At 35.3% G+C, this 72089-nt stretch overlaps 2 protein-coding genes across 2 annotated transcripts; both read right to left on the reverse strand.

Moving 5' to 3' along the window:
• Positions 1-16449: 16449 nt before the first annotated feature.
• On the reverse strand, positions 16450-19108 carry LOC141675283 (factor of DNA methylation 5-like). The gene is made up of 5 exons (XM_074481998.1): positions 18783-19108; positions 18031-18084; positions 17645-17815; positions 17291-17503; positions 16450-16835 (listed from the first exon to the last, which is right to left on the reverse strand). Exons 1-5 carry the CDS (start codon positions 19095-19097, stop codon positions 16599-16601), a joined length of 990 nt encoding a protein of 329 aa, XP_074338099.1. The 5' UTR covers positions 19098-19108; the 3' UTR covers positions 16450-16598.
• A 1901-nt stretch (positions 19109-21009) lies between these two features.
• Positions 21010-25112, reverse strand: LOC141673075 (factor of DNA methylation 2-like). The gene is made up of 5 exons (XM_074479810.1): positions 24824-25112; positions 23912-24132; positions 23077-23259; positions 22726-22935; positions 21010-21578 (listed from the first exon to the last, which is right to left on the reverse strand). Exons 1-5 carry the CDS (start codon positions 25095-25097, stop codon positions 21342-21344), a joined length of 1125 nt encoding a protein of 374 aa, XP_074335911.1. The 5' UTR covers positions 25098-25112; the 3' UTR covers positions 21010-21341.
• Positions 25113-72089: the final 46977 nt, after the last annotated feature.

A 72089-nucleotide genomic window follows, 5' to 3' on the forward strand; every position in this document is an offset into this window, starting at 1 on the left:
AAGAACAGGAAGACAATACTCACTCAAGAGTATGAACACTTTGACTCAAAGACTAATGAGTCATTGAATGATTTATATGATAGATTTGTCAAACTTTTGAATGATTTGTCATTGGTTGATAAAGAGTATTCTTGAAGATTCAAACCTTAAGTTCCTGTTAGCTCTTCCTGAATGCTGGGATTTGAAGGCAACGACAATAAGAGACAACTACAATCTTGATGAAACAACTCTTGACGAAATCTATGGAATGCTCAAGACTCATGAGCTGGAGATGGAACAAAGAAGCAAGAGGAAAGGAGGAAAGTCAAGGACAGTTGCTCTTAAGGCTGAAGAAGAATTCCCCAAAGCAGCTTCCTCAAAGAAAGACAAGGGTAAAGCTCTTTTCATAAAGTCTGATACTGAGTCATCAAGTTCTGAGAGTGATGATGACTCAGATTCTGAAAGCTTGCCTGAGACTGATGCTGATGAGGAGATGATGAAGCTGTGTGCTCTTATGGTGAAAGGAATCACAAAGATTGCATACAGGAAGTTCAGGAAGGGAAAGAAGTTTTCCAGGAAAGGCATAAGTTCTGATAAGAAGAATTTCAGAAGATCTGAAGGCAGAGGAGGAAAGTCTGACAGAGGAGATTACACCAATGTTAAATGCTATAACTGTGGTGAGAAAGGCCACATATCTCCTGATTGCAAGAAGGTAAAGGGTGACAAAGGCAAGGCTCTTGTCACAAAGCAGAAAAGCTGGACAGACACCTCAGACTCTGAAAGTGAGGAAAACTATGCATTGATGGCAAATGCTGATAAAGAAAGTGCTGAGAGCAGTTCTGAAGCTGCTGAAACAAAGGTACCTCAGACTACTTATGCTTTTCATACTGATGATATTAATGAGTTGAGAAGATATCTTAAAACCATGTTTGTTAGTTATAGAGATCAAACTTTAACATGTGAAAGATTAACTTCTGAAAATCTTGCATTTAAGAAAAGAAATGATTTCTTAGAAAAAGAGTTAGTCATGTTCCATCAAACTCAGAAGGATAGAGATGATGCTTTTTATGTTAGGAATGAAGTGCTAAAATAAATGAATCTCTAAAAACTGAGTTAGAAAAGGAAAGAGATTATCAGGACTTGGACTAACTCTGGCAAAACAACTCAAAATTTGCTAAGTAGTGGAAACTGGAAAGAGGGCTTAGGTTATGGAGAAGATAAGAATGATAAAGGAACTGAAGAAATTAAGTCTGTTGATAAGCAAAAGCCAAAGTTAAAACCTGTTAAGTTTGTAACTGTAAAGTCTGAAAATGAAAAATCAGAAGTTACAAAGAAATTAACTTCTGACAAACTAAAACAGGAAAAGACAGCTGAAGTGAACATAGGCTTAATGACAAAGAAGCAGCTTAAGCATAAGCTGAAAGATGTTAAGAATGCAAACAAGGTAAAATCACCTAGGAAAAATAGGAATGGAAAGGAAGGTGTGAATAAAAGCAATATTATAAACCTGTTCCTGATGCTTCTAGGAAAACATGTCATAACTGTGGAAGTTCTAACCATCTGGCTTCTTTTTGCAGGAAGAATAAGAATATTAACTCCTTACCTTCAAAGTCAGGAGTTAAGAGTCAGTCTGTTAGATACAAACCACAAAATCCTTGTTTTCATTGTGGTAGTTTATGGCATTCCATTTATACTTGTAAGGAATATCATAGTTTTGTACTATGATTATTATCAAATAAAACCTTCTTTGAAGAAAGTTTCCATTGTTCCTTCTAGTGTAAATTCTGATTCAAAGTCTGATAGTGTAAGTTCTGATAAGAAAAATGTTAACATAAACTCTGATGCTAAATCCGCTGCAAATGTTAACAAACTTAATAAGGCCAAAGGATCCAAGCAAGTCTGGGTCCTTAAAACTAATAATTAGTGGTCTTTGTGATTGCAGGGCAACAGGAAAACTATTCTAGTTCTGGACAGTGGATGTGCAGGACATATGACTGGAAATAAGGCCCACCTATCAGACTGTTGTGGAGAAAGCTGGCCAATAGTATATTCTATGGAGATGGCAACATTGGAAAAACATTGGGATATGGCAAATATCAATCTGTGGAAATGTCAGAATTAAAGCAAGTAGCTCTGGTCTCAGAACTTAAACACAACTAACTGAGTATAAGTCAAATCTGTGATAGAGGTTACATGTTGATTTCTTTGAAGAACACTGTGAAATTGTGAGTAAATCTAAAGGCAAAGTTGTTCTGAAAGGATACAGGCGTGGTACATGTATGAAGCTAAGCTTTCAACAAGTACTGATGGTTCTGCAATCTGTCTGATGAGTAGAGCATCAATTGAAGAAAGCTGGAATTGGCATAAGAAACTCTTCATTTAATTCAACAATATAAATGACCTGGTCAGAAAGATCTTTTGAGAGGATTGCCAAACACCGTATTGCTCCTGATGGTCTTTGTGATTCATGTCAGAAAGCCAAACAAAGAAAATCTTCATTCAAGAGCAAGACTGAATCATCAATTCTTGAGCCTTATCATCTACTACATGTTGATCTATTTGGTCCAGTAAATGTCATGTCTATTGCCAAAGAAGAAGTATGCGTTGGTCATAGTGGATGAGTTCACCAGATACACATGGTGTATTTCTTGCATACAAAAAGTGAAAACTGCATCAATCTGATTGATCATGTCAAACATCTGGATAAAATGGTCAAAGATTCTGTGAAAGTTTTAAGGAGTGATAATGGCACTGAGTTCAAGAATTTGATAATGGAAGAGTTCTGCAAAAGCTATGGAATAAAGCAGGAATTTTCTGCTCCTGGAACCCACAGCAATAATGGTAGGTTGTTGAAAAGGAAGAATAGAACTCTCATTGAAGCTGCACGTACAATGCTTGAAGAAGCAAAGCTTCCAACCTATTTTGGGCTGAAGCTGTGCAGACTGCTTGTTTTACTCAAAATGCAACACTCATTAACAAGCATGGAAAAACACCATATGAGATGGTGAAGAAAAGAAGCCAAATCTGAAATACCTTCATGTATTTGGATGCAAGTGGTATGTTCTCAAGACTCATACTGAACAGCTATCAAAGTTTGATCTAAAAGCTGATGAAGGAATCTTTGTTGGATAATCCACTTTCCACAAAAGCCTTCAGAGTCTATAATTGAGAACAAAAGTAGTCCATGGAATCTATCAATGTCTCTTTCAATGACAAGAAGATTACTGGTCTTGAAGATTTCATTGACCATGATCAGCTGAGATTTGAAAATGAAGACTCAAATTCTGATACTGAAAATCCTGAAAGTCTAAGCCATGATACTGTAAACTCTGATGGAAATAAACTCTGATGTATTGAAACTGTGATGGCTACGCCAAGGGAAGATGCACCGATGCAGGGGGAGCATACTCAAGATCCTACCACAGCTCAAGAAACATCAGAACATACATCTGGCTCTTCAAAGTCTGATTCGTCAAGTTCTGATAAGCCAAGTTCTGATAGTGCTGAAAATTTAAATACTGAAGACTCCAACTCAGAGAGCATAGTTTCAGGGGGAGCATCAGAAAATGAAAATGAAGATAGCATGGATCATGGGGGAGCATCCAGTTCTAGAGAAAACCTTCCATCTGCAAGGAAGTGGACAAAATCACATACACCTGATTTGATAATGGAAATCCTGATACAGGTGTAAGAACTAGAACAGGTACTTCAAATGAATGTCTTTATAATTCTTTTCTCTCTCAGACTGAGCCAAAGAAAGTGGAAGAAGCTCTTCAAGATGCTGATTGGGTGCAAGCAATGCAGGAAGGTAGTTGAATGAATTTGAAAGAAACAAAGTCTTGACCCTAGTGCCAAGACCAAAGAATAGATTTGTTGTTGGTACAAAGTAGGTATTCAAAACAAAACTGACAGTGATGGCATAATTACAAGGAATAAGGCAAGGCTGGTTGCAAAAGGATATTCTCAACAGGAGGGAATTGATTATGATGAAACATTTGCACCAGTTGCTAGGTTAGAATCCATAGGGATATTCTTGGCTTATGCTGATCACAAAAAGTTTACTGTCTTTCAAATGGATGTGAAAAGTGCTTTTCTCAATGGAGAATTGGAGGAGGAGGTATATGTTGAACAACCTCCGGTTTTGTAGATACCAAACATCCAGATTATGTTTACAGGCTTGATAAAGGACTTTATGGACTTAAGCAAGCTCCTAGAGCATGGTATGAGACTTTAGCTCAGTTTCTTCTGGAAAGTGGATTCAACAGAGGGACAATAGACAAAACACTGTTCTACCTCAACCATGGAAAGGACTTACTTCTGGTCCAGATTTATGTTGATGATATCATTTTTGGATCTACAAATGACAAACTTTGCAAGAAGTTTGCCAAACTAATGCAGTCAAGATATCAGATGAGTATGATGGGGGAATTTAGCTATTTCTGGGCCTTCAAGTCAAGCAGAATGAGGAAGGCACTTTTTATTGTCAAACAAGTACACCAGAAACTTGCTGAAGAAATTTGGAATGCAAGATTGTTCAAGTGCATCCACTCCAATGGCCACTGCAACAAAACTGGATAAGGATGCCGGTAATCAGTAGATATTACTGACTACAGAGGTATGATTGGCTTTCTACTCTACTCTAACTGCTAGTAGACCTGATATCCATGTATGCTACCTGTCTTTGTGCAAGATTTCAAGCAGATCCAAGAGAACCTCACTTAACAGCTGTAAAAAGAATCTTTAAAGGTAGCTTAAAGGAACAGCTACTCTGGGATTATGGTATCCTAGAGAATTAGATTTTAAACTAATAGGTACTCAGATGCAGATTTTGCAGGTTGCAAAATTGACAGGAAAAGCACAGTGGAAGCTGTCAATTTCTTGGAGGCAAGATTGGTTTCTTGGTACAACAAGAAACAAAAGTCAATTTCCACATCAACTGCAGAAGCAGAGTATATTGCTGCAGGAAGCTGTTGTGCACAGATTCTTTGGATGAAGAATCAGTTACTGGATTATGGGTTAACATATTTCAAAATCCCTATTTACTGTGATAATCAAAGTGCTATTTCTATGACAGGTAATCCAGTTCAACACTCTATGACAAAGCACATCAGCATCAGGTACCACTTCATCAGGGAATATGTGGATGAAGGTACAGTGGAATTGCATTTTTGTTCCCACAGATCAACAACTAGCAGATATCTTCACAAAACCACTGTGTGAAGCTACTTTTACAAGATTGGTAAATGAACTTGGAATGGTTTCAGGTTCTTTCTCTAAATCTGCTTAGTCTTGTTCTGTGTTATCATACTTTATGCTCAGTATTTACAGAATTAATCTCATTATGTATTCTGTGCTTAATTGATAAATGTCTTTAAGTACTGACTGATTGTCTGATATATGTTTCTAAACTCTGATAAGTGATATGTCTGTTTAAGTACCTATTCAATCCTATGAGGATAACTGTGCTAGATACTGACCTAGTAGTCTTCAATAAACAAATGATTCCATGTAAGAAGTAATTATTTCAGTGGAAATCTTATGACACTAGCAAATTCTGATAATTGAGCTTAGTTAAGTTTACTTTGTATATCTTATTACTAAGTCACAAATTAGAATAATGCTACTCATCTGTTAAGTTCTGATACTAGTAAAACTGCTGAATGTACTAAGTGCTGATAAACCTCACTTATCAAAAGAAAAAGCAAAAAGATCAAAGAATAAAATCAGGTACTCCTTTGAGATCTAGAGTAAAAATGTGGAAGGGACGACCCAAGTGCATTGCTGGTATTAAGTAAATATGCATTAGAAAAGCAAAATATTTTCTTGGTGACTTTTCACACTCTATGATTACTAGAGAAATACTCTGATAATAGCATAATTCTGATAAACAGTCGTGACTCACTTACACTGAGAAGCCACTGTAAAATAGAATTTCAAAAGATGCATAAAATTAGCACAAAACAGTTGAGGTGAACTCAAGCATGAACTCATTCATCAGTAGGTTTCAGGACAATGACAGCTCTTTAGCAAAATTTTAGTTATGCCTTATTTCTAAGATGTACTGAAGTGACTCAGACTTTACTCTTTGTCTATTATTTAGCTTAATACACACACTAATCACTCCATATGAATGATAAAAATTACTGTGGTGGTCTATGTTATTTAGATAAACAGTCACTGTGTCACTTTGCACAAATTCTGAGGACAAGTTCTAGTTACACGTTCTAATGATTAAGTTCTGAAGTCTATAACTCAGAACTTGTATGAGGATTTACTAAGATGGGCAGTTCCTTTTTCGAGTTAAGAAATTATGTTCTGATGACTGTTAAGTTCTGATATAAGTCTAAGTTCTGATATTACAGTCTAATATTTACTTGACTTATCTGTGAGTAAAATTTGATAACAGTCTCAGTTAATAATTGAATATGTTGAAGTGGAAGATTAATAGTCACTATGGTTAGGGTTAATGGTATTTGTACCTGAACAGTCCAATGTTACTTGTTTCTTGTGCGCTTTAAACCATGTTTTCCTCTTTCCAATGAATGTTATTCTTTTTCAAAGTCTAGGGAGACGAGGTAGAATTAATTCTACCTGTCAGCATTCAATTTCTTTGCATGTCTTTCCATCAAATTCTTCTCACACACTATCTTCATACTTCTTCTTTCAAAAATACAATGGTCAGATACAACATGTTTTTGAACTACCAAAACTTCAATATGGAGCTAAGCTGTGCCGATTGGCAGCAGGAATGGCATGTCACAACCATTCCTGAGGAGATATGGGACTCTGTCCCACAGGAGGTACTGACACACCTCCTGTTCTTCTATATGGACTACCATCGCCATCTGGAGCGATTGGAGGAGGAAAGGCTGGAAGCTCTCCGCCAGCAAGAGCGAATCATCAGACTCGCCATTCTGTTTTTCGAGAGTAGGAAGAAGAAGAAATGATTTAATCTTGTCTTCTTCCTGTTTTTCTTCATCATCAGCTTTGTCAGGCTTCTTAGCTAGGACTAAAGCTGTTGATGTTCGGTTTAGAAGCTTAGGGAAAATCTTGTATAAGTATTGATGTAATTTCCATTTCATAAATGTATTGTCTTGATATATTAATGAAAGTTGTTTTTACTTCAAGATTTTGTCTCTGAGTTATTTTATCTTGTGTTGATAAATCCTGATTGATATTCTGATGACCATATAAATTTTGTTTTATATTAAGTTCTGATTCGTTTTCAGCACTTACTTATCTAATTTATCTTGGTCATTTTCATGTGATGTATTTTCAGAATATTAATGACGCAGTGAAAAATAATTCAATCAGTAATAACGGTTTAAATTTGAATTAAAACTGTTTCTCTTGATAAATGGAACAGTTTTTTCCTTGAAACTAGGCAAATGGGTAAGTAATGATTCCTGTTTCTCGAGCCCAGTAACTGTCCGTTATTACTGCATGTCTGACAGGTGTCCAACGGTAACATTTTTTGTTCAGAGTATAAGTACAACAGAGAGAAGATTTCTTTAATCTTTTATTTCTTCATATTTTATCTCTCTCCTTACTTTTACTCTCTTTCTCTTTATTTCTCACGTTGGTTTTTCATATAGAGATTATATCAAACACCTAACAGGCATACTTGAATCTCAATTTTTTTTCACATGGCACCAAAGGATTTAATCATTGATGGAGCTAAGTTTGTCCCCAACAACTATGCTGCAGTTCTTGATCACACTGAAGCTCCATCTGAATTGCACTTTGTGCAAGATCTTCTTGCACATAGTGAGGTTGGGTATGCATTAACACAGCCTGAATTCTTTTCAAGCCAACAAGTTCTGAGGTTTTGGAGGACTGGACTTTTTGATGATGGTGGTCAACGTGGAACTCCCAGTATTATCTTCCAAGTGGGTGATTCATCCTTTGTAGTCACTCCTGGTACAGTACGCAGGGCTTTACATCTTCCAGAAGATTGTACTTTCTCAATTCCAGAGGACTCAGCCCTTCGGGAGTTAATGGCTGAATTGGGATATGAAAAGAGTCTGACGAAACTTGGACAGTTGAAACGGGCTAATATCAGAAGAGAATGGAGTTTCTTCTTTGATTGCATCACCAAAGCTTTTGGGAACAAATGTTCGAATTTTGATGCTATTCCAATTATGAGTCAGCACATCGGGTATGCAATTATCAATCAAACTCATTTTGATTTTGCAACTGCTTTAATTGGTTTTATTGGGGATAGGATGACAGAGGATCGAGATGTTGTTTATTTTGCTAGATTCTGTCAACTTATTTACACTTATTGTACTGATGAACCTCATTTAGTCAGCACCCAAACCCCACCTTTTAAGGTTGCAAAACGATACTTTAATGACCTGGTAAATGCTGATACTAAGAAAAAAGTGGTTAGACCATTACAGATCCCTCAGTCTGTAAAACAGATCCTAGTAAATGCTGATCCTGATACTTAAAGATCTTTTTACTCTGATGTCCAACCAACTCCAAACACCCAAAATCCATCAACCTCAGTACCTACCTCTCATTCTACTCAACCTACACTCAGAACATATCTCAAATCCTATCTCTCCACTTCACAGACTGCTCAACCTTCATCTTCAGCACCTACTATGAAATCTTCATCTTCCAAGCCAAAGAGGACAAAGAATGTTCCTCAAACACCTCAAAAGAGAAGGAGGATTGCATTGAGAGATGAATCTGATTCTGAGGAACCGGTTCCTGCTAGAGAACCTGTTGTAACTGAAGCTGAGAAAGAGATTTCTCAGAAGGATTCTGAAATTGGGGGTTCTAGGCTTCTCAAGAGGCTTAGACGAATGACAGTTCCTGAAACTCCCAAGGAATCCAAATCAACAAGGAAGTACAAGAAAGAGAGGGCACAAAGGCCAGTTTCAGATGATGAAGAGGAAGCAGCTAAGGAAGGGGATCAGGAATCTCTGATCTCACAAGACAAGGAATTTGCTCCAGTCACTTCTTCTCCATCAACTCCATCTCAGGAAGCTGTATCTGACAAGGCTAACTCACCATCTGTGTCTCTTGTTGATCCAGGTACAAGTGCTGATATTGATGTTCAACACTTGGTTGTGTCTGAAGTATTTCTCTTAGAAGCTCCAACAGCAAATAATCCTTCCACAACACCTGTTACTGATGCTGTTCAAACTCCAGAGTTATCAACAACACCTTCTCTGCATCAAGATGCTGATGATCAGACTTTAGGTGAGCATCAGGATATGGCTGTTGATCAGAACTTAGTACCAGATCAGCAATTAGAGGATGCTGAAGCCTCCATTGCTACTCACACTATTGTCTTATCAGAAGATACCGATTCTTTAAGTTCTGATGCTGCAAATGCTGGAGATACTGGTGATGCTGCTCCAACTGTAGATGATGATGAAGCAGGTCCTTCAGGACATACTCCTCAACAGACTTTTCCTAAGTCTGAACTGGTAAAGAAGTTTGTTACCGGGGAAGCACCAGTACCTTGGAGTGAAACTCCTGCAGGTCAGGAGTGGACTAATGAATGAAACTCAGTTTCATGTGTTCCAACTGAAAAACATCTTGCTGAGCACTTGACTAAAGCTGATGAAATGTTAAATTCTGATGATTTTAAAACCTAGCTTAGAGTCACTGCAGTTAGTACTAAACATCTACAAGGTCTTCATTCAACTACTCATGCAGAGCTACACAAGATTCAGGAGAACTTTATCAAACAGGAACAAGTTTGGAAAATTGATAAGAAAAAGTTCTTTCAACCTACCATTGACAGGATTGCTTATATTGAGAAAACTCAAGAGAAACAACAAGCTCAGATTGATGAAATTCTGACAAATGAAGCTTCTCAGCAATCGCAACTTACTGAAATCCAATCCTTAGTGGAATTACTTATCTCTCTTTTACTACCTGCTGATGCCAAAAAGGGGGAGAAGGTAATTAAGTCCAAATGCAAAACTAACAAGACACTGCAAGGAAAGGATGATGGAAATGATGATCAAGGATACTCTGGAATGGGTAGCGGTCATAGTCAAGGTAGAAGGTTTACATCAAGACAAGCTAGTCACAGGACAAGTTCTGATACTGGGAAAAGAATAAGTTCTACTGCTGGTAAAAGGATAAGTTCTGATGAACTTTTAGATCTTGATGAGGAAATGTTAAGACAGTTATTTCTTCAAGAAAATCCAGGAATGGACTTGGAAAGTTTAAAGGAAGAAGAAGCCAGACTTAAATCAGAGAAAGTCACATCTAAATCTGAAGCTTCTGGTAAAAAATCACTTCCAAAACTCAAAGGCATTGTGATCAAAGAAAGGACACATACTGAAGCAACATTGGCTAGATCACAATCACAGATAGATCCAAGATCCAAGGGTAAAGAAAAGGTTGGTGAACCTATCAAGGTTTATGTACCTCCTGAGGAAGAAGAAATTACTGATGAAAAGGATGATCTTGCTCTGACTTCAAGAAAAGTTCTTAAAATAACCTCTGACATGGCCCAAGTTGTTCAGAGTCAAGAAATTGTAAGTTCTGATATTCAGAAGAAGCAAGTAACCTCTGACATAGCTCAAGTTAACTTGATATCAGAAAATAGATCAAAGATACTCCTACCAGGATTCACTAAAGCAAAACAGACTCAATCTTTGAAGACTACTGCAAGTGGTTTTGAAGCAAGAGTAGTTACTGGAAAGGAAGCTAGAGATAAAACTGGATTGGGAAGTGCTGATGAAAGAAGAGTACACAACACTACCAATGATCCAACTTCCTTGAGTGAACCAGGTATTGGAGCAACTCCTGAGAGATTGAATCAACTGGAATCTGTACAGATGGTTTACCATACCTACTTGAAAGAATACATCATGTTGTATTTCATGACAGATGGTAAGGTTTATCATATAAGACAAAATGACATTCCATTGAAGTATTTTGAAGAATTGGAGCATGTACTTTTCTTACTTCAAGTGGATGACAGAATAACAGGGACTGCTGCAAACTACTTAAAAGAACAGATTCAGAGACCGAAAAGGCTTTATTCTGTTAAGTCTGACAGCATATATGTTCCAAAGTACAGAGATCACAATGGTGATATTGTTGATATGAAGCCTAATACTGCACAGATCAGAACATATCTTGGTATTAAGGGACTTGAATTCAATCTAGAGTCTGACAAAGCTTATGTCATAAGACTAGATCAGAAGTTGAGAAAAGCAAATATCAATGATCTCAGAGCTGCAATCTTTCAAACTGGTGAAGATACTGCAGAGCTTAAAGATGTCAAAAGGAGAATGATTGATGAACTCAGATATGATGAGAAATGTTTGTTGAAGAACTATCTCAGAACAAATCCTGACATCAGAGAGATCAGAAAATGATGAAACCAAGTCGAAAATCTACAACTGCTTAAATTCTGATATTTATACAGACTGAAGTTGTTATCAGAAGTTGAAATTGGTAAAAGCTTTAAGGACTGTAAGTTGTAGTTATCTAGTCTAATTCTCATGCATTTGTACTTAATATTTTTGACATCATCAAATATCTGTTAAACTTGTATATTATGTTAATTTACAAGTTGGGGGAGATTGTTAGATATATTTGATAATGTCATGGCTAATATGTTTTATGTTTAGCTTTCAGATCTTACTTGAACAGGATAAATCAGTACTTAACTGTTGATCAGTACTTATACTGGAAGTCAGGACTTAAGGATATCAGTACTTATGTTATCAGGAGATAATCATCAGAAGATAGATATCAGAACTTAAGTGCTGAAGGACGATCAGATAAGGACAGTAGCTGATTAAAGGAAAGAAGATCAAGATAAACATAAGAAGAGATATGCATGAAGAAGGAATTCTGTAAAGAATGGAATACTTGGAAGAAAAGATATTTGATTGATATATTTTAGGAAGCAGAATTATATTCCATATCAATTAGCGATTATCTTGTAATTGTGTAGTATATAAACACAAACATAGGGTTTACACTATAAGTGTTATCATTATTAGAGAAGATTATTCATTGTAACCCTCGCAGCTCTCGTGATATTTGTTCATCACTGAGAGGTAACAGTTCCATACTGTAACAGAGTTTATTGTTTCAATAAAGTTTGTTTTCTGTTACTTAAGTTCTTAAAGTTCGATTTGAGTGTACTATACACTGTATTCACCCCCTCTACAGTGTGTGTGTGACCTAACAAATAGAGTGTGCAAGTTAAATAAGTCTATGTATGGCTTACGCCAGACCCTCGTAATTGGTTTGAAAAAACTGTCAACAACTCTCAAGGAGCTGCACTTTGTCCAATCTCTCTCATATTACAACTTATTTAATCTCATAAAGTCTTTTTCTATCACTCCTGTGTTGGTATATGTTGATGACATGATGCTGGTAATACTCTCACATATATCAATCATTTGAAGCAAATGTTGTCTACCACGTTCAAGATGAAAGACTCCGGGGGATGTGAGCTATTTTCTAGACCTTGAAATTAGTCGATTCTCGGCTAGGATTTTGTGTCACAGAATAAGTATACTTTGGATTTACTTGATGAATTTGGGGTTGCTGTTATGACATGGTTGAAACTTCCTATGAATATATACCTTCGCCTCGATGTTGATACTGGCATCTTCCTCAACGACCCACATCCTTATCAATCTCTAATGGCAATGATAGTCCATATTGGTTTAGGCCCAGGAAAAGGCCCAATATGAGCCCATGTCCTAAATATTAATAGAGATAGGGCACTCAGACACGTAGCAGCATCCCCACCATCCAAGTTTCCCGGATCTAGAAACTTCCAACGATCCGAATCCAGAGAAACTTCGACCCGTCACAAACGTCCACGCGTTCCTCAATCTAGCACACGCCAACGGTCCAGATCTAAGGTACAAACCCCCAAACCCTAATGGGAAGCCTATAAAAGGCTGACCAACAGGTATTTTGGGGTTACTAATTTTATATACACCCACATACCTATACACACCACCTTTACCTGTATAATTTCTATTTTACCCTTCTTCTCCAAAACCCTATCTCATTCTTGCATCATTCTAACATCAAAGATGTCACGAGAACACCACCCCATCCGGTTCTATTTTGCAGGAGCTTGCTTACCTACGGTTTAACCACTTGTACCCTCTTTCCTACCCAAAATGGAGTTTGAATCCGGATAGAAAAAGAGAAGAGCCCCGTGTGGAGATCAGAGTTATCAGGCAAACTCATATATCTCATCGTAATTCATCGTAACATCTGTTTTTCAGTACATATCCTCTCTCAATTTGGGTTAAATATCAAAGTGGTCAATTAACTCAAGGGCATATATATCAAAAAATTCATTCTTCCTACGAGAGACTAATTTGCACCACTATAGTTGATAATAATGATAGCCTCGTTAATTAGTCTTGTTGACCTGACGGAAAGGTAATTGACTTTAACGGAAATAATAGTTGGAGAGGTATACTACACGTGGAAGGGTCAGTATTTTCAAACTTCTAGAATCAATCAAGTTTATTTTTTTAAAATCTAAGTTCTTATATTTTAATTTTGTGAAAAATAATATTATATGTTAATTTATAAATTTCACATGTTTGCTTTTTCATTTTATAACAAAATTGCATTTCGACGTGAAAGCTTTTAAATTTGTAATTTTATTTATGGACATGTGACATTCTAAAATTCAAAATAAAAAGTAAATAAATTAAAATTTAAAAATCAAATTTCTGTCGGAGGCATTATTCTTTTAAAATTGAAAATTTGACTTTTTTATTATTAACAAAATATGTTTTTATATGTACAAAATAATTGAAATTTATTTATAAATGAACATTTATTTTTATTTTTTTATTTTTAAATCTCAATTATTTCATTTTAATATTTAAAAAATCAAAAAATATTTGTTTTTTTAAAAATAATTGTTTGACAATTTTTAAGACACTAATATCAAATTTTTTAGATTTTGTAATCAGGAAATCAATGATTTTTTAAAAAAAAATAGACTACATATTGAGATCATAAAATGAAAAATAAAAGGAACATGAAATAAAATACAAATTTCAAAAAAGGAAGAACACAAATCCCATAAATACCATACCCACGTATGTAACATCAGGAAAGCATAAATTTTATATGTACAGAGAACCCGACAAATCATCTTTATATTTTAATCAACTACAGAAAATTCCAACCTTCATTTCATCAAAAACCCATTTCCCAAACTTTTATCAGCTTTGAGTATTCAAAACTTAATCTTGTGTTTGTGTAGTTGTTAAATAAGTAAAAGACTTTTTAGTTTGAATTCAAGTTTTTATTTTTCATTTTAGGGTTTATACTATTAGAAAATTGGGAGAGTTTCTAATATATAAGTATGTATGTCAGAATATGTATATATATGTATTTGTATATTGTATTAGTTTAATTGTTAATATTTCTAAGTGGGTTTGGACTTTATTAGTTGGATTTCCGTCTTACTAACGACACTGTCATTACATGCTTGTATAATGATGCAAATAAGCCCCGCAAGAAGAATGAATTTTTTAATATATGACCTAAGTGATTACATTCAGATTTAACCCCTCTCAATTTAGGCAACGCCCAACTTCACATGGACGCTTCTGTTAAGTTTCTTTGATATATAAAGTCTAATCCTGGACATGGCGTTGTACTTGCCTGCTCCTCTGTTGCCACTCTCAGGGCGTACTGTGATAGACTGATAGTGACTGAGAGACATGCCCGTTCTCACGAAGATCTACAACAGGATACTATGTTCAACTATGATCCTCTCCAATTTCATGAAAGACAAAGAAATAAACAGTAGTCGCTCGGTCCATAGCTGAGGCTGAGTACCTTTCCATGGCTATTAATTCTTGTGAGATAACTTGGCTTGCTGCCTTGCTCAAGCATGTTATGGGCCTTCACAACCTCCCTCCTGCTATACTTCACTGCGACAATCAAGTTGCGCTTGCAATGGCTGCTGAGCCGGTGTTGTGCGAACGCACCAAACATGTGGAAGAAATGTAGATGATATAAACACTGCTGTCTTAGAAGAAATGTACCCTCTCCATATTGCACTTTTCACACCTTCCACTTACCTAGTTAGTGATCTCATCAAACACTATTGAGCTAACCCTAATGTCAAATGCTGTGATGCTAACTCACCCTTTAATGGCATGACTCCACTTGATTTGGCTCTTCATTTAATGCCCACGCTTATTACCTGGAATCCTCAACTATCACTTTACGACATGATTTCCAAGTTTCATGACAAGAAGGTGGAAATACTCTTCCAGCACCTTCGTATCCTCATGTTGAAATCTGTTGGCGTTCGTGATTTATTTTTCAAATTTTCACAGGATGTCAAATCGATTGAGCTCACTACTTTGTTGATGGCGGCTTCTTACATTGATTCTAATCACTTGGCTACAATATATTTGTCAACCACCACTCCACCAGTATGTCTCCTGAGCACCATTTTGGACTTCCCTTGATGTTAAGCCAGCTTGTGGCTTGTATAATCTCGTTGCTCATTAAAGAGGAGATTCACTTTAAGTTGTCTGCTGCTCACCATTCATATGAAACAAAAAGAAGATAATGGATTTGACTACTGTAATGAAATTACTCGAGTCAGCTGATAGGGGTGATCTTCTTCAAGCCTTTCACTGGGTATGCCCCTGCTATACATTTCTTTGATCAGATAATTGCTATTAAGTTGAAGGTTTTCTTAAAAATGAAAGAGGCGCGGGAGAGTATTGCCTTGCTTGCTGGCTTTAAGACAACAACTAACATTCTGAAGGATGCAATCTTTAATGCTGTTAAGAGGGGACAAGTTGTTCCGGTGGCTGCTCTGCTGTGAGTAGCTCGAGAGAGAGTTTTGGCGGACTAATGTTTGATAAAAAGTAATGTCTCTAGCGGCCCATTGACATTTCCTAGAGCTATCATCAATGAGCTGGCAGCACTAATTAATCAGGAGTACGCTTTAATGGGAAGAGAAGAGCACACGGAGATTTTGCAGCCGTGTTTGGAACAGAAGGAATTGATGATATATTTTCTACAAATGATAGAAATTTTTGATAAAGCTGGACCTGATTTGGACTCTTATGATAAAGAGGTTTCTTGTGAAGCCGCAAAGTTGCTTGAAAATGCCGGCTTCACCTTGAGTGCCAAAGATATTAATATAACTGATATAATAAGTTGTGACAGTTCACTTACGCCTGAGCCAGTGCTGTCAGACATTGAAGTGGAGGAACAAGGATATGAAGATGATTCCGATGATATTTGGTTCAGGCCAGTTCGTATGCAACTGTGCCGATGTGATGTGAAAAATGCTTCATGTACCACGAGAAAGTTATTTCATGGGCTTTTTCGGCAAATACTTCATACCTAGTCACATCCTCGGGCTCAAATCCATTCAATTAGCACAATCGTATCACGTATGATTTGAGAATAAAATAGCTGAATTCTTCTTGATTAAAATAGCTATAATTCAACGTCTGCTTAGTCAAGTTTAATATAATTAGCATACACTCTTGTCACATGGATTCATTCAAATTATGAGCTATCAAGATTTCTAGATATGACAGATGCATTATATAGCAGCCCGATGCTTCCTTCAATCTCAGAGAGAGCATGAATTACTCTTCAAGCTAGCGTACTGTCTTTTTGCGCTTGTGGGTCCTCCACTGCTTGATTATATATCCCACCAACTCTTTTAAACTAGCTCTTCTCCCCTTCTTTGAGTTCCAGAGCTCAGGAACTGGATACCTCCCACTCGGATTGTACTCATTTAGTTCCAACAATGCATCAGCTACAGCCTTGTATGCCTTCTCGCCCCATTCGGTCTTCAAACCTTTCAGCTTTATATCCTCTTCGTCTATTACTTCCTGCGGATCCAAGAGATTATTATCCGATAAAAAACATAAATAAGACAACTAGGTAGGTTACTGGCATTTAAACAGAGTAACTTTGAACATGTTTAAGTTTCCAATTTCTAATATTTGAGAGACAGAAAGACTGACTATGATAGAAACTTGACAGTAACAAATGACCAACACCATCCTACTCTGGAAGCTAAAGTCTAACAGGACTGTTATGCAACAATTCATAACGTTAAATTTTTTCCTTCCCAGATAAGTTCCATACTGTGAATTCTATATGTTTAAGTAAAGATAAATTATTTCACACAGATTTAGTTAAAGTAAACATTCTTTCTGTTATTAGACATCTCAACTATAAGATGCTAACAAGAAAAATGCAAAAACTTAAACCTGGAATAAGTCATAATGACAAAGGATGACACAAACAATATAATGATACTCTTTTTTACATAGAAATGTACCTGGAGTTTCCCATCAATGGATATTCTTTTGAAAGGATGCCATCGTGCATTCCGAACACGACGTTCCCAAAGTGAACATAGTGTTGCAGACTGCACTTCCCAATCTTCAGTCGTGCACTTCTGCTGGCATATATCTTGGAAAACTTTTCGATTAACCTCCCCCATTCTTTTGATATAAAATATGGAACGCGGATTCAGCATACCTTCCAAACCCTTGTAAAGATAACAAGAATATCATTAGGAAGAACATGGTATCAGTGACATGTTAAAAGATGGAACTTAGCTAAATAATATTGTAACTTGAAAGTATAAATACGAACCACGACAATTAAGTAAGAAGACAAGTAAAGATACCTCTATCACTTCCTTGCGAGCATCTTGCAGCTCACGGTTACTCATGGACTCCTTGATCATTAAAGTTTTACTAAGGTTTTCAAAGTGTTCCACTTCTTTTTTTAATTTCTCCTCTGCATCTTTATTAGTTACATCGTTATCATCACTTCCGTCACAGCAAGGATCTTCCACCTGCAGTTCAGTCATATAATTTGACTTACCTTGATTTGAAAAAGTTTTGCAATAGCACGACGAGTTCTGTTCTAAAAAATTTATCGGCAAGAAACTTACAGTTAATATTGTATGTAAGGAAACCGCTACCTTGTAGAAGTTCCCAGTTCCCACTTTTTAAATAATTAATAGAAGTCCAACAGTTAATATAGTTAAGGATTACATATTGTGAATACCTTTATCATCTGCAAAGGCTGTGGGACTATGGTATTATGAGCAACCATCGGGGCCTGCACCAATCGAAACATCTAGTCATGCTTATCATCTCCAACTATATTGGTTCACCAAATTACAACCTCCGGAAACCACTAAAACAGATGAATATTCGCAAAATTGCAGTTGATACAGTCATGTAATGACATTATAGCAGTATGCAACTTGATGCTAATGTAATGACCGCTTGAGTTCAGATAGACGTAGTAACCAATAAATCAATAATGGTGGAGTAATTTTTATTAAGAATTAAACACAGAATGTGCCATCCAACTCGCCATTCTACTTTTAGTACCAAAACTGGCAACCACTTCACCATGTGGCAGTTAGCGTTTCATGGAAAGATCAAATTGCAGAGAACTGAGACATATTAGTCAGATACATAAATGATTCTTCCTTAATTTCAATATAGGTGAACCACTGTTGCCTTGCATTGACTCAATTTTGAAATTCAAGTTTAAAGATAAAATTAATCCATGCAAAGTATATAAGTTTTTTGAAACTAGTTATAAACAGAACAAATGTCAAATGTAGAACCTTATGACAATCATAAATAAACTTAAGAGTAATCTGTATCAATTTCAGAAATAAAATTGTTTGAATCAACATTCATAAGCCAAAAGGTGATCAAGTATAGGATTTCAGGAGCATCACAAACAAATTGACAAATACTTCACTTTTTTTTGGGATATTTACAGTTGAAAGCACCACATACCTTCTGTTTCTTTCTCATCATCCTTTTATCCTCTAGCACATATCTGTCTTCCTGCTCTTGCAACATCTTTATTCGCTTGTTTAGGTGAAATTCCCTTTCAAAAATCATTTTTTCTTTACTAAACATCAGATCTTTTTGTATCATCAGGTCATATCCTTGTTCTTTCAACTCCGCATCTAGTCTCACACATAATTTCTTTTGAATTTCGATATCATACTCCAATTTTTCATTCTTTGCCAATATCTTTCTTCGCTCTAGGAGAGATTTGCATTCAGTTTCCTCAAGAACCTTTACTTGCTTTTTAATCTCTTTCATTAATAGTTCCATTTCATCCTTCAACCTCTCATTTTCTTGTTTAAAGAATGGGCACAGGTCACAAAAAATGAAACATTAAAATGGGAACAAGACATAAATCCTGAGAATTTACAAACGAAAATAAACAAAAGACAGTAGTAATGCTGATCAACAGGACATAGAAAAAGCCAGAAATGCTGAATATATAGAGAAAACATGATACTTATCCATTTAACACACAACACAAACACACAGTTGCAGTCCGATATGATAAAATCGGACCATGTTTCCAAACTTGCTGTTCTGATTTAACATTCGATATATCTACTAGCATGGGTGCTAGACATGTAACAAATCTATTGTTAAGCTATACTCAAACATATAAACACACTCTATGCGAACTAATCAGCTGAGATAGCAGCGGAGCTACCAAAATAAATTATTTGACAATCAGATTTTCATTGAACTGAATTTTTTTTGTGTTTTATCCTCCAAACTATGTCTACCCTATCCTAATAAATTCGTATCAGCCAAATTCTGGAGTGATAAACAAACTTCAGGAAAGGCCTGGGTTTCTTACTGGAATAGCCCTCCCGCTGTCCCGCATTACATATTATCTTGTTTTTTTTTGGCATCTAATTATATTAGTTCCTGTCGAGTAACATACCTTCCTTATATGCTTGAAACTGCCTATCTCTCCGGTCTTGCTCACGCTCCATTTCGAACAATTTTTCATTCTTATAATCAATCTCCCTTGCCAACTGTACAACAAGTGCCCGCACTTGACAACACTCCTCGTTATGCGCGCAGTTTGCCATCTGAAAACAGAACCCAAAACCCTTTGAAAAAACAGCATACACCTAGTTTGAAGAACTAATAGGACGACAATTCAGACTATCGTAATAGGCAATCATATACATATTATCTGAGGATACATATATCATTTTACAATTATATACCAGCACATGATGGATATTATACAAACATATTTCTTCAGAAATGTATAACTAAGTTACCAGGACAATGTTTATATCCGCATTAATGGAACACAACAGAAACCAAACTACTAATCAGATAGGAAGCTATCTCAATAATCAAGAAATCCTTCTACATTTCCAAGAACATTAAAATCTCACCACTACATAAAATACCAGAAACAACATCTTAGTTTACGACATGCATAAACTTAATCTAACGTATCGATTCACATAGTTCATGCTTAACGATCATCCTAAAACTTACCAAGAAATTCCAACGATTTAAGTTGTAGTGTATAAAGCAGAGCTAAACAGAGCTGATACAGAGTAATTTTCTAATGCAAAATAAAAAAGACAATGTGCTTTACACTAATTTTAAACTTTAGTTCATGGGGTATGGCTCATGCAATCTATGCACACAGGCATGACAAATGGATGGCTTTGATTAATACTAAGAAATTATACGTGTATGCAATGTACAAAATTATGTGAAATGAAAATATGTGTTTTTGCCTTTTGTACCTTTGATTCTTCATTACTTCCTCGTGGAGTTTGGGTCGATAATCGGGTCAGAAATAACCCGAACTTGCTTCATTACTGTAGTAACCTCCATAGAATCATATCATTTTACCAGTATTTTTACAGAAGGTTTCTAGATTTTTTTTTTAATTTCAATACAGAGACTAGAGAGTGTTGGTAATATTAAATATTGTTATTTTATGTATGTGTATTAAAAAAAGTTATCGACAAATTAATAAATATTATCTTAGTATTGCACGATTTGAATTAGCCGAAAATTTCTATAAACGGAGTGCAATGATATCAAGTGCCCATTGAATCTTGTAAAAATTACTTGCTCGTCTTTGAATATAAAAATGAAATATAAAAAAGAAAAAAGCAGACGAAGCACATTTACTAAGCAATTTGATTTAAAAGGAAAAATAATAAATTTTAAATAAGGTAGGAAATTATCATATTGAATGAAGAAGGCTTTATTAATAATAAAATAAAAACAGGCTTCTTAATGAAATCCATCCTAAGAGGCCAAGACCAAGCTTGGTAAGGAAAATTCCCTGGCCTGTCAGCAGCCATGTTACAACTAATTTACAACTACAATCTAGTTGGTAGTTGCAAACCACCACCATATAGTTTACAAGTTAGACAACAATGCAGCTATGCAACTCAAGTTTGAACTTGGTTAGCATTGAAGTTTGAACTTGGTTACCATTGCTACTGCCGGTAAATTAATGTATGACATACTCATTCTTGTGATGTATAACATCTACCATCACCTTCTCCTCTTAAGCGACTTGAGAGTCTTCAGTTGCTGGACTAAGCAAACAATCACCTCTTTCAGAGTAGCTTTTCTAGATTCCTTGTAGTTCCAAAGTTCTGAAATTACATACCTCCCACTCGGATTATACTCATTTAGTTCCATCAATGCTTTCACTACAGATTCATAAGGTGCGTCCCCCCATTGATTCCTCAATTCTTGCAATTGCTGATCATTTTCATCAATCATTTCCTGCCATTTGGTGGAAATACTAATTAATGCATACATGAAAGTGTAATAACTCATGGCACAATGCTTACAAATACAGGAGCTTAGTAACATACTAGATAAGCACCTTTTTGTTTTGCCACATGGTGCTCACCTTAAAATGAAGGTGAAGTATTGCCACATAAGGGTCAAATGCAAAGGATCCATAATTCCTTATTTGTATTTATAAAAGAATATACATAAGGACAGAGATATGAGTGGTAAATCAAGATATGAGTAGCAAATATTTGATGCAAATAGCTATAGCTGTGAGTTATAGCCATGAAATAAATTCGAATCAAAGTGTTCACCAAAACTAGCTGTTAAACTACTGTCTAACGCAAGTGAAATTGATGAAAACACACACATTTCAAACTATTACCAAGTTGAAATTTGGTTTTGAATTTCTTTTATGCCAATTTTTATCACAAGGATGGTAGTTTGGGACAACTTCCACAATCTGATATAATCTTCTCGCCTTCTTCAAATAGAGAGATCAGCTATTAAGGAAAACAAATATATGTGTTGTGCCCTGCTCACATTATACTCTTTGCCTTTATTACTAATTAAACTTATAAGGTTGATAATATTAAGGCTGAACACTTCCTTAATTGTACCAACGTACAATTCCATATAGGATATCAGTCTAGCTTATGGTAGTTACATATACAGTTTGGGGAGGTGGATGAGAAATATAAGTAAACATTGCGTAGGTCAATGTTTCTCTTGATGAAAGCATATATTCTGTTAATAGAGATTTCAATATTAGAGCTATTATGTGTTTAGTGATGTCATCACAGTTCATCCATCAGTCTTCCATGTTTCCACCCAGTCACTTGTTATATTTTAATAGTCCAACCCCTAGATTCGTATTTCTTGACAGAGAACTAAAAAGGATCAACTAGATCCTTATCAACATCAAGTTAATTCAATCAAACTTTTAGGTAGAAAGACAGGGATACACACAAGGAACTGTAAATAATATTCCCAAATGGAAGTCCTCAAATAATTCCAGAAAGAAAGACAGAGAAAAGAAATTATCTTGTAGGGATCCCAAAGTTGGAACTTCTCAACACTTGAAGACAGTTCATGAAGTACAACATTGAGATGAATAAAACAGAAGTAGCCATACCTGCAACTTCTCATCTTTAAATACTTGCTTGAAAGGATGCCAGTTGGAATTATTGACCTTGATCTGCCATAATGAGCTTAGCTCCATAGCTCTCATCTCTGCTTCGTCCCTTGAGAACTTCTGGAAGCACACATCTTCAAAAGGTTTTTGATCAACCTCTCCCATCCTCTTGACTCCAACTACAGAACTATCTGTAAGATCTGGTAAAACCTGGAACAGACACTTAGGTCATAAGCCTTGAATTGAAGTCCGAAAACTTTAAAGACATACTGTCTCTAAATAATTATCTCATAGTATCACTAGCCAATAATGAAACATTTATATGAATATCAGAATCTATTTAAGTCTCACACTTAATAATTCCTTCCGCGCCTCCTGTAACTGATCATTGCTCATGTGCTCTTTAAGTATAAGAGTTTGGTTTAGGACTTCCATATCATTCAATTCCTCAGCCTTTTCAGCCAACTCTGACATTAAATCCTCTATCTGGAATGTAATGTTATAATCACCTTCAAGAGGGACTTGAGATTTCAACTGCATCACAATTATACAAACGATATGTCAACTTACCAGATCATTCTGATATCATTTGACTGTAAGCTTAATGAAGATATGGCTACTGGAAGTAACTTTTTTCCTTGGACTTCAGAACAGTCTTCTGAAGGAAAGCTTAATATTTGAATGGTTAATACAGAATATAAAACATAACTATAATAAATAGCAAGACATCAGAGATGAGGGGTAGCGTAATACTGTACTTGGAAATATTCAGGTTGTGTTATTTCTCAGAGAGAAACAAAGAAAACCGATCTCTTGGGATGGCATTTTACAAGTATTATTTCTAACATAGAAAATCATTCATAGCTCATAAGTATCAAACAATGCACGGAAGACATGAGGGAGACACTATGTATGAACAATGGAAACCTTATGCACAATTTAAGGAACAATTTTGAACGCACCATTGCCTCTTGGAATATGAATTCGAAAATCATAACAAACAAAGGACAACTCTTTAAGATTTAAAGTGAGAATTGCACATACACACTTCTATCTCCTTCAAGATGGTATATTGGTTCAAAACTACCTCCTTGAGACCTATATTATTTAACTTAAGTAACTGCCATTATATTACACAGATAGACACATTGTGAAATTTCTATTAAATGCAAGATAATAGTCTTACTTTTTCCTTCTCGGCAAGAAATTTTTTACGCTCAACTTCAAAATCCGCCTCTCGTTTCTCCAATTCTATTTTTTTCTGCTCAAGTTCTTTCTGTTTGTAGAACAAATCCTGTATCAGCTTTTCATTTTCTACCCCATTTGATTGTATCTTCTTAATTTTACACTCGGATTCATATTTCAGCTGTTCACTTTTTTGCTCAATGAACTGCATCTTCCTCATTTCTGCGAAACTAAGACAATCATGTCAAACACTCAAAACATTATACTTGTACAACATCAAAGTAAGTGAAAAATACACAAAAGAAACAATATCATTTTACTACAAGACTAAAAAATGAAAATTCGATCATACTTCGAACCTACTGAAACGACCCATCATTACAAATCATTTACAATCTACAAGAAATAACCCACTTAATATTAACACATCAAATCATGAGATCGAAAAACTACTGAAATATAATTCCTTATAAACAAGTTTCCGGTATCATCCAAATGTGAAATGAAATATTTTTTTTATATTACAATTGTTCGCTATTTAGCCTAATGAATTGCATCTTCCTGGTTTTCACAAAACTAATACAAACATGTCAAACACGCAACACATACGCAAGAATTCAAAACAAAGCAATAATCATTTCAAAGACAAAACAAACTTAACATACATCAAGCCTTCCAAAAAAGCCCAAATTCAAGAACAAAATATTTCCATTCCAATACAAAAAACCCAACTAAAATAAGAAATTCTAGTACAAAACACCCAACTTACACAAACAAATTAGCCAAGAAACTTCTACCAAACAAATACAAATGGCATCTTTTTTCAAGAACTCACTTAAAAACAAGAATTCAAAATGACCCAGATGAAAAAAATCAATAAACTAATGATCCATAGAAGAAATATAGCTACAACCTTCAGCAAAAGACTCATGGAGATTATCTTTCTCAGCAATCATCCTTCCCAAAGCAGTAGAAGCCTCATTGAACTTGCGTTCCAGTTCCCAAAGCTTCTGATTCTTAAAATCAACCTCTTTAGCTAAGCTTACAACTAGTCTACGAGCCTGTCTTAATTCTTCTACAATGTCATTCTCCATTTTGTCCCAAAATTGAAGGCCCAATTTAGCTGCAATGGCATAGAGAGGTCTGAGCTCAAGAGCAGGCGAAAATCCGATCCGATTCGAGACCATTTTAGTGGATATGGATCGACCTATTAAAAATCCGATTCGATAAGAAAAATCCGATTATAAATGGAGCGGATATGGATTTAGGTCGATCCGATCCGTTAATAACCCGATCCGGTTTATATATATATAATGTAATAAAAAATATTTTTTAATAATTATAATTTTGAACGTATTATCCTCGAGTGAAGTCTCATTATGTATATTTCGTTCGGTTCGGTTCAGTCTCTGTAGTCTAGTCCATTGCTATAACTCAGTCTCTGTAGTCTAGTCCATCGCTATAACTCTAGTTCTTTTACCTTTTAATACCGCATAACCCAAGTCTCAATTCATATAACACATTTATTTCTAAGTTAAGTCTCGTTATCGTCGAGTCAAGTCCCATTATCCTCGAGTCAAGTCTCATTATCTATATTTCGTTTGGTTCGATCTTCATAATCTAGTCCATTTCTATAACCCTATTTTTTTTTACCTTTTAAAGACGCATAACCCAACTCTCAATTCATATAACACTTTCATTTTGCAACATCTATTTTTTTCATTGTTAGAATTAAAATACTGTACAATCCAATAGTATGTTTTTTTCAAAAAGCGAATTTTAGTTCGTAATTTATTTTGGACTTCGTTATATTCTACTTGTATTTTAATATTTTTCAAAATTGTCAATTTTAAATTTTTTTTGTAATAATTGAAGTTAAAAAATAAATATACATAAATGGAGCGGACATCCGATCCGAAATCCGTGATCCGAACGGATCCGGATATAGATCGGCCTATAAAAAATCCGGAGCCGATCCGATCCGAATCCGAGAAAATAAATGGATATGGATATGGATTTAGGCCGATCCGATCCAAACCCGATCCATTGACAGGCCTACTCAAGAGGAAAGTGATTAATTACATTATATACTGCATATCACATATTTAAAGTAAAATTATTATTAAACAAATAATTCAGTTTCTATACCTTTTTTTATAAAAAAATAAATCTTTATATTTGTAGCTTAATATTATGTATGGAATTCTTTTAATTTAAATCCACACATTCTCACCACAGACTATAAACCATTGAAATATTCAAATTTAACTTATTTATATGCTATTTTGATATGTTACATGTTTTATCCTACAAATAATCGAAATATTAAATATTATATATATGTATATAAATTTTTTAGTTTTTTAAATTAAAAAATTAAAATTTTCAAATAATTAATTTCCACTTAAAAATTTAGAGATATCTTTAAATCGTAAATATCGCTAAAATAAATAAAAATATATTTAGCTTATTTATTTACATTCTATTTAAAACCTCAAAATTATCTTTAAACCGCTAAAATAAAAATATATTGAGTAATATGTAGAGTGAAAAAACAAAATAACCATTTTTAAATAACAATCGCTCAAAATACCCTCCAAAATTTTAAGCCGTCCAAAATACCCAACAGATACTCCATTTTCAGTGGAGTATTCGGTTGATACTCCACTGACATAGGAGTATCAGGAAGATACTCCTTTGTTAGTGGAGTATCGACTCATATACTCCTTTGTCAGTGGAGTATCGACCCATATATTCCTTTGTCTGTGAAGTAACATATGAGATACTCCTTTGTCAGTGGAGTATCATCTAAAATTTTAAAATTTTACTTTTATTTTTTTTAATTTTTTTAAAAAAAAATTAAAAGTGATACTACACTGGGAAAAGAGAATCAGGACTGATACTCCACTGACAGAGGTGTATCTGTCATGATACTCTACTGACAAAGGAGTATCATCCTGATACTCCATTGAAATTTGTATATCATCCTCATACTCCAGTATCTGGTGGGTATTTTGGGCACTTTTTTCCAGAATGGGTATTTTGGACAAAAGTATATCTAAAAAGAGGTATTTTGGTCATTTTTCATATATTTATGTCACGTAGGAATTACTCGTTAATTTTACAAAATTCTTATGCATTTGGGTGCACAAATTTTGGTGCTAAATCAAAATATTTTAAGACGGTAACCTCATTTAGGCCGCAATTCTGGCCCAACTGAATCGATTATCTCATAAACGAGTTCGAGTTCAGCAATTTTTGAATCTTGAGTTGTTCTTTTAATTTAAAAGAACTCAATTTTTTGAACTTGACTCGTTTGGTTAACAAGTTGAGTTACTCGCGAGTTAATCGAGTTTAGTTTAAACTCAAGTCCGGTTGAATTTATGAGATTCGAGCCGAATTTAGTCGGGTTTGTCACATATTATGTTATACTCGTTTAATTAATCGAAGTCGAACTTGTGTTCAAACTCGGTTTTTAAATGAACTCGAACCGAGTCCAAATAATCTTAAACATAATCGAATTGAGTCCAAATAAACGAGTTTGAGTTTAAACGGCTCGCAAGCGGATCAACTCGAATACAGTTCTAATTCATCACACTTCTGAAAAATATTGTGACGCTCTCCAAACCCGGGTCAGAAGTTTGGGGTTCACAACAAACACACACACACAATATATAAACCTGTATATGAAATATTATATGCAATGAGCCATCTTTATTGTGGCGCCCTCCAAACCCGGGTCAGAAGTTTGGGGTCCACAACACATACACAATATATAAACCTGTATAGGAAATAATATCTGCAATGACCCTGCTTTACATGACCACGGATCGCAACAGGTTATAGTATGAAAACAAGCCACAACCTTAACTTTTATTACAACGTACCAAATCCCAGCTAGTTTAACTTACAACTGATAATGAAATTATTCTTACAAGCTTACACATTTTAACTATAATATAAAGCTTCTGTCGGCTCAAAGCAACTCGTTCTGGAATCCTAGCTCGCACACTGAACTGGGACACCTCGTTATCAACCATAACCTTCTTAACTGTAGAATACATAAAAAGATTCGCAAGAGTGAGCTAACTAGCTCAGTAAGTCATAATAACAATAACTGAGGTTATACAATGATCAAACGAGATGATTCAGAGGAATCAAGTTTCTTGTTAAACAATCATTAGAATTGGATATTCATTTTAAATTTTAAAACCAAGGTTAGGCTGCTGATCAGTCACGCACTAACCCCGAACAAGGCACACGGCTCAGCTCTATCAACTGGATCCAAGGCACACATTGGCCTAATTCGACCACGAATCTGGTCTGACCACGAATCTGGTCTGACCACGAATCTGGTCCACATAAAGAAAACTATCCAATTCTAAAGCAGTTCAATATGATAAACAATATAACTCAATAAATCAAGATCATAATCAACAGTAATAAAACATTTGTATAAGAGCATGGTGCAATTCATGGGTACCACGAGGGTATATCAAAGTATGTATAAGAAATGGCCTCCAGCCTGTAAGAGAATCAGGTAGTAGATGAACAATGATTTTTCAAGGTTTAGTTCTTTGATGTCACAAAGAATAGTTGGGGTATAAAAGTTTCTGTATGTTCAAACAATTCGGTTCCAGTGTTTGGTGTTTGGTGGTTATATATTTGGAGAGTAGTATCATATATGTGTGGTTTAGTATCTGAAAATCAACAAGGGATGGTTTATAAAGAATAAGGCTTACGGCTCAAAGATCAAATGATATGATCCGGGTTCAAGGCTGTATAATTCAAAGTACTCGTAATATAAAACATAACTATTTTGAATACTTAACAATACGTCACAAGAGAATTTAGAAATATTTGCATTATATCTCGAGAAAGGTTTAGAAGTACTTGTCTTGCAGAGCTTTACAATTATTATTATTTGACTTCAAACCGACTCGAATGCTCAGGCCTTATTGTCTATCCACTAGATCACCTTGGATTTGACCTCAACACTTAAGTCTTTCGATTGGAACCTTAGCGAGCTTATCGACTCCCCACCAAACTATCTTTCGTCCAATGCCAATTTCTCGGGCCTTCCTAGAACCTATAGAGTCGAAATACCCTAATTTAGACTTTCGATTATACTTGACATATCCTCGCTAACAATCTACCCGTGCGTTAACAAAATACGACTCGTAACACATACATTATTGTAATACAGACATCAGTTAAGGTTCACGTTCTCGAAAATTGGTTCGGTGTTCGTTTTCCGAAAATACCTATACTCATCCTTGTACGAAATTAGGGTTATTGGTTTTGGTAAAACGTTTCATCATAACATACAATCAGGTTTCACATAAAACATAAATATATATTTACTTATACTCGCTCGACGTCCCGATAATTACCGGATATGCTCCCGTATTTCCGTAGTTCGACTTCCTGGAAATCGGGCAGCACTTCCTTTATTTATCGGCTGACCCGTCGAAGCAATCCGACATCAATCACAACAATCAACCAATCCAAACAATTAATTCAACAACAATCACATTCCACTTCACAAGTTCCAACCATAATCAATTACGTAACCAAAATTTTGATACAATCTTTATATACCCGATAAATACTTTTTGTTTTAAAAATAGCTTTACGAACTAAATTAATCTTTTAAAATTTTAGGACTCAGAATTAATTCATCACAGTCCACCGTCCGCTCGTAAAAAGTCATCGCGGACGGCATCAAAATTTATTGGCGCCCGATATTATTCGGGTTTCCAAATAAATTTCACCCATTAATCACTATATCTCTCGCATAAATTCATATTAATATCACAAATTCCAATCAATAATTCCGGAAATAAAAAGGGAACTAGATCAAAATTACAGAATTAATCCAACTGCAACACAGAACAACAAAACCCACACGCGCGTCACCAACACATACATACAGGTCACCTCGCCGGCCGAAACCGGCGACAACCAGAAGTAAAGGACAGGCGGTACACAGAGAAGCTACAACGGCAACAACACAGAAGCAAAAAGAAGGACCCACACCAACCGCAACAGGCATATATACATGTATATATATAGACAACTGCAAAGTCGGTAATCGGACAGAATAAGGGACTGAAAGCCGAATCGCAGCCATACCGGAAAAATGGAGGCGGAGAAATAAGAACTGGAAACCAACGAAGCAGGACCAGAGAAAGGAAAAAGGGAACTGAAATATACAAAAATAAAAGAGTGTAATTGGAATATTGAGAGAGAGAATGAGAGATTGGAGAGATTCGCAACGAAGCACAGGGGAGGGAGTATCTGAATTGCGTTGCTGTCCTGCCATGTGCCCGGAAATTTGTTACATGTCCTTTTTTTTATAAGAATCGGACACGTGCCCCTGATCTTCCCGGGATTAAATTTTAACTCGAGTTTTCTAAATAACGAATAAAATGCGAATGAAAACTCGACTTGAAAAATATAATTAAAATACCAAAGTTATCGGAATAATTAAATACTAATAAAATATAAATTTCATAATTTTTAGATAAATTCTGAAACACAACTTATTCCCGCATCCAATAATTAACGAACCGAGCTATACTTAAACAAATTCAGAAAATCACGAAAATAATCTATAAATGTCACAAATATCCCAAAGTTTGTAAAAACACAGATTTCGTAATTTTAAAATAATTTCCGAAATGCAATGTATACCCGCTTTTATCAATTAAACGAATCGACGCGCGAGTGAAATTAATCCCAAAAATTCCCAAATTAATTTTAAAATTCTCGGAATATTCCAAAATTAAATAAATATGATTGTCATAATTTTTGAAGAATTTTGGAATTAATTATGGATTTTACGATTGAATACAATCAGAAAATCATACAGAGTTAAATAATTGATAAATTGTTGATTTCTAAACCTTATAAAATCCCAAAAATAATTATTGAAATCATAAACTCAGAAAACTAATTTTAGAGACAATCCAAATATTTATTGATTTAAAACTGTAACAATATCACCTTCAAAAATGAAACAGAACAATATACTCAGTATGCAACTACACATTTCAATTCTTTACACCAATAAATCATAGACAAATAGTATATATCAATACACTACTGCCAAAATCAAGACACATATTTTATTTAATTACCTATTCAATTTTTGCACTCTAGAATAATAGAAAATATACGAGTCGTTACATTTATACTACCACGGATCGCAACAGGTTAAAGTATGCAAACAAGCAAACCTTAACTTTTATTACATCTCACCAAATCCCAACTAGTTTAACTTACAACTGATAATGAAATTATTCTTACAATCTTGCATAACTCAACTACCATATAAAGCTCCTGCTAGCTCGATTCAACTGAACCTGGAATTCTAGCTCGTACACTGGACTGGAAAACTTCGCTATCACCTATTTTCTTCTTAAATGTAGAATACATAAAAAGATTCGCAAGAGTGAGCTAACTAGCTCAACAAGTAGTAATAACAACAACTGGGTTTAAACAATGATCGATTGAAATGATTCAAGGAATTAAGTTTCTTGTTAAACAATTATTAGAATTGGATATTCATTTTAAATTTTAAAACCAAGGTTAGGCTGCTGATCAGTCACACACTAACCCCGAGCAAGGCATACGGCTCTGCTCTATAAACTGGATCCAAGGCACACACTAGCCTAATTCGACCATGAATCTGGTCTGACCACAAATCTAGTCCATATAAAAAAATATCCAATTTTAAAATAATAAACAATATAATTTAATAAAGCAGGATCATAATTAATAGTGATAAAACATTTGAATAAAAGCGTAATGCAATTCATAAGTATTACAAGAGTATATTAAGGTATGTGTGAGGAATGGCTTCTGTTAGATATATTTGAGATGTCATGTCTAATATGATTTGTGTTTATTTTTCAGAACTTAACAACAGGACAAATCAGGACTTACTGAAATCAGGACTTATTGGAAGTCAGAACTTAATATCAGAACTTAAGGTCATATCAGAACTTAAGTGCGGGAAGACTTTTCAGTTAAGGAATGAAGCTGATTTACAGGAGAAGATCGAGACTAAAATAATAGAAGATATGCATGGAAAGAGTTAGAAGACTGGAAGACTTGTAGAAGATATCTGATTGATATATTTTAGGAGACAGAATTATAATCCATATTAATTAGAATATATCTTATAACTGTGTACTATATAAACACAGACTTAGGGTTTACACTATATGTGTTATCATTATCGAGAAGATTATATATTATAACCTAGCAACTCTTAGTGATATTTGTTCATCACTGAGAGAGAACAACAATTCTTATTATAACAGAGTTTATTCAATATACTTGATCTTTGTTACATACTTGTGTTAAATTAATTTGATTGTATAAACAGTGCATTCAACCCCCTTCTACAGTGTTGTGTGACCTAACAAGTGGTATCCGAGCAGTTCTGTTAACACACATACAGTAAAGATCCAAACAATCATGTCTGAAGAAGCACAAACCCCAACTAAGCCCACCAAAACTCAAGAAACTCAAAACACTCAAACCCACAGTCGATATAAGACTATTAGGGGACCCATACTGAGACCTTCTGAGTATCCCATATGGAAAGTGAAGATGATTATGTTTCTGGAAGCTACAAATCCAGAATACCTTGACAGAATTAATGAAGGACCACATAAGCCTACCAAGATCTCTGTTGTAGTTGCTGATCAACTAGCAAAGACCATACCAAAGGAGAAAAGTGAGTACACAGCTGAAGACATCTCATCAATTGGTAATGATGCAAGGGTAAGGCATTTGCTGCATAGTGCCATTGATAATGTCATGTCAAACAGGGTAATTAATTGTAAGACTATAAAGGAGATATGGGATGCTTTGGAGACAAGATGTCAGGGAACTGATGCAGTCAAAAAGAACAGGAGGACTATACTCACTCAGGAGTATGAGCACTTTGACTCAAAAGCTGATGAGTCATTAACTGACTTATATAAAAGGTTTGTCAAACTCTTGAATGATCTATTACTGGTGGACAAAGAATATTTCTTGAAGATTCAAATCTAAAATTCCTTTTAGCTCTTCCTGAAAATTGGGATTTGAAGTCTACTACCATAAAAGACAACTATGACCTTACTGAAACTACTCTTGATGAAATTTATGATATGCTCAAGACTTATGAAATTGAGATGGATCAAAGGAGCAAGAGGCATGGAAGAAAGTCAAGGACAGTTGCTCTTAAAGCTAAGGAGGAATCTCCTAAAGTGGCTGCCTCAAAAAGGGGCAAAGGAAAGCCTCTCATCATAAAGTCTGATTCAGAGTCATCATATTCTGATGATGATGATTCAAAAATTGAAAGTTTACCTGAAATGGATGCTGATGCAGAGATGATGCAACTGTGTGCTCTTATGATGAAGGGTATCACAAAGATAGCCTACAGAAAATTCACAAAGGGCAAGAAGTTTTCCAAGAAAGGTGGAAGTTCTGATAAGAAAGGTTTCAGAAAGTCTGAAGGCAAAGGAAGAAAGTCTGATAGAGGAGACAACTCAAGTGTCAAATGCTACAATTGTGGTGAAAGAGGCCACATATCTCCTTACTTCAAGAAAGGAAAAAGTAACAAAGGCAAGGCATTTGTCATAAAGAAGAAAAGCTGGACATACACTTCAGATTTTGAAGATGAGGTGAACTATGCCTTGATGGCAAATACTGATAGCAGCCCTGAAATTGTTAAGTACCTCAAACAACTTATGCTTTTCATACTGATGATATTACTGAGTTGAGATTATATCTTAAAACCATATTTATTAGTAATAGAGATCAGACTTTAACATGTGAAAGATTAACATCTGAAAATCTTACTTTAAAAAGAGAAATGACTATTTAGAAAAGGAGTTAGTTTTTCTTCATCAAACTAAGAAAGAAAAAGATGATGCATTGTATGTTAGAGATGAAGTGTTAAAATTGAATGAATCTCTAAAAGCTGACTTAGAAAAGAAAAAAGAGATTATCAGAACTTGGACTAACTCTGGCAGAACAACTCATAATTTACTAAGTAGTGGAAACTGGAAAGAGGGCTTAGGTTATGGAGATGATAAAAGTGAGAAAGGAACTATGCAAATTGAGCCAATTGTTATTAAACAGACTGCTAAGACAAAGGTAAATTCTGTTAAGTTTGTAGTAAAAACTGTAAAGTCTGATTTTGAAAAGATGAAAGAGTCTAGGACAGAAGTCAAAGAAAATTCAACTTCTGACAAATTAAAATAGGATAAACCAGCTGAAGTTAACATAGGCTTAATGATAAAGAAGCAGCTGAAGCATAAGCTGAAAGAGATTAAAAATTTGAACAAGGTAAAGGAAGCTAGGAAAAATAGGAATGTAAAAGAAGGTGTGAATAAAAGCAATAATTATATGCCTGTTCCTAATGCTCCTAGAAAAAAATGTTATAACTGTGGAAACTCTAACCATCTTGCTTCTTTTTGCAGGAAAAATAAAGATATAAACTCTTTACCTCATAAATCAGGAGTTAAGAGTCAATCTATTAGGTTTAAGCCACAAAATCCTTATTTTTATTGTGGTAGTTTATGGCATTCCATTTATACTTGTAAAGAAAATCATAGTTTGTACTATGATTATTATCAAATAAAACCTTCTTTGAAGAAAGTTAGTATTATTCCTTCTAGTGTAAAGTCTGATGTAAAGTCTGATATAAGCTCTGATAAACAGGATGTTAGCATAAACTCTGAAATTAAATCCGCTGCAAATGCTAACAAACTTAAAAAGGCCAAAGGATCCAAGCAAGCCTGGGTCCTTAAAAGTAACCAATGGTGGTCTTTGTGATTGCAGGGCAACAGGAAAAACATCCTAGTTCTGGACAGTGGATGTTCAGGATATATGACTGGAAATAAAGCCCTGCTATTAGACTTTGTGGAGAAAGCTGGCCCAGGAGTTTCTTATGGAGATGGCAACATAGGAAAAACTCTGGGATATGGCAATATCAATCTTGGGAATGTGATCATTAAAACAGTAGCTCTTGTCTCAGGACTTAAACACAATCTGCTAAGTGTGAGTCAAATCTGTGACCGAGGTTATCATGTGGATTTCTTTGAAGAACATTATGAAGTTGTAAGCAATTCTACAGGCAAAGTGGTTCTGAAAGGTTACAGGCATAGTAACATTTATGAAGCCAGACTTTCAACAAGTTCTGATGGTTCTGTAATCTGTCTGTTGAGATAGAACATCAATTGAAGAAAGCTGGAATTGGCACAAGAGACTCTCTCATTTAAATTTCAACAACATAAATGAGCTAGTAAAGAAAGATCTTGTGAGAGGACTGCCAAAATCAGTATTTTCTCCTTATGGCCTTTGTGATTCATGTCAAAAGGTAAAACAAAGAAAATCTTCATTCCAGAGCAAAACTGAATCCTCAATTCTTGAGCCTTATCACCTACTGCATGTTGATCTATTTGGTCCTGTCAATGTCATGTCTATTGCAAAGAAGAAATATGCTTTGATCATAGTGGATGAGTTCACAAGGTACACTTGGGTGTATTTCCTGCACAAGAAGAATGAAACTGCATCTACTCTAACTGATCATGTTAGACAGCTGGATAAATTGGTCAAAGATTCTGTCAAAATTATAAGAAGTGATAATGGCACTGAGTTCAAGAATTCAATCATGGAAGAGTTCTGCAAAGAGCATGGAATTAAGCAAGAATTTTCTGCACCTGGAACTCCACAGCAAAATGGAGTTGTAGAAAGAAAGAACAGGACTCTCATTGAAGCTGCAAGAACTATGCTTGATGAGGCAAAGCTACCAACCTCCTTTTGGGCTGAAGTTGTGCAGACTGCTTATTTTACACAGAATGCTACACTCATAAAAAAGCATGGAAAAACACCATATGAGATGGTGAAGAAAAAGAAGCCAAATCTGAAATACTTTCATGTATTTGGATGCAAGTGTTTTGTTCTTAAGACGCATCCTGAACAACTGTCAAAATTTGATCTAAAAGCTGATAAAGGAATTTTTGTTGGATATCCACTTTCCAAAAAAGCCTTCAGAGTCTACAATTTAAGAACAAGGGTTGACATGGAATCTATCAATGTATCTTCTGATGATAAGAAGATTACTGGACTTGAAGATTTCAATGATCATGATCAACCGAGATTTGAAAATGAAATTTTAAATTCTGATTCTGTAAATTCTGATGACTTAAATCCTGATCCTGTAAGTTCTGACGGGTTAAGTTCTGATGTCATTGAAACTGTGGTAACTAATCCAAGGGAAAATGCACCTGGTCAGGGGGAGCAATCTGAAGATCCTACCACAACTCAAGACTCTCAAGAAGCATCAGAACATGTCACTGGCTCTTCAAGTTCTGATTCATCAAGTTCTGATGAGCCAAGTTTTGAAAATTCTGGAAACTTTGATTCTTCAAATCTTGAAGGATCCAACTCAAATTCTGAAGTTTCAGATAACATAAGTACAGGGGGAGCATCAGAAAATACTGATGGAGACAGCATGGATCATGGGGGAGGATCCAGTTCTAGAAATCAACTTCCATCTGCAAGGAGGTGGACCAAATCACATACACCTGACTTAATAATTGGAGATCCTGAAGCAGGTATCAGAACTAGAACTTCAATATCAAATGAATGTCTTTATCATTTCTTTCTATCTCAGACTGAACCTAAGAAAGTGGAAGAAGCTCTTCAAGATGCTGATTGGGTGCAAGCAATGCAGGAAGAGTTAAATGAATTTGAAAGAAATAAAGTCTGGACCTTGGTGCCAAGACAAAAAAATAGATCTATTGTTGGTACTAAATGGGTGTTCAGAAACAAAACTGACAGTGATGGAATAATTACAAGAAACAAAGCAAAGCTGGTTGCTAAAGGCTACTCTCAACAGGAGGGTATTGATTATGATGAAACATTTGCACCAGTTGCTGGATTGGAAGCCATAAAAATATTTTTGACTTATGCTGCTCAGAAAAAGTTTAAAGTCTTTCAAATGGATATGAAAAGTGCTTTTCTTAATGGCCTCCAGGATTTGTAGATTCAAAATTTCCAAATCATGTCTACAGATTAGACAAAGCACTTTATGGCCTTAAGCAAGCTCCAAGAGCATGGTATGAGACTTTAGCTCAATTCCTTCTGGAAAGTGGATTTCACAGAGGTTGTTGGATATATTTGAGATGTCATGTCTAATATGTTTCATGTTTAGTTTTCATATCTTAACTAACAGGAAATATCAGTTTTTACTGGAATCAGGACTTACTGGAAGTCAGGACTTAAGGATATCAGGATTAGATTATCAGAAGATAATATCAGAAGATGGATATCAGAACTTAAGTACTGGAGGACTAACAGTTAAGGAAGGAAGCTGATTTACAGGAAAGAAGATCGAGACTAATACAAGAAGAAGATATGCATGGAAAGAGTTAGAGGACTAGAAGAATTATATAAGATATCTGGTTGATATATTTTAGGAGACATAATTATATTCCATATCAATTAGAAGTTATCTTGTAACTGTGTGTCAATATAAACACAAACATAGTCTATAAGAGTTACGATCATCGAGAAAATCATACGTTGTAACCTAGCAGCTCTCGTGATATTTGTTCACCACTGAGAGAGAACAGTTCCATTATAACAGAGTTTATTATATCGAATATATCTGTTTTCTGTTACTTGTGCTTTAAATTGATTTAATTATATTCTACACTGTATTCAACCCCCTTCTACAGTGTTGTGTGACCTATCAAGTGTGTTGTGCATATGTTGTGTACTTGATGATTACATGAACAAAACACCTTGGTAGATTTTACTTAGTGAAAATGTAGCACTCGACGGATAAGGACTATAGTCCCGACGGATAACTCATTTTAGTCCTGATGGATGATGACTTATTATCCATCGAGTGAGTAGCTTATGTAACAATAAGTCAGTAGCCCATTTCTGCATACACATTGTTTAGAATCTGTAGTAGTACTCAAGTCATGTTGACTTTAACTAGATATGCAGAATAGGTTGATTAATTGTACATAGATGATGTCTTGTAATTCTGCATAAATGAAATGAAGTCAAGTGCCTGATTGCTACCCGGCGGATAAACATCAATGAATTCGACAGATGATCAACAACCCGGCGGATGATCAATAACTCGACGGATGATCATAAACCCGACGGATAAAGAATTCAAATATCTGTTGACAGTGACAACACAGTCACATGCGTCGAGTGTATGCAAATGGAATGTGGTAGCCTATTCAACTGGGTTTTCGAGAACAAAGAAGCATTTCCATTTCCATGCTATTATGAAGATATTCAAAGATGCTAGAATAGAGAATGAAGTAGCATTGTATTAGACTTGATAGTTTTTGTTTTATTATCATGTCTTATTACTTTGTAATCTTGGTGATATATAAACCAAGAAGCAGCAATAGAATTAAAACTAAGGAACTAAGCAACCAAGAGAGAAACATTTGTAAGCTGTATTCTTAGCATTTCTCTCGTTCTTAGTTGTTATCATTTTGTAAGCAGCTGTGAGCTTTTTGCACACAGAGTTCTCTCGATATATATTATATCTCTGGTGGAATCATTCAAATCCACCAGAAAGTTTTTAAAGACTCTTATATTTAATTACTTGTGTTTTGATTCATTTCAAGTAACTATTATACATTCTACTAATCAATTCACACTTATATATATTTGAGTTAGAACATTTTTATTCAAGAAAAAGTTTCAAGAATTCCATTCAACCCCCCTTTTGTAATTCTTGTTACATTGTTAAGGGACTAACAATTGGTATCAGAGCAAGCTCTTAAAGAACAAAGAGTTTAAAGATCAAAACAATAAAGCAAGATGAACAAGAAGAATGTTGGAGTCAAGATTCCTTTTCTGGATAAAGATAATTACCATCATTGGAAGGTAAAGATGCATCTTCATTTGCTTTCTCAAGATGAGGCCTATGTGGACTGCATAGAAAGAGGCCCTCATGTTCCAATGAGAGCTGCAACTGGAAATGAGTCGTCTGTCCCCAAGCCAAGGCATGAATGGTCTGATCCTGATATTGAACAAGTCAGGAAGGATAAAAAGGCCATGAATATCCTGTTTAATGGAGTTGATGGTGATATGTTTGACAACATTATCAACTGCAAAACTGCCAAGGATGTTTGGGATATAATACAGATCATCTGTGATGGTACTGAGCAAGTTAGAGAAAACAAGATGCAACTACTGATTCAGCAATATGAGCATTTTCATAATGAAGAAAGTGAATATCTCACTGACATTTTTAGTAGGTTTCAAAAACTGCTAAATGCTCTAAAGTTGCATGGAAGGGTCTATCAGATAAAAGACTCCAATATGAAATTCCTTAGATCTCTTCCAAAGGAATGGAAACCAATGACAGTCTCATTAAGAAACTCACAAGATTATAAGGAGTTTACTTTGGAGAGACTGTATGGCATCCTGAAAACTTATGAGCTTGAAATAGAGCAAGATGAGAGGATGGAGAGAGGAAAGAAGAAAGGAGGGTCCATTGCACTAGTTGCTGAGTTGGAGAAAAAGAAGGAGATGAAGATGGAAGCTGTTGAGTCAACTTCAAGGGTCTGTGAAAGTAAGGGCAAGGGGCTTGCAGTAGAAAGTGAAGATTCTTTGAGCCAAGATGACATGGAAGACATTGATGAACATTTAGCATTTCTTTCCAGAAGATTTGTCAAGCTCAAGTTCAAAAAGAACTTTGGAGCAGCCAAGCTAAATAGAAACATGATGGATAAATCAAAATTTAAATGTTTCAAATGTGGCTTGGCAGGGCACTTTGCCAGTGAGTGTAGGAAGTCAGATTCTAGTAAGAAAAAGTTTGAGCATGTTGATTATAAGCAAAAATACTTTGAGCTGCTCAAACAAAAGGAAAGGGCTTTCATTACACAAGAAAATGACTGGGCAGCAGATGGTCTGGATGAAGATGAAGATGTCAGCTATGTCAATCTAGCCCTAATGGCCAAGTATGATGAAACAGAAACAAGTTCTTCAAGTAATCAGGTAATTACTACAAACCTTTCACATTTATCTAAAGCCGAGTGTAATGATGCCATAAATGACATGTCCACAGAGTTATATCATTTGCGTGTTACACTTAAGTCTCTTACTAAAGAAAATGCTAAAATCAAAGAAAAATAATAGAATTGGTAAAGTAGGGATTAACAAACACAATAACTACACACCTGATGTAACACCCCCAAATAACACTTAATTTCTATTTCCCTTAATAACACTTAATTTTAATAACAAGCAACTACTGCGTACTGTGACCCCACAATATACACACACACACCACAAGTTATAGTCTCAGAGATGAGTACCAAAAATAACACAAGTCGTTTTATTCCACAATTATAAGCCATTACACCCCAAAAGGTTTCTGAATAAATTTACATATTCCTTGCCATTATTACAATTCATAATTATACATAAGTCTGGCACAACAAAAGTTGAAAGCCTAGCCTATTGGTAGCTCCTACCTCAGCTACAAAGGCATCAACGCCTACAGGAAACTGCGGAACGTTTCCTAACCGCTCACGAATTGGGAGCTTGGTCCTGTTCATCTTGTCTATCTGTTGTTGTGTGATGAAAGAAGAAATCAAGGGTGAGCAACAAGCCCACCGAAATAATATGTATAATAATTCACAATATATGAGCATTCTCATAGTACTCATGAAAGTCTTGGTCAAGAAGAAATGAACCAAGTTGATATCTTAACGCGACCAAGTCGCAAAATATTCAGTATATATATACCTATATACTTTTCACAATCCTTGAAATCCTCTGACATGTATAATATATACAGAGTTCCAGTTTATAATTGTATAAAAATATCGTTGCAAAGTGATCTCATATATCTAACCTCGTCTCAATATTTTTCTGAAAACCTTTGTTATTCATAAGATAATCATTAACTAGATATAAGCTGAAAAGATGAAGTTACAAGATACTCCAATATACTTATATCTTTTCCGAATACTGCTTGAACTACCACCGTTCAAGTTATAATTAGTTTCAAAAGTTCATCACACTGATGAGACTACAAGATAAGACTTGAATAGATTCAATCTTTGAAATATCATTTGAAAGAAATGAAGTTACGAGGTACTTCATTAAGTCCCGATATATATATATATACATTTCATACACTCCTTGAAAACCTCTGTTATGAAAATTATAAACAGAGTTGTAATATCCAATAAATTTGGAAAGGAGAAAACCTTGGCATAAACCTGATATCTTGCTGATCAGGCAAAGATACCAATAAGTAACCTTTTCTACTAGTAGATGGAGGAATTCCCCACCGATCATCACCCTGGCCGCAATAGAACCTTATGTTGGACTGCCACTCAGCCACTTACACATTTGATGGACTCCCACTGAGCCACTTACACTTTCATGGACGCCCACTGAGCCCATGTTGCTTATGCCGACTCAAATAGATGGACTTACTTCCCGAACGTTGGGTAAGTAATCAATTCATTTATCAAAACAGCAACCTCGTTGTGAATATAAAATACACCACAGAGCCGGATCCTTTAGATTTTTGAGCGAGTATTCAAGTCCCCTTCAAAAAGGAAGATCTTAAATTTGAAAACGAGTTTTGGGATCCGCTCTAAACTTTAAAAATCATTTTGAAGACTCGAAAATATTTTTAAGAATGTTTGGAGTAATGCTGATTTCATGAAATAAATCAGTCCCAATATATTAGAAAATATCTGAATATTATTATTTAAATAATATTCCCATAAGGATAATCTTTATAAAAATAATTGAAGTAGAAGTTTTAAAACTCATACTTGAAATGAATAATAAATAACCAAAGATATACTTATACGAAAGTACAATCTTTATTTGAATAATCGAAAATAAGTTTGATTATCGAAACATTATTCTTTAATAAAATAAAAAATATTATTTAATAAAATAAGCAGAGTCATAATTCCTCGAATGAATATTCAAAATAATATTCATTAAATAAAACAAAGGGAGTCATAAGTCCTCGAATGAATATTCAAACTAATATTCATTAATTAAAATAAAGTTATCGAATAAACCTTATTCGATTAATAGTTTTGAAAACTATATCTATATCTATATATATATATATAATATACTCGGGAACATCGACTCCCGGTTTAGAAAATGTTCACCTTTGGGTCCCCTACACTAAGGGTATACGCAACTACTGTTTATCTCTAGCATATGTATTATGCAACTTATAAGCATTTGAATCAAAAGTTAGATATCAATATTATGAAACAAGCATGCATTTAAACCATATCAGCATGCTCCAATATACCGCAAGATTTGCTAATAACAATCATGCATCTATCACAAGATAATGCATATACATATATCATCACCACAACAGTATAACGAGTAGAAAACTTGCCTGAGTGTTCCCGGAATAGACTTAAGCTTAGACTGGGTCCGGTAACCTATGAACAATAACATAATCTGAAATTAGACCACGGTCGTTTAAGAAACTAGTTTTTAACCACTTAGACCCTAACGTTCGCTTTTGCGCTTAGCGATTTACATAAGTCGCTCGAGTACCCTCGGCTCCACCATTTTTAATAAATTAACCGTTACGAATTTTAAGGCGATTCTTTAACGAGTACTCTACCAACTGCCTAATCCACTTTACATAATTGTTTCATACTCCAATTAGTCATTTAAGGGCCTTAACCATGGTTTCAAAATTAGGTAAGGGTTGTTGGTTCGTTCACGAAATGCCGTTACTTAAAATGGTCGTTTCTCCTAAACCGTATATCGGATTCAAGCGAACCACATATCAAAACGAAGCTTACGACATAATCTAACTAAACATGGAAAAGTCACAGATTCAATAGTTAGCTCCCTGTCCCGAACACTAAGAACAAACAGTTGTATGAAATTGGGCATTACGACGGCTATGTTTACGCGATTACCAAGTTTTAAACCACTCCAAACAATCACCATTCAACTCACAACCAACAACACAACCAACCCTCATCCAAACCTTACTACATCAGTCTCCAAACCTCAAGATTTTCTAATTTATACAACCCCACACATGAACTACTAGCTATACTTAAGTTTCATTAACTATAAACAAGATTTCAACATCCAAATCACTACAAATCCAATCCAAACTCTAAACACACAAGCATCATGCTTCTCATTTACTATAACCATCAAAACCATCATAATACTCAAAGTAAAGTTAGGATTTGGAGGTGTTATACCTTCCTTGGAGTGATTAGAGTAGCTAGGAAGTCTTAGGGAGCCTCCTACAAGCTTGATCTTTCCAAAGAAATCAAGAACACAAAGTTAGGTTTTGAAGTTTCTAAAAGTCAGATTGAAAGAACTGTCAAAACGAGGGTCTTACCATACTTATTTGGATGAGACTTGTGAACAAGAGTTGTAGGCCATCTCAATACCTTTCCAAAGAGCTATAGAACATACTATTTGAGTGAGTTTTGAAGGAGATATGGTAGTTTGAAGTTGCTGCTCTGATTTTGGCCGAGAGCTTCTTGTGGAGAAACAAAGTCAACTTCTCAATTTTTGTGTTATGATTTCTTTTGGCTTGGTTGCTTCTCTTGTTTGCTAATTAAATTTACCATGGTAAAAATTACATGGCTCACAATCAATCAACTAACCTTTCTATTTGTCATGCTTATGTCACCATGCATATATCATCTTTCTTATGTCATCTTCTTACACTTGTTTTCTTCTTATTGGTATGATGACATCATCACCCACTAAGCTCTTTGATTAACCCCTAATTACTTGGCTAATGACCGCTTATCTGTTATACGGTTCACTTAACTTTCGTTCTCGTTTATTGTTTGAGGGATCATACCCGGGATCTCATTACTTAGGTTCCCTTAAACCTTTCTCAATATTTTATATTCCGATCCTCTCTTATAATCCTTGAATTAAAATCCTTTTAATCATGTTACCTTATACTCAATTCTTTCTGTATCTGGTGGGTTTTCGGGAAAAATCAAAGTGTTCGAATTTGGATTCTGACGATCTTTACATACACTTATATACCATATATAGTACTAATAAGATCTCAGAATATCAATAAAAGAACCCCTACATAGTGTGGCATGAAAAGTTTTCTTATTTAGCATAATCAGCAAAATCACTATCCATAAGGGTTACAAAAAGTTCAATTTTTTTTGGGGTTATTACAGTCTCCCCTCCTTAAAAGGATTCCGTCCCAGAATCAGATAGAAAATGAATAGGGATACTCTCTTAGCATTGCACTTTCTAAGTCTCAAGAAAATTTTCCCACATTGTGGTTCTACCATCAAACTCTGACTAGTTTGATAACCCTTCTCCTAAGCACTTGTTTCTTTTCGATCTATAACCCTTCCTGGTTGCTCCATATAGGTTACGTCTGGTTGTATGTCTATGCGCTCATATGCCCCAATATGTCAGGCATCTGGATTACACTTCCTTAACATTGATACGTGGAACATGTTATGAACTTGCTACAGGTTCGGGGGTAGGGCTAGCTCATATGTTAACTTCCCAATATGTCTTAATATATCCAAGGGTCCAACAATTCGTGGGCTTAGCTTTCCTTTCTTTCCGAACCTCATCCATCCTTTCCAAGGGAATACCTATAACAACACTAGGTCCCCTACTTCCTATTCTTTGTCCTTTCGTGTCAAATCAACATACTTCTTATGTCCATCTTGGGCTACTACCATCCGTCCTCTGATTAGATCTATTATATCCTTGGTCCTTTGGACTACGGCGGGTCCGAGCATCTTGCGCTCTACAACTTCATCCTAACATAAGGGAGATCGACATTGTGTTCCTTCAAGGATCTCATAAGGTGACATCTCGATAATGACATATGATCTATTATCGTAAGAAAACTCAATCCGCGTTAAGTGATCATTCCAAATTCTTTCAAGTCTATTTCACAGACTCTCATCATAGCTTCTAGCATTATAGCTTTTGCTTCTCAATACCCACTTTTTTCCCGTTCATAATCGTTACTATCTTCCGTACAGAATACTATTCTAGATATACCTTTACTCGCTAGAGTTTTATAACCTTTTAATAAATGCGTCAACCTTAGTATCACGAATGCGTTTCCATCCCGAATACCACCATACTTGGTACCACTTCATCTCTAGCTGCCTCCATCTTCGAAAGCTTGGTCCTTCGAATAGAAGTAAAGAATTTATTGAGAGATCACTATGATCGTGAACACTTGTCCTATTGCATAGTTAGTACAGAAGGTGGCCATCCTTTAGTACTTGACAAGCAATTAAACAACATGGGGTATCCTACTAGGCTTCTATCACACAGATAGATAGTGATTCGGCAATACCGCCCCTTCTGGAAGGGTTGTTCTTCTCAGCTTACATGAAATGAAAAGGAGAGAAAAGAATGAAATGAAGAGAATTGTATATATATATATATATATATATATATATAATACACTGCCACAAAATATCTGGCTTGAAATCTACCTCTGAACTATAGAGGTTTATCATAGGAGAACAAAACATATACGTATATATATCAGCATCAAGTATTATAGCATCATATTTCACATGCCTAATTTTTTTTTTGCTATTCCATCCATCATTCTATGGACCCATGCTCTTGCTCGAGATTATAAACAATCACCTTTGAAACTCCCTCGACATCGAAAATCGAATCTGGGATTTCATTCTAGACATCATCGTTACTAGAATCCATTGCTACACCGTAACCTTCCTCGTATAGTAATACTCTCTATTGATAAGAAGGAATAAGTATTCAATAGGTAGATAATCTACTTAATTAGTCTATCAATGATGACTTATACACCACCACGACCCGATTAGTGGTACTCAATCTCAACATCCATTCCAATATAACTCTCACGGTTGTAAGTAATCGGATCATTACTCGTAGAATCATTCATGCATTACTATGGTCCACTGTTGACCTACTGTAGTCGTTCATTTTCCATGAAGTCTTAATAGCTAACCATACGGAGTCCATACCTGCCGTATCGGATTCTTCTGAGGAGGTAACATAATTACCATTCATGATTCATGAAGAACACTCTAGATCCTGATGTACATACATGACATGAAGCAGATAAAATTACAGAAGAGTTTCAATCAAAGCAACGATAACAGGTTAATACCATTCTTAATCATATGCCTTCGATAGAAGACTTAACTCAAAGGTTCGTTTAGTCCTTTTGAAACATGGTCCTGGCTTATCTCAAGATATGACCTTATAAGATAGATAGCCCGCTCACGGCGATTACATAAATTAATCTTTACCAAACTACTATCACGGTTGAGTATCGCACAATCATCAGAAGGAATGTCAATCTTCCACACCATAATACAACCTTCACGACTTTAACCCTCATTATTGTATTCCTCTGGCACGAGCGCCTATGATTGTTCTCTTACACTTAGAGTGTCGGCCACCTCATTGGCCTTTCCTGATAGTAATAGTTCCTTATAATCAATGTCTTTTGAATGATCTCCAACTAAATTTTCTACCTCATTTCCAATCACTGCTTGTGCCAAAACTCTCTTCATTACACTTTGGTGAGAAAAAAAAATATCACCATTTTTCCATAAGTTATTGCCTCGGTCTTTTAGAGGTTAACATTGTCACGATTGACTCTTGATCATACTTAGGACGTCTCTTATTTTGGGTCCTTCTTGATTTCACCAATCTCGACCCTTATTGGATCAATCTATACTTTCTTATGATTCAACATGTGCCTCACCTGGCATTATTATAATTACGTCACATTTCCTTTATCAAAATTTCTATTCTTGAGAACTTTGAATATTACCTTTTTCCTTATAAAACCTCTAAGGTTATCCTTGAATCGTTCCTCCTATATTCCCTAGATACAGGGTATATCAAAATATCATTTACTAATACTAGAACCATTGTCTATTTACTTCTGAAAAATTTCTCTACTGATCTTTAAAGGTTGTTGTTACTTTAGTCCTTCATTCCATACTACCCAAACTCATAATGTCCCTATCAAGGTTGAAATGCCAACCTTTATGCATTCCCCTAGGGTTCATCTCAAGTTATCGAAGTTATATTCTTAATTCCACCTTTAAAAAGGTACTTGCATCCTTCCATGGATAAATCAAGTCATATATCCTTGATAGATTATCTTATTCAATCATTCCCACCTCGATAGTCTATACCAATTTCACGATAGCATCCTTATTCAAACTGAGGTCAACCCATATGGCCTTCAAAAGATAACAATGGTTACACGCTTTTCTTTCCTAATTTGGTAATGACAACATGGATGTTCTGGAAGATATTGGTCGTGTTCAACGTGAACTTCTTCTTAATAATTCATTATTTACTTTTGTTCTTATCTCAACAGTCATCTCAATGTTAGGATATCTTTCATACCTGGCGTCTCCCTTTCTGGGTATCAAGCCACCGGTCTTACACTTCACATTCTTGAAGGTCACTTCCTTCATCCCATTTTCCTAAATTCTTGTTATCCTGTCTCCTCAGTCCATCCGTGTTTCCTTATTAATCCATCGATCTATCTCAAAGTTTCATCGAATACTCTCAACTTCAAGGGAATTAACTATAAGTATCGCTTACACCTTCAAACCTTGAATTTATCTCATGATCAGTCACCATCGCGCTGATGATGACACACTTCTCTATATTTCTTGCAAGGGTTTCTTAGGGTTTCCCATACCTAACTCCCTTATCACTTCTCAACTCTATTTCCTTTATATCCCTTTATACTCCTTCCCTTTTCAGTCTTTTATTTTTATTTCTATTACAACCATTACATGAACCAACACAACATAAGCATTGATTTCAAACATCCCGTCATTCTGGATTCGTGTCCTCAGAACGAATCTTGACAACTTTTACAACTTAGGTTCATAATTCATCATACTCGTCCGCTTTTGTTCTGGCTCTAAAGCTTTTACACTACCTCCATAACCTTGGGAAGTACTTACCCGAAAACAATTGTCTGAACTTTAATCAATTTATTATAACCTCTGGCTCCATGCCTTTCTTGGCCTTTCACCAATGGGTGGCCTCTCTCTTAGGAGGGTAAGTGTCAAAAATAGTCTTTTGTGATTCGTCAATCATTTAGAATCTTAAATGATTCCTATATTTCCTTTAGCCAGGCTCTTGCCTCGACTGGGTCAACCTGGTTCCTTGGAACTCTGAGAGCTTAGCGACTTAAAGGTCATGAAAGAATTTCCTACCGCATTGTTTCCTCAAGGTGATGGTTGGGAGTAAAAGTATAAGTTTTGTTTAGGCAGGTCCATGAATTGTCCCAGAGGAGTACCGTCTCGGGTTTCCTTTCCCTACTCAACTTATGTTTCTCAGTATGAAATGTTTCATCCTTCTCCCATAATCAGGGTTATCTTATACGTTAAAATCCTTGTTTTCCACTTCATTATGTTATGGGTTCCTTCTGCCTTGATGGCATCCTCCCTGACTATCACATTCAGGGTTTGCCCTAAATCTTATTCCTCAAACTATGACTTTCATCTAAGATATCATCTTTAAGCTCTGAACATTGAAACCCAATTTTTGTCAGAATACCTCAGTATTCCCTTATCATCTTTCTCGGTATTAATCTCTTCTCCCATCATTGGCTCTCTTTCTTCATTCATCACTTTCTCTTGTCGTAATATGATCTTTTCCAATAATTTGGGCTGCATTACAATCTCAAACAACTTTTCAGTACCGGCTCCGGTTGCGTTTACTCCTATTTCCATTTTCCTTAAAATCTCTTATCAACTCTCCCAAAGACATTATCATCTTGAGTCTCTTCTTTACATTAAGGGCATTAGCAACCATTTTGGCTTTCCCTGGATGATAAAGAATCTCATAATTGTAATCCTTGATTAGCTCTAACCACCTCCTCCGGCGCATGTTGAGCTCTTTCTGCGTGAAAATGTACTAGAGCACTTATGGCTTGTGTAAATCTCGCACTTCTCTCCATACAAGTAGTGCCTCCAATCTTTAGGATAAAACTATTGCCACGAGCCCAAGCTTATGGGTAGGGATATCGAATTTTACATTCCCATAATTGTCTTGACGCGTACGCGATAACCTTGTTGTGCTGTATAAGAAGCACCCTAATTACTTATGCGAAGCGTCACTACAAATCACAAAATCTCCTTTTCCATCTGGCAACGCCAACATAGGGGCCGTCACCAACCTTTGCTTCAATTATTGAAAACTGTTCTCGCATTTCTCTGTCCATTTCAACTTCTCAGTCTTACGAGTAAGTCGCGTTAAAGGGGCTGCTATCTTTGCAAACTTGAACGAACCTACGGTAATAACTGGCCAATCTTATCTCTGGTAGTCGTCCTGGCCATGGTCATCAATTCCTCAGTGGTCCTTTATTCATTCTTGTCAGGATCCTCCATGGGATCCTCCTCAGCAACAATCCCTTCTGGGACAACATCCTCAACCGCTACATCCTCAATATGAACATCATCTGGTCCCTCATTAGGGTACTCCATCGGATTCATTATCTGATCTCCAATATGTAATAAAACAACATCGCGTTGTTGCTCCTCAACCTCAGGGTTCGGTGCCCCGCTACATCGATCTATGTTACTATCATGATATTTATAAGGGTTCCCATAAGGGTTTTAACTGTCAGTACTACGTTAGGTAGTCCGACTATGAACTTGGCAAGAGTTCTTATTATCTTAATCAACTTATTATTTTAACGACGCATCATCTCTGAGGTTTATAACGCTTGGCTCTGATACCATTTCTGTAACATCCTCCAATCCGGGGTCAGGGATCCGGGTTGTCACGAGATCCATTTCCCTTAATAATACTTAATTTTAATAACAACCAACTACTGTGTACTGTGACCCCACAATATACACACACACCACATGTTATAGTCTCAGAGATGAGTACCAAAAATAACACAAGTCGTTTTATTTCACAATTATAAGCCATTACACCTCAAAAGGTTTCTGAATAAATTTACATATTCCTTGCCATTATTACAATTCATAATTATACATAAGTCTGGCGCAACAAAAGTTGAAAGCCTAGCCTATTGGTAGCTCCTACCCCAGCTACAAAGGCATCAACGCCTACAGGAAACTGCGGAACGTTTCCTAACCGCTCACGAATTGGGAGCTTGGTCCTATTCATCATATCTATCTGTTGTTGTGTGATGAAAGAAGAAAGCAAGGGTGAGCAACAAGCCCACCAAAATAATATGTATAATAATTTACAATATATAAGCATTCTCATAGTACTCATGAAAGTCTTGGTCAAGAAGAAATGAACCAAGTTGATATCTTAACACGACCAAGTCGCAAAATATTCAGTATATATATACCTATATACTTTTCACAATCCTTGAAATCCTTTGACATGTATAATATACACAGAGTTCCAGTTTATAATTGTATAAAAATATCGTTGCAAGGTGATCTCATATATCTAACCTTGTCTCGACATTTTTCTGAAAATCTTTGTTATTCATAAGATAATCATTAACTAGATATAAGTTGAAAATATGAAGTTACAAGATACTCCAATATACTTATATCTTTTCCGAATACTGCTTGAACTACCACCATTCAAGTTATAATTAGTTTCAAAAGTTCATCACACTGATGAGACTACAAGATAAGACTTGAATAGATTCAATCTTTGAAATATCATTTGAAAGAAATGAAGTTACGAGATACTTCATTAAGTCCCGATATATATATACACCTATATATATATATATACATTTCATACAATCCTTGAAAACCTCTGTTATGAAAATTATAAACAGAGTTGCAATATCCAATGAATTTGAAATGGAGAAAACCTTGGCATAAACCTGATATCTTGCTGATCAGGCAAAGATACCAATAAGTAACCTTTTCTACTAGTAGATGGACGAATTCCCCACTGGTCATCACCCTGGTCGCAATAGGACCTTATGCTAGACTGCCACTCAGCCACTTACACATTTGATGGACTCCCACTGAGCCACTTACACTTTCATGGACGCCCACTGAGCCCATGTTGCTTATGCCGACTCAAATAGATGGACTTACTTCCCGAACGTTGGGTAAGTAATCAATTCATTTATCAAAACAGCAACCTCGTTGTGAATATAAAATACACCACAGAGCCGGATCCTTTAGATTTTTGAGTGAGTATTCAAGTCCCCTTCAAAAAGGAAGATCTTAAATTTGAAAACGAGTTTTGGGATCCGCTCTAAACTTTAAAAATCATTTTGAAGACTCGAAAACATTTTTAAGAATATTTGGAGTAATGCTGATTTATTGAAATAAATCAGTCCCGATATATTAGAAAATATCTGAATATTATTATTTAAATAATAGTCCCTTAAGGATAATCTTTATAAAAGTAATTGAAGTAGAAGTTTTAAAACTCATACTTGAAATGAATAATAAATAACCAAAGATATACTTATACGAAAGTACGATCTTTATTTGAATAATCGAAAATAAGTTTGATTATCGAAACAATATTCTTTAATAAAATAAAGAATATTATTTAATAAAATAAGCAGAGTCATAATTCCTCGAGTGAATATTCAAAATAATATTCATTAAATAAAACAAAGGGAGTCATAAGTCCTCGAATGAATATTCAAACTAATATTAATTAATTAAAATAAAGTTATCGAATAAACCTTATTCGATTAATAGTTTTGAAAACTATATCTATATATATATATATATATAATATACTTGGGAACATCGACTCCCGGTATAGAAAATGTTCACCTTTGGGTTCCCTACACTAAGGGTATACGCAACTACTGCTTATCTCTAGCATATGTATTATGCAACTTATAAGCATTTGAATCAAAAGTTAGATATCAATATTATGAAACAGGCATGCATTTAAACCATATCAGCATGCTCCAATATACCGCAAGATTTGCTAATAACAATCATGCATCTATCACAAGATATATATATATATATATATATATATCAGCACAACAGTATAACGGGTAGAAAACTTGCCTGAGTGTTCCCGGAATAGACTTAAGCTTAGACTGGGTCCGGTAACCTATGAACAATAACATAATCTGGAATTAGACCACGGTCGTTTAAGAAACTAGTTTTTAACCCCTTAGACCCTAACGTTCGCTTTTGCGCTTAGCGATTTACATAAGTCGCTCGAGTACCCTCGGCTCCACCATTTTTAATAAATTAACCGTTACGAATTTTAAGGTGATTCTTTCGCGAGTACTCTGCCAACTGCCTAATCCACTTTACATAATTGTTTCATACTCCAATTAGTCATTTAAGGGCCTTAACCAAGGTTTCAAAGTAAGTTTCATTAACTATAAATAAGATTTCAACATCCAAATCACTACAAATCCAATCCAAACTCTAAACAAACAAGCATCATGCTTCTCATTTACTATAACCATCAAAACCATCGTAATACTCAAAGTAAAGTTAGGGTTTGGAGGTGTTATACCTTCCTTGGAGTGATTAGAGTAGCTAGGAAGTCTTAGGGAGCCTCCTACAAGCTTGATCTTTCCAAAGAAATCAAGAACACAAAGTTAGGTTTTGAAGTTTCTAAAAGTCAGATTGAAAGAACTGTCAAAACGAGGGTCTTACCATGCTTATTTGGACGAGACTTGTGAACAAGAGTTGTAGGCCATCTCAATACCTTTCCAAAGAGCTATTGAACATACTATTTGAGTGAGTTTTGAAAGAGATATGGTAGTTTGAAGTTGCTGCTCTGGTTTTGGCCGAGAGCTTCTTGTGGAAAAACAAAGTCAACTTCTCAATTTTTGTGTTATGATTTCTTTTGGCTTGGTTGCTTCTCTTGTTTGCTAATTAAATTTACCATGGTAAAAATTACATGGCTCACAATCAACCAACTAACCTTTCTATTTGTCATGCTTATGTCACCATGCCTATGTCATCTGTCTTATGTCATCTTCATACACCTGTTTTCATCTTATTGGTATGATGATATCATCACCCACTAACCTCTTTGATTAACCCCTAATTACTTGGCTAATGACCGCTTATCTGTTATAGGGTTCGCTTAACTTTCGTTCTCGTTTATCGTTTGAGGGATCATACCCGGGATCTCATTACTTAGGTTCCCTTAAACCTTTCTCAATATTTTATATTCCTTTTATGATCCTCTCTTATAATCCTTGAATTAAAATCCTTTTAATCATGTTACCTTATACTCAATTCTTTCTGTATCTGGTGGGTTTTCGGGAAAAATCAAAGTGTTCGAATTTGGATTATGACGATCTTTACATACACTTATATACCATATAGAGTATTAATAAGATCTCAGAATATCAATAAAAGAACCCCTACATAGTGTGACATGAAAAGTTTTCTTATTCAGCATAATCAGCAAAATCACTATTCATAAGGGTTACAAAAAGTTCAATTTTTTTTGGGGTTATTACAATAGCAGTAGCATAATCAAAATGAGTTTGATTAAGGAGTGAATACCCTATTTGCTGACTCAGAATTGGAATGACATCAAAGTTGGAGCATTTGTTGGCAAAAGCTCTAGTGATGCAGTCAAAGAAGAAACTCCACTCCCTTCTAATGTATGGCCTCTTCAGTTGTCCCAGTTTGGATAAAATTTTCTCATAGCCAAGATTGGCCATCATACTCTGTAGAAGTGGTTCTTCAATCTGAGCATTGAAAGTACAATTCTCTGGAAGATGCAGAGCTTGTCGAACAATAGATAGGTTAACCATATGCTCATCTTCCCCAGTTGTGAAAATGATACTTGGAGACCCATCTTCACCACCATCATCATAAACTCCAGTCCTCCAAAACTCCAGTATTTGAGTTCCTGAGAGTGATTGTGGTTGGGTCAGAGCATACCCAATTTCACCATTAGCAAGAAAGTCTTGGATGAAGTGAAGATCTGATGGAGCTTCGTCCTTGCTGAGAATAGCCATGTAGTTGTTGGGGACGAACTTGGCTCCATTAAAGATGATGTCCTTTGGTGCCATTTCTGTAAAGAAATTAAGTGAAAAGTTGTGTGTTCGAAAGGTGTTTGATAAAATTCCTGTAAGAGAGTCTGTCAGAAAATAGAGAAAGAGAGAGAGAGAGTAAAAGAAATAAGAGATAAAGTAAGAGTAGGTAAAAGATTATAAAATCTTTTAACTCTAATATATATATGCTTTCCACTCAACGGCTCTTTTTGGAAGTAAAACAGACATTTGACATCTGTCACGCAGTAAATAGTCAAAACAGTGGTTAGTGGGCACGAGAAATGTGCAGTAATTTTTGCTCACATGTTATTTTTCAAAACAAACACGCAACCCATAAACCAAATGATTATCACTGTTTTTATCTCACTTATTTATTTTCTTAAAAAAATGACCGTTACAATTAAAACTAAAAATAAGTCAAGTAAATAAATAATGCCACGTAAGCATCAGAGTTTCCATCAGGATTTACATCAGAACTTGATTATTATTAGAATTTAATGGTCATCAGAATATGGCTTCTATACTCAAAAAGTGGATAGTTGTTTTTGTGTTTCTCCACACAAATACTGACTGGCTTCTTCAGAGTTTATTGATCAGAACATAATCAGAACTTGTCCTCAGAATTTATGCTTAACCATTTATCTGAAACAACTTAATCACCATAGTAATTTTCATCATTCATATGGAGTGATAGTGTGTGCATGTGCAAATGATCAGATAAAGATTAAAGTCTGATAAACTTAGTATATCTTAGAAATAAGGCATAACTAAGAAAAGTGCTTAAAATCTGTCTTTAATTTGAAGTCTACTATAGAATGAATTTATGCAAGAATCCACCTCAACTATTTGTGCTCATTTATGCATCTTTTGAAATTCTTTTTACAGTGGTTTCTCAGTGTAAATGAGTTACAACTGCTATCAGAATTTATGCTGTTATCAGAATATTTCTCCGGTAATCAGAGAATGTGAAGAGTCACCAAGAAAAATTTGCTTTTCTAATGCATATAACTTAATATCAGCAATGCACTTGGGTCTTCCCTTTCACATATTTACTCTAGATCTCAAAGGAGTACCTGATTTTTTTTCCAGTTAAGTGAGGCTTATCAAGCATGTAGTTCATCCTTAAGATTTACTGACATCAGAATTTGACAGATAAGAAGCAATAATCTAGTTTGTGACTTAGTAATAAGATACATGGAGTAAATTTACTAAGATCAAAATCAGAATTTGCTTATGTTAATGATTTCCACATAAACAACTAATTCAAACATGGGATACATAGTTTGTTAAAGACTACTAAGTCAGCATCTAACAATATAATCCTCATTGGATTTAATAGACACAGAACATTCAAAAACACTTTCAGAGTTTATAGAGTCACATCAGATAATAAGCAGTGTTTTAATGCGTTACAATTTAAGCACAGATTATATAGAGATAAGAAAAATCTGTAAACACTGATCATAAAGTCTGATGCATGAGAACAAAAACTAAACAGATTTTGAGAAAGAACCTAAAAAAATTCCAAGTTCATTTACCAGTCTTGTAAAAGTAGCTTCACATAGTGGTTTTGTAAAGATATCTGCTAGTTGTTGATCTGTTGAAACAAAATGCAATTCCACTGTACCTTCCATCACATGTTCCCTTATGAAATGGTACCTAATGCTGATGTGCTTTGTCATTGAGTGTTGAACTGGATTACCTGTCATAGCAATAGCACTTTGATTATCACTGTAAATGGGTATTTTAGAAAATTCTACTGTAACAATATATTCTGCTTCTGCAGTTGATGTGGAAATTGATTTCTGTTTCTTGCTAAACCAAGAAACCAATCTGCCTCCAAGAAATTGTCAGCTTCCACTATTGCTTTTCCTATCTATTTCGCATCCTGCAAAATCTGCATCCGAGTAACCTATTAGCTTAAAATCTGATTCTCTAGGATACCACAATCCTAGATCAGCTGTACCCTTGAGGTACTTGAAAATTCTTTTCAAAGCTATTAGATGAGGTTCTCTTGGATCAGCCTGAAATCTTGCACAAAGACAGGTAGCATACATGATATCAGGTCAACTTGCAGTTAAATAGAGTAAAGAGCCAATCATACCTCTGTAGTTAGTAAGATCTACTGATGGACCAGTATCTTTATCTAACTTGGTTGCAGTGGCCATGGGAGTGGATGCAGTTGAACAATCTTGAATTCTAAATTTCTTGAGTAAATTTCTGGTGTACTTAGATTGACATATAAAAGTACCTTCTTCATTTTTCTTAACTTGAAGTCCCACAAAATAGCTAAGTTCTCCCATCATACTCATTTGATATCATGACTGCATTAACTTGGAAAATCTTTCACAAAGTTTTGTATTTGTAGAGCCAAAGATGATATTATCAACATATATCTGTACCATAATTAAGTCCTTTCCATGGTTGAGGTAGAATAAAGTCTTGTCAATTGTGCCTCTGTGAAATCCACTTTCCAGAAGGAATTGAGTCAGAGTTTCATTAGATGCTCTAGGAGCTTGCTTAAGGCCATAAAGTGCTTTGTCAAGCCTGTAGATATGATTTGGAAATTTTGGATCTACAAAGCCTGGAGGTTGTTCAACATATACCTCTTCTTCCAATTCTCCATTGAGAAAAGCACTTTTCACATCCATTTGAAAGACTTTAAACTTCTTGTGAGCAACATAAGCCGAAAAAATTCTTATGGCTTCCAATCTAGCAACTGGAGCAAATGTTTCATCATAGTCAATACCCACATGTTGAGAATAACCTTTAGCAACCAGCCTTGCTTTATTTCTTGTAATTATGCCATCACTATCATTTTTGTTTCTGAACACCCATTTTGTGCCAACAATGGACCTGTTCTTTGGTCTTGGCACTAGGGTCCAAACTTTATTTCTTTCAAATTCATTTAACTCTTCCAGCATTGCTTGCACCTAATCAGCATCTTGAAGAGCTTCTTCCACTTTCTTTGGTTCATTCTGAGATAGAAAGGAATGATAGAGATATTTATTTATTGTTGCTGTTCTAGTTCTAACACCTACTTCAGGATCTCCAATTATTAAGTCAGGTGTGTGTGCTTTAGTCCACTTCCTTGCAGATGAAAGTTGATCTCTAGAACTAGATCCTCCCCCATGATCCATGCTGTCTCCATCAGCATTTTCTGATGCTCCCCCTGAAGTTATGCATTCTGAGATTCCAGAATTTGAGTTGGATCCTTCAGGAATTGAAGAATCAGAGTTTCCAGAATTATCAGAATTTAGCTCATCAGAACATGAAGAACCAGTGACAGGTTCTGATGCTTCTTGGGAGTCTTGAGATGTGGTATGATCATCAGCTTGCTCCCCCTGAACAGGTGCATTTTCCTTTGGAGCAGTTACCACAATTTCAATGACATCAGAATTTAATCCATCAGAACTTGCAAGATCAGGATTTAGGTCATCAGAACTTACAGAATCAGAATTTACATCTTCATTTTCAAATCTCAGCTGATCATGATCATAGAAATCTTCAAGTCCAGTAATCTTTTTATCATCAAAAGATACATTGATAGATTCCATGACAACCCTTGTTCTTAAATTGTAGACTCTGAAGGCTTTTGTGGAAAGTGGATATCCAACAAAAATTCCTTCATTAGCTTTTAAATCAAATTTTGACAGCTGTTCAGGATGAGTCTTAAAAACAAAACACTTGCATCCAAATACATGAAAATAGGTTGGTAGCTTTGCTTCATCAAGCATAGCTCGTGCAGCTTCAATAAGAGTCCTGTTTTTTCTTTCTACAACTCCATTCTGCTGTGGAGTTCCAGGTGCAGAAAATTCCTGCTTTATTCCATGCTCTTTACAGAACTCTTCCATGATTGAATTCTTAAACTCAGTGCCTTTATCACTTCTTATTATTTTAACAGAATCTTTGACTAACTTATCCAGCTGTCTGACATGATCAGTTAGAGTAGATGCAGTTTCATTCTTCTTGTGCAAGAAATACACCCAAGTATATCTTGTGAACTCATCCACTATAACCATAGCATATTTCTTCCTTGCAATAGACATGCCATTGACTGGACCAAATAGATCAACATGCAGTAAGTGATAAGGCTCAAGAATTGAGGATTCAATTTTGCTCTTGAATGAAGACTTCCTTTATTTTGCCTTTTGGCATGAGTCACAAAGACCATCAGGAGCAAATACTGATTTTTACAGTCCTATCACAAGATCTTTCTTTACTAGCTAATTTATGTTGTTGAAATTTAAATGAGAGAGTCTCTTGTGCCAATTCCAGCTTTCTTCAATTGATGCTCTGCTTAATAGACAGATTGCAGAACCATCAAAACTTGTTGAAATTCTGGCTTCATATATGTTACCATGCCTGTAACCTTTCAGAACCACTTTGCCTGTAGAATTGCTTACAACTTCACAGCATTCTTCAAAGAAATCCACACGATAGCCTCTGTCACAGATTTAACTCACACTTAGCAGATTGTGTTTAAGTCCTGAGACAAGAGCTACTGATTCAATTATGACATTCCCAAAATTGATATTTCCATATCCTAGAGTCTTTCCCATGTTGCCATCTCTATAAGAAACTCCTGGGTCAGCTTTCTTCAAAAAGTCTGATAGCAGGGCTTTATTTCCTGTCATATGTCCTGAACATCCACTGTCCAGAACTAGGATGTTTTTCCTGTTGCCCTGCAATCACAAAGACCACTAATGGTTAGTTTTAAGGACCCATACTTGCTTGGATCCTTTGGCCTTTTTAATTTTATTAGCATTTGCAGCGGATTTAGTTTCAGAGTTTACGCTAACATGCTGTTTATCAGACTTTATATAAGACTTTGCATCAGACTTTACACTAGAAGGAATTACACTAACTTTCTTTAAAGAAGGTTTTATTTGATAATAATCATAGTACAAACTATGATATTCCTTACAAGTATAAATGGAATGCCATAAACTACAACAATGAAAACAAGGATTTTGTGGTTTAAACCTAACAGACTGACTCTTAACTCCTGATCTAGGAGGTAAAGATTTTATATCTTTATTTTTCCTGAAAAAAGAAGCAAGATGGTTAGAGTTTCCACAGTTATCGCATTTCTTTCTAGAAGCATTAGGAACAGGCATATAATTATTACTTTTATTCACACCTTTCTTTCCATTCTTATTTTTCCTAGCTTCCTTTACCTTGTTCACATTTCTAATCTTTTTCAACTTATGCTTAAGCTACTTCTTTGTCATTAAGCTTATGTTTATTTCAGATGGTTTATCCTGTTATAATTTGTCAGAAGTTGACTTTTCTTTTACTCCTGTTTTAGAGTCTTTCATCTCTTTAGAATCAGACACAACAGTTTTTGCTAGAAATTTAACATGATTTACCTTTGGATTAACAGTCTGTTTGACAACAATTGGCTTAATTGGCAAAGTTCCTTTCTCACTTTTATCATCTTCATAACCTAAGCCCTCTTTCCAGTTTCCACTACTTAGTATATTCGGAGTTGTTCTGCCAGAGTTAGTCCAAGTTTTGATGATTTCTCTTTCCTTTTCTAATTCAGTTTTTAGAGATTCATTCAGTTTTAGCAATTCATTCTTAACATACATAGAATCATCTCTTTCTTTCTGAGTTTGATGAAGAAAAACTAACTCCTTTTCTAAGTAGTCATTTCTGTTTCTAAGAGCAAGACTTTCAGATTTTAACCTTTCGTTTTCTAAAGTCTGATCTCTAAAACTAATGAACATGGTTTTAAAATATAATCTCAACTCAGTAATGTCATCTGTATGAAAAGCAAGAGTCGAATGAGGTACCTTCAATTCAGCAGTTTCAGAACTGCTATCAGTATTTGCCATCAAGGCATAGTTCACCTCTTCTTCAGAATCTGAAGTGTCTGCCCAGTTTTTCTTCTTTGTGATAAGTGCCTGACCTTTATCACTTTTTCCTTTCTTGCAGTCAGGAGAGATGTGGCCTCTTTCACCACAATTGTAGCATTTGATATTTGAGTTATCTCCTATGTCAGACTTTCTGAACCCTTTCTTTTCAGGACTTTCACATTTCCTGAAAAACTTCTTCCCCTTTCTGAATTTCTTGTAGGCTATCTTTGTGATTCCCTTCACCATAAGAGCACACAGTTGCATCATCTCTGCATCAACATCCACTTCAGATAAACTTTCAGGTTCTGAATCATCATCAAAATCTGATGACTCTGAATCAGACTATATGATGATAGCCTTTCCTTTGCCCCTCTTTGAGACAACCACTTTAGGAGATTCCTCTTCAGCTTTAAGAGCAACTGTCTTTGACTTTCTTCCATGGCTCTTGCTTTTTTGATCCATCTCAAGTTTATGAGTCTTGAGCATACCATAAATTTCATCAAGAGTAGTTTCAACAAGGTCATAGTTGTCTCTTATGGTAGTAGACTTCAAATCCCAATTTTCAGGAAGAGCTAAAAGGAATTTTAAATTTGAATCTTCAAGATCATATTCCTTGTCCACCAGTGACAGATCATTTGGCAAATCTGTCATATAAATCAGTTAGTGACTCATTAGATTTTGAGTCAAAGTGCTCATACTCCTGTTTGAGTATAGTCTTCCTGTTCTTTTTGATGGCTTCAGTTCCATGGCATCTTATCTCCAAAGCATCCCATATCTCCTTTGCAGTCTTGCATCCAATTACCCTGTTTGACATGACATTGTCAATTGCACTATATAGCAAATGCCTTACCCTTGCATCCTTGGCAATAGATGAGATGTCTTCAGGTGTGTAATCACTTTTCTCCTTTGGTATGATCTTTGCTGGTTGATCAAAAACTGCAACAGAGAGCTTGGAAGGCTTATATGGTCATCATTAATTCTATCAAAGTATTCTGGATCTGTGGCTTCCAGAAACATAACCATCTTTACCTTCCATATAGGATACTCAGATGCTCTCAGTATGGGAACCCTAATGGTTTCATATTGACTGTGGGTTTTATTGTTTTGATTATCTTGAGTTTTGGTGGGCTTAGGTGGAGTTTGTATTTCATCAGACATGATTGTAAACTGGATCTCACTGTTTGTATATCAACATAGAAGCTCTGATACCACTTGTAAGGTCACACAACACTATAGAAATACAATCAAATCGATATAATAAACTCTGTTACAGTAGGTTAAACAATCAAATCAATTTAGAACACAAGTATGTAACAGTAATCAAGTTTATTCAATATAATAAACTCTATTACAGTAGGTTAAACTACTCTCTCAGTGATGAACAATATCACTAAGAGCTGCTAGGGGTACAAAGAATGATATTCTCGAGATTGATAACACATATAGTGTAAACCCTAAGCCGTGTTTATATAGTAAACAGTTACAAGATATGTTCTAATTGATATGGAATATAACTCTTCCTAAAATATATCAATCAGATATTATCTTCTGTAGTCCTCTAGCTGTCCAACTCTTCATGCATATCTTTATTTTGTTTAATCCAGATCCTCTCCTGTAAATCAACCGCGCTTTACTCCTGGAGCATATCTTCTTTAAGTTCTGATACCTTAAGTCCTAATATCTTCCTGTCTTCAGTAAAGTTTGATTTCCAGTAAGTTCTGATAAGTCCTGATATTAAGATCTGAAACTAAACAAATCAGATTAGACATGACATCACAAATATATCTAACATATGTTTATACGAATAAAATGAAATAAGAAAAAGGCTACATATATTTATAGAATAGTAATACCCTTTGGTTCGTATTGGATCAAAAAATAAGTTACTTAGCCATTTTTAGGTTCAATTCTCAAGAACGCGACGGGTTTTCGGGTTTTTCTCTGTAAATTCTCTGTTTTTACTGTTCGATTATGAATATACGAATAAATAGAAATAAGAAAAAGGCTACATATATTTATACAATAGTAATACCCTTTGGATCGTATTGGATCGAAAAATAAGTTACTTAGCCGCTAAGTAACTGTAAAAACAATCCAATTTGATATCAGTTTTGGATAATTATCAAAACCGGGCTTCTTATAAAATACTTTATACGAAAATATTGTAATAATATCCCGTCTTTTGAGAATACGGGTTTTATTGATCTATCAAAATGATTATCGTATCGAAAATTTTACGCCGGGACGCGTACGGGTCAAACCGTACTCCGGATCAAAAAAGTCAAAACACGGAAAATATCCAGAATAATCAGATTAGGTTAGGAAGGAGTTTTCCGAATAGTTTCAGATTGTAAAAATGCAAAAATGGTTGAAGTTGGACTATTCCCGATTTTATAAAATAGTTTTATAATTATACAGGAGATAATTAATAACTTTATAAATTCTTATAAAATCATAGCAATCCAAAAATTACCAGAAAAATACCATAATTATCTTTACTTTATTCTGGACATAGTAAAATTAACATACTCACATTTTATCACACATAAACATCTAAATATCAATATCAATCATCAGATAATTCACCAAATACACATAATAATCACATAATAATTATTTATTGATAAAAATAATTACACGCTATGTCCCGTATATTACATCCTTCCCCCCTTAAAAGAATTTTGTCCTCAGAATCTCCTAAGTAAACAAATGAGGGTACTTTTCTCGCATATCACTTTCTAATTCCCAGGTTGACTCTTTAACCTTTGGGTTTCTCCAAAGTACTCATACTAACTTTACAACTTTATTCCTCAATACCTTATCTCTTTCTTCTAGAATCTCTATTGGATTCTCTACATAATATAAATCTGCCTGGAGTTCTATCGGCTCATACTCGATTACATGCCTACAGTCCGGATTATACTTCTTAAGCATCGATACGTGAAATACATTATGAATGTGCTTTATATGCGGGGGTAACGCTAATTCGTATACTATCTTACCGACACGTTTCAAAATATCAAAAGGTCCAACATATCTAGGACTCAGCTTTCCTTTCTTTCGGAATCTTGACAATCCTTTCCACGGTGACACTTTCAGTAGCACTAGATCTCCTTCTTTAAATTCCATATCTTTTCTGGATCGATCAACATATTTCCTTTGGCGATATTGTGCTGTAATTAATCTCTTCTGAATGACTTCAACAACTTCCTTTGTCTACTATACCGATTCGGGTCCAAGCATCTTACATTCTCAACTTCGTCCTAATATACTAGTGATCGACATTTGCGTCCATAAAGAGCTTCTTAGGGGGGCATTCCAATATTGGCGTGATAACTGTTATTGTAAGTAAACACCACTAAGGGCAAATGTTCATCCCAATTTCCTTTGAAATCAATGGCACAAACACGTAACATATCCTCAATTATTTGGATTGTTCTCTCGCTTTGGCCATCAGTTTGTGGATGATAAGTTGTAATCATGTTTAGCTTAGTTCCCAAAAAATCTTGAAAACTTCTCCAAAATCTTGAAATGAATTGTGGATCTCGATCTGATACAATAGACACAGGGAATCCATGACGGACTACAATTTCATTCAAATACATGTGAACCAACTTATCCAATGAAAATCTTTCATTAATAGGTAAGAAATGAGCTAATTAGTCTGTCCACAATAACCCAAATGGCATCGTGGTTCACTTTCGTCCTTGGTAATCCAACTATAAAATCCATAACAATATGTTCCCACTTTCATTCTGGAATCTCTAACGGTTGTAATAATCCACTTGGCCTCTGGTGCTCCACCTTAACTCTTTGACACATATAACATTTGCTAACCCATTATACAATTTCTCTCTTCATGTCGGGCCACCAATAATTCTCTTTTAAGTCTCTGTACATCTTGGTACTTCCTGGATGGATGGAATACCTTGAGTTGTGAGCTTCTTGTAGAATTTCATTTTTCAACTCTGCTACTGATGGACTCCAAATTCTGGAAGAAAATCTGAGGATACCTTGATCATCCTTTTGAGTGCATAATTCTTCTCCTACTAAACGGTTGATATCCTGATCCATTATTTCCTCTTGGCATTTTCTTATTTTCTCTAACAATTCTGGCTGAAAAGTCATACTATACATCTTTGCTTCATCAGGTTTGCAAATTCTGAATTCCAATTCCAACTTTTGAAACTCCTTATATAACTCTTCAGGTACTGTTAACACATTCAATCTTTCTTTTCTGCTTAACGCATCTGCCACCACATTTGTTTTTCCCGGGTGATAGTTAATCATGTAATCATAGTCTTTGATCAACTCCAACCATCTTCGTTGTCTCATATTAGGTTCCTTTTGTGTGAATATGTACTTCAAACTCTTATGATCCGTATAGATCTCACATTTTTCTCCATATAGATAATGTCTCCAAATCTTCAAGGCGAATACTATTTCCGCTAGTTCCAAATCATGAGTAGGATACCTCTGCTCATGAGGTTTTAGTTGTCTAGATGCATATGCAATAACTTCCCTTATGAGAAGCATCACTATAGATTACAAAATTTCTTTGATCATCTGGAAGTGATAAAATAGACGCGGTGATCAATCTTTTCTTCAATTCTTGGAAACTTTCTTCACACTTTTTGTTCCATATAAACTTCTCATTTTTCCTGGTAAGCTTCGTCAAAGGCGTCGCAATCTTCAAGAAATCTTTAACAAATCTTCGATAATATCCCGGTAATCCCAAGAAACTTCTCACTTCTATTGGTGGTTTTGGCCTTTCCCAATTTATAACAGCTTCAATCTTTGTTGGGTCCACTTTGATCCCTTCATTACATACTACGTGTCTTAAGAATTGAACTTCTTGTAACCAAAACTCACACTTTGAAAATTTGGCATACAATTTCTCTTTTCTCAAAATTAAAGATATCCTTAAATGCTTCGCATGGTCTTCCATTGTCTTGGAGTAGATCAAAATATCATCGATAAATACAATGACAAACTTGTCCAGATATTCCTTGAAAATTATGTTCATCAAGTCCATAAATGTTTCTGGGCATTGGTCAATCCAAAAGAAATCACTAGGAATGCATAATGACCATACCTTGTTTTGAAAGTTGTCTTTGATATATCTTTGGGCTTAATCTTCAGTTGGTAATATCTGGATCTCAGATCAATCTTGGAGAAATATTTGGCTCCATTTAACTGATCAAACAAATTGTCAATTCGAGGTAATGAATACTTGTTCTTGATCGTAAGTTTATTGAGTTCTCAGTAGTCGATGCATAACCTCATGCTTCCGTCCTTCTTCTTAACAAATAATATTGGTGCACCCCATGAGGATACACTGGGCTTAATCACTCATTTTTTCCAATAACCCTTGTAATTGATTTGCCAGTTCCTTCATTTTAACTGGCGCCATTCTGTACGGGCCTTGGATACTGGTTCCGTTCCAGGTGCTAAGTCGATCACAAATTCGATTTCTCTATCTGGAGGAAGTCCAGGTAATTTGTCTAGAAACATGTCTGGGAATATATATTTACCATTGGAATGTCTTCCAGTTTTGATGGCTCCTGACTTCTATCTATCACATAAGCAATGAAATGCTCACATCCTTGTCATAGTAATTTCTTAGCTTGAATCATCGTCAAGAACTTCTTCACTTGTTTCTGACCTCTAAACGTCACCACTTTCTCGTCCGGCGTCTTCAAGATTACCTTCTTATTACGATAGTCTATCTGAGCATTATGCTTAGATAGTCAGTCTATTCCTAAAATAACGTCAAACTCTCCTAACATAAATGGTATCAAGTCAGCATCAAATTTATTTCCAGAAATCTCAATCTAACAGTCCTTACACACTTGATTAACATATACACGCTCTCGATTTGCTAATTCTACGATCATATTCTCATTTAATAATTCAAATGGACAATTCAACTTATCAACAAAATCTTGGGAAATAAATGATCGAGTTGCTACCGAATCTACTAGCACTTTAGCACATAAAGAATTTATTGTAAGCGTACCTGCCATAATATCAGTGTCCATAATAGCATCCTTCACAGACATGTCATAAACTCTAGCTCTAGGAGGTTCATTCACTGTTGAAGTAGCTCCCATGATTCTCAGCATATTATTGGCTGGAACTGGTGTCTTGCAATCCCTTGCTATGTGTCCTGGCTTCCCACACTTGAAACATGTAAACCCAATTGCTGGAACCTTGCCTGCCTGATTCCTGGTAGGCTGGTCCTTATTTGCTGGCTCTCTGGCTGGTTGATTACAGCACTCCCTTGAATAGTTCCCCCTCTGGTTGCATCTATAACAAACCACATTCAACTTGTTGCAAACTCCACCATGTTTCTTTCCACATACTTGGCATTCTGGTAGAGCTGGTTTCTACTGCGTTGGCTGGTTCCAAGTGGCTGGACGGTTGACTTGTCCTTCATCGCCCGCATTCTGCCTTCTGAAATTAAAATTTCTTCCGGGCTGAAACTTACCTTTATTCTGATTAAAATTTGGAAACATCCCTGCTTGTGATTGTCCTTCATTTCCTTCAAAGTTCCTTTTCTTACTATCCTTCTCCTTCTGAGACATTTCACTCTATGTCTCCGCGATCATAGCTTGTTAGGTCACACAACACTGTAGAAGGGGGTTGAATACAGTGTTTATACAATCAAATCGATTTAGAACACAAGTATGTAACAAAGATCAAGTATATTCAATAAACTCTGTTACAATATGAACTGTTGTTCTCTCTCAGTGATGAACAAATATCACTAAGAGCTGCTAGGTTACAATGAATAATGTTTCTCGATGATGATAACACATATAGTGTAAACCCTAAGCTGTGTTTATATAGTACACAGTTACAAGATATAATCTAATTGATATGGAATATAATTCTGTCTCCTAAAATATATCAATCAGATATCTTCTACAAGTCTTCTAGTCTTCTAACTCTTTCCATGTATATCTTCTATTATTTTAGTCCAGATCTTCTCTCCTGTAAATCAGCCACATTCCTTATCTAAAAGTCTTCCCGTACTTAAGTACTGATATGTATCTTCTGACACCTTAAGTTCTGACTTCAGTAAGTTCTGATTTCAGTAAGTCCTGATATGTCCTGTTGTTAAGTTTTGAAAACTAAACACAAATCATATTAGACATGACATTTCAAATATATCTAACAATCTCCCCCAACTTGTAAATTATGCAAAATATACAAGTTAATAGATTTGATGATGTCAAAAACATTTTAAGTTCAAATGCAATAAGAGATTAAAAAGACAACTAACTACAACTTACAGTCCTTGTAGCTTTTACCAATTTCACTGAGTCAATCTGAATCCAAAGTAATTCTTGACAAAGTTTGATATCAACTTTTCTTCTTTATTCCTCAGGACTTGAGCTATTGTAGTCTTGACTTGCTTCATCTCTTCATCTTGACTTCCTATCTGGTAGATTGCAGTCCTTAGAGCAGAGATATGGTTTCTTTCTAAACCATCACCAAGTCTGATCACCCTTGGATGAGAAGAGTCTTCATCGTAGCATAAACATTTCTCTTTCAAAATCACTTCAAGTTTAGCAGAATCCTTCTTCATTGGAATTTCACTTCCATCATCTTCAACTATGTTAGGAATGAATTCTCTAACCCTTAAACCAGAAATTCTTGCTTTATCTCTTATGGTCTTCAATATGAAATTTGACCATCTCCTGGTAATATCAGACTTTATCTCTAAAAGATAATGAAAGAATTGAAGTTCTTTTAAAGATTTGTTCAGCACATCCGATTCTGACATTTGATATGTCCTTCCATCTTCAAGAAATAGAATCAGATTTTCTTTGACATTATGCTTGTCATGAGCATCCAGTACCACTTGAACAGAGATAACCTTATCAAGGTGTTTCTGTGTAACATCTTCAAGAGGTCTGTCAGTCAATAGAAATGGATCTCTATAGCTACTTCAACTCCTGTCTTGATCTTAGCTTCATCAGAACCTAGCCCTGCTCTGTCTCTTGGTTCTTAGCATTTAACCCAATAGTCATGAAATCAGACATCAATTGGCTTTTCTTTGGATCTGATGGTTTGACATTTTTCCATAGAAGTTTCTTTTTATTAACAACTTTCATTTTGTCTAAATCAACTTGAGCTATGTCAGAGGTTGATGTCTTGATAACTTTATCAAAACTTGTTGTTTCTTCTGTAGCTTGCTGTTCTTCACTCTAAACAACTTGAGCTTTGTCAGAGGTTGTCTTAGATTCTTCAGTAATCTTTCTTCTTTTTAAAGTTTGAATAGATTCATCTTCAGCAAGATATCATCATGAACTTGAACCATTTTGCACACTAGCTTCATCAGGATTTGAGGAATTTTCATCTTCTGTGGCTTTATTGGTTCATCAACTTTTCCTTTCCCTTTATCTTTGGGATCAATCTCAGTTTGGGATCTAGTCTTGGGCTTTGATGCCTCAGTATTTGATTTCTCCTTGATCACAATGCCTTTTTCCTTAGGCCTTGGAGGTTTCTTTGCAACATAAGCTTTTGACTTTAGATTTGTCTTCTCAGCTTTAAATCTAGCTTCTTCCTCCTTGAGATTTTCTAAATCCTTTCCAGGATTATATTTCAATCTTCTAGCAATCTCTTCATCAAGTGTCTAAATCTTGGGATCCTTGTAGTAGACATTAGTCTCCTTTGCCTTGAGCTTCAGAGTTTGCAAAAACTTCTGAGAGTCTTTACTTCCTCCTTGAATTAGAACATCAGAACTTGATATCAGATTTTGATTATCAGCACTTGCTATCAGATTTTGAGTTTGAGCAGCTTCAGAACTTGTCTTCTTTTGAGTAGAAGCTTTGCTTGCATCAGAAATTAGTTTCCTAGAAGAAACCTTACTGCTTTGCCCTTGATCTTGACCCTTGCTAGGGTTTCCCTGGCCATCTTCATTATTATCCCTTTTTTTCAGTATCTGACTAGTTAAGCATTTGGACTTAACTACCTTCTCCCCCCTTTTTGGCATCATCAGGTAGTAGGAGAGAGAGAAGAAGTTCTACTGAAGATTGAATTTCATCCAGTTGAGCTTTTTGAGAAGGTTGATTCTGCAGGACCTCAGTAATTTGGACCTGTTAATTCTCCTGAACCTTCTCAATTGCTTCAACTTTTTCAGAAATAGGTCTGATAAACCTTTTTTTATCAAGCTTGGTCTCCATATCCAGCTTTTCAGCTTTTTCCAGAAGTTTGTCAACCTTTTCATGAGTTGTAGAGTGTTGACCTTGAAGAGTCTTGACACTTAGAGCTGTGACTTTGAGTTGTCTTGAAATCAGAATTTGTCATCAGCTCATCAGCTTTAACAATATGCTCTGTCAGAACTTTAGAGCTTGGAATGAAATCAGATTCATTCCACTTCTTGGTCCACTCAACCCCTCTGTGAGTTTCTTCCCAAGGAACAGGAGCATCCTTTTCAACAAATTTCTCAATGAGTGCTTCCTTTCCAAGAATAGGAGCTGGAGTATCTACTGAAACACTACCTCCAGAACTTGAAGAAGATTCATTATCCTCTGACAACACAAGAGTGTGTGAGGCTATAGGAGATTCTGGTACAACTTCATCTAAATTCTGATCTCCAGGTTCCTGATTCAGAATTGGTGTAGATGGTATCTCAGCCTGTAAGATTGGAGAATTAACTGTAGATGGCTGAGCTACTGATGGAGCTTCCAGATAAAGAACAGTTGGAATGTGCAGCCTATGGATGTCAATTTCAGGACTTAATCCTGAATCTTCAACTGTAACATTGTCATAAAGAGGAGAGACATCAGGTGTGATCACTGTATCCTGAACAGTGTCTTCATCCTGAGTTGGAGGTGGCAAAGATTCAGTTACAATTGGCTTTGAGATCAGAGATTCCTAGTACCCTTCCTCAGCTTCAGTATCCTCAGATGGAGGCTTAGCCATATGCCTTCATGCCCTCATTTTATTTAATCTCCTTGATAGTGAAGGAGTTGCTTGAGCAGCATCAGAACTTACAGTTCTTTTCCTCTTCAAATTATCAGAACCCTCAGCTTCAGTATTTTTCTGATGGGTTGACCCTTTAGCTTATGTCACAGGTTCTGATGCATGAACCTGTGCTTCTTCTTCATCTGATTCATCCCTTAGAATCATCCTTCTTCTCCTTGGTGGAGATTTAGGAACAGTTTTTGTTCTAGAAGGTTTGGATCTTGATGCTGTAGCAGATGGTTGTTGTTGTTTGGATTGAGCTGGTTGGAAGTATCTTCTGATGGTAGGTTGAGTTGGTTGAGGTTGAGAATGAAAGGAATATGTCCTAAGTCCAATCATGTATTAGGATTTAGGAATAACTTTTATGTAATCTGTTTTGATTTCATTGATATTAATAAAGACTTGTTTTGTTTTTTACTACGGGCTTTATCTATTTAAGTGTTTAAATAAGATATACCATAGTTTAGAGTAAAGCTTTTTATGGATTATGATGAGATCATAATAGTGAGACCTAAAAAGATGATAACTCTAAACTTAAATAGTTTCTGGTCATAGGATTACTAACTGGTAATTAATAATCCGCAGAGATCGGTACATATTATGCTTGCTTCATTATGAAGGATGTCTGTTCTCATAGACATTTGTGTGGTGACACTATAGCTAGTATGTAGGTGCTTATTATGGAATAAGTTCACTGAACATGACTCGCACAGCTGAACAACTGATGGAGTTCACTCACGTGTCAGCAGTTATTCACATAGTGATAGTTGTACAAGTATCCTTAGACTTGAGGTCATCATAGTCATCTTGTGTACACTGAACTATGCTTTGGTTTAGTTCTTAGTCTCCAGGGACAATTATTGGGCTCTTCTGGGTATAGGAATTTGTACACGAAGATAGTGTATGATCAATAAAGGATCTACCCCTTCCAGTGAAGGAAGCGAATGTTCAAGGCTGATCCACTTATGCTAGTTCAGGAATCTCTGGCCAGAGTGAATGAAATTAGAAAAGAGTTTCTAATTTGCATAGAACTACGCATAGTAAATGGTAAGCAAGTGATTGAATTAGATAGGCTTGACAGAGATCCATGCCTTGTATTTAATCGGGACATTGTAGGGTAGAAGGAGTTTATTGTATGGTAACTATTCACTGACAGGTTCTTGGTATTCTAAGCAGTGAATTCATATTATCCGGATAGTCGCGATATATTGAGAAGCATCACTCACGATGTAGAATAAATGTGATTAATTAATTAATCATATTTAATAAATTAGAGAATTTATATAAATAATGATAAAATAGTTTTATTATTATTTATTTCTACTACCGGCTCTATATTGAACCTACAGGGTCACACCATAAAAAGAGAATGATTTAATGGTGGAGATATTTATTTAATAATGGCTAATAATTATTTATTTGTGAAATAAATAATTAATTGGCAAATTTAATAATTGATTAAATGAGATTTAATTGATTATAAATTAATTAAGAAAAGTTCTTAATATTATTAATTAAAGGATTTAATTTTTGGAAATTAAATCAAGAGAGAGAATTATTTCTAAAGTGTTTAGAAAAAGGATTAATGATTAAAAGGTCTTTTAATTATTAATGAGAATAATAAATGGGATAATAATAATAATATTTATGGGAAAATTTCAGCTGAAAATTTTGCCTATAAATACACTATTATAGACCCTATTTTATTCGAACCCACATCAAACCCGAAAACCCAAAAAGTTTGGAAAACCCAATTCTCTCCACCTCCTTCCTCCTCCTTAACATCGTTTTCTTGGTGGATACCGGTGGAGTGCTTCACACTTGAGGAGCAACTGCTATGGATCTCTGATCGTTGTCTCCGAATTATTTTAAAAGGTTAAATTCGATCCCTCGAATTTTTATTCAAGATTTATATGCTTTTATTTGGATTTTATATGTGTAAAAGTGTTTTACCATGCCCCCGCTGCGATTAAAATCCAACAATGGCATCAGAGCATAGGTTGTATGCATATAGATCTGTGGTAAAAATTTCAGAATTTTATGTGCTTGTATGAATTAATTATGATTTTACAAGTTATATTATGGATTAATTTTGTCTGATGAGAAATCGTTTCTCAGAATAATTTTTAATGTTGATCTGGGTTCTACAAGTGTTGTAGATCGTCTGGGTATTTTTTTCATAATTTTAGGATGTATAGATTTTTTATTATGAATTTTTGAAGTTGTATCAATTAAATTCGTAATTAAATAATTATATATATATATGAATTGTTTGTATGTATATATCTGTACATCTGCAAGTGCTTCTGTTG

Source organism: Apium graveolens, chromosome 7 (genome assembly GCF_009905375.1).
Source record: "Apium graveolens cultivar Ventura chromosome 7, ASM990537v1, whole genome shotgun sequence".
Classification (NCBI taxonomy): domain Eukaryota; kingdom Viridiplantae; phylum Streptophyta; class Magnoliopsida; order Apiales; family Apiaceae; genus Apium; species Apium graveolens.

Bases quoted from the DNA above. Each gene is read 5' to 3' on its own strand.
- LOC141675283 (XM_074481998.1), bottom strand. From the start codon at position 19,097: ATGAAAGAGATTAAAAAGCAAGTAAAGGTTCTTGAGGAAACTGAATGC. The intron at 17,816-18,030 runs GTATTCACAATA...ACTGAACTGCAG, and splicing joins AGCCTTTGCAGATGATAAAG to GTGGAAGATCCTTGCTGTGA. The intron at 17,504-17,644 runs GTATCTTTACTT...TATCTTTACAAG, and splicing joins CTCGCAAGGAAGTGATAGAG to GGTTTGGAAGGTATGCTGAA.
- LOC141673075 (XM_074479810.1), bottom strand. From the start codon at position 25,097: ATGGTCTCGAATCGGATCGGATTTTCGCCTGCTCTTGAGCTCAGACCT. The intron at 23,260-23,911 runs GTAAGACTATTA...ATTGTGATGCAG, and splicing joins TTCTTGCCGAGAAGGAAAAA to TTGAAATCTCAAGTCCCTCT. The intron at 21,579-22,725 runs GTATGGCTACTT...ACCAAATGGCAG, and splicing joins TTAAAGATGAGAAGTTGCAG to GAAATGATTGATGAAAATGA.